General features: G+C 36.2%; 2 protein-coding genes across 2 annotated transcripts; both read right to left on the bottom strand.

The window, feature by feature from the left end:
* Positions 1-12,305: 12,305 nt before the first annotated feature.
* On the bottom strand, positions 12,306-13,049 carry LOC131160825 (uncharacterized). Its single transcript, XM_058116708.1, has 2 exons — positions 12,966-13,049; positions 12,306-12,752 (listed from the first exon to the last, which is right to left on the bottom strand). Exons 1-2 carry the CDS (start codon positions 13,047-13,049, stop codon positions 12,306-12,308), a joined length of 531 nt encoding a protein of 176 aa, XP_057972691.1.
* Positions 13,050-26,694: 13,645 nt separating this feature from the next.
* On the bottom strand, positions 26,695-50,069 carry LOC131159379 (vesicle-associated membrane protein 721-like). The gene is made up of 5 exons (XM_058114255.1): positions 49,661-50,069; positions 46,546-46,687; positions 46,323-46,443; positions 27,940-28,002; positions 26,695-27,026 (listed from the first exon to the last, which is right to left on the bottom strand). Exons 1-5 carry the CDS (start codon positions 49,848-49,850, stop codon positions 26,877-26,879), a joined length of 666 nt encoding a protein of 221 aa, XP_057970238.1. The 5' UTR covers positions 49,851-50,069; the 3' UTR covers positions 26,695-26,876.
* Between the last annotated feature and the right edge of the window lie 22,020 nt (positions 50,070-72,089).

The following is a 72,089-nucleotide window of genomic DNA, read 5'->3' as shown; positions in this document are numbered from 1 at the left end:
CAAAAAACAAACTCCTTTTCAAGTTGAAATCAATTTGTAAACAAGGAGTATAAATAAATGATTCTCCTCAAATATGATTTTTCAAATAAGAATGTAAGGAGAATGAGTGATATTCTTGAAAAATTTTGGATGAGTATAGAAGCACGAAAGATTTCAGAGAATTTTTGCAAATCGTTTTTTGCTAATCTCTACTTAATTAAGACAAATGAAAGTGTATTTATAGATATCCCTAAAAATAAATTAAAGTTTTGATTATTAAATTAAAGTTTAACCCAAATTACCCTAAATTAACCATGGTAAAAATAAGGCAACCCGAGAGTTTCGGTTGCCCGGTCCTTAGGGACGGTCGCCCGAACAGACACACAGAGAAAAGGGACTTTTTCAAGTTCGGGTGCTCGAGGAAAAGTTCAGGAGGTTGAGCCAAGGTGATTTTCCCAAACGCTCGAGGTTCGGTCGCCTGGTGGTCAATTCAATCTACTGAACTTCATAATTCGGTCTCCCTGGGCTATTTTGAACTTAGAGTTCGGGCGCCTGGGGAAGGTAAAAAGTGACCGTTCTTATGTTCGGTTGACCAAGGACTTTCAAATCAAATTAGGTTCGGTCGCCCGAGCCTCAGTCAACTTGTTGAATCTTTGCACATTCGTTCGCCTGAATCATTTTTAACACTCTAGGTTCGTTCGCCCGAAGCCAGCCTAGGCTTTTTAATTTAGCCTAAAAACCTGGCGTCGATCGACCTATGTAAGCCCTGTTTTTGTCCTTGAACTTATTCAACCATGTGTGAATAAATTATAGCATTTAGGGTTGAGAGGTGATGTGTAACGACCCAAAAATTACACCATTATATATATAAAAATTACTCTAATACCCTTGTAATACCTGCTATAACATCCCAGGCCCTAGATGGGCACTGAGGTATCCCTGTATACAAATTGACACCTATGCAATAGAAAACATAAAGTCATATACCCATATTTACAATACCAAAATTCAATATTTACAAATCATATATACATATGTACACATCAACCCAATATCATCTACTCAAAAATACAATCCCCTGAATACACTTACTGTCACGCCTCGAACCCGCAGATAGGTCCTAGGTGTGAATATAGTAACCTAACCTGTCTCCATATCAATTAAAACATACACGATACAATACAATAAGAGGGTCCGACCCTGTGATGTATACGGATGCCCTATACCCATACACATATACATGCATATTCATCAAATACGCAGTGGAAAATGTTTCATCTATCCATATATCATACTATACCAGAGTCTATACAACACTAGGATATACAAACCCATACAACACTACAAACCCATACAAAACTAAGATATACAATCTCATAATTACAATACATACTCTATGTGTCTACAAAAACCATGATGACAATCCGGTTACAAAAATCGTACCTACTCAGGCACTAAATGTAGCTAAACGAAACCCCCGCTTCCGGATACTAGGATGCTAGTTTCTGCAACTCGAAGGACCTGAAAACATTTGTATATACATTTGGGGTGAAACACCTCTCAGTAAGGAAGAAAGTAGGTTATATCAGTGTGTGGCATACCAGTGTTATTTTACGTAAAACATAACACCATACAATACGATACAGTTCGAAAACATTTCCATACAGTTCCAGTATTTTCACAAATCCATTCTAGTACATACGATACCCAAACATACGGTCAGTGTCTTCACACTAATACGCAACTACCCTACGAAGATCAGAGCCCCACAACGATTACGTTGCCAATACGGTGTAGCTCACACCCCTCGATGACCAACCGAAACACACTGGTGATATTTCACACCCTCAAATATAGAGCCGGACACTCTTGCCCATGGTAATGAGCCGGTACATGGTACAGCGTACGATAATTAGCCACCATATAGTTGTTTCACCGTATGGTAATTGGCCGCCACTAGTTGATTTCACAAAACCTGGAATCATTTTGGAACTCACGTTCCTATACTCATCAGCGTATGGTAATTAGCCACTACATAGCTGTTTTACAAAAAACCTGGAATAATTACATACAACCATACATTCCACACTTATTTAGTTTACGGCAATTCATATTGTTTTCCAATTCAAGCATACAATTTTATACAAATATGGATAATAGTCATCTCAATAATATAGTTTAAACAAAACAAACGGTTTTCCAAACAAAGTAGAGATGATACTCGAAATCCCCAAATTTCCCAAAAATTGTAACTCGAAAATCCCATATTTTACATTATAAATTTTTCCAAATATGTAGTCAAAACATACATATGATCGTAGCCTACAAGCTTACCGATCCCAATTTCAAGAAGTAACTGATATAAACTGAATCCCCTTACCTTAACCCAAATTCCAACTACGAACTCTACGGTCCCCAAAACTGCGAACCGAGACTCCAAAACCTATAAACCACAGTACAACACATGCTTACAACTCATACTACTACACATATTTCGAATCAAAAAAGAAAACCGAGCCTTAGCTCGATTTTGGCCCGAAACCCGAAACTACTCAAAACGAGATTCTGATCCGCTAAAAATGTAGAGAATCCTCCCTTGATCTACGCGGTAATGTCGGATTTAAAAATCAGGTGAAGAATGGCGAAGAAACCTAGAGAGAGAGAGAGAAAGTTCTTCAAGTTTTAGAGAGAGAGGGAGAGAATATTTTGAGATTACTTAGCTCCAAAGTAATGGAAACGGATATTTATAGCCCTTGACTCGACCGCCCTTGTCGACGAAATGGCGCCCTTGTCAACGAGCCACTGAAGATGCCTCATCGACTAGACAGTGTCCTCATCGACGAGCCTAAGATTCCCGGTTTCCTGAAATCTCTCGGCTTCTCCTCATCGACAAGCCTCTGAATTTCGTCATCGAGAACAGAAGGGACTTCGTCAACGAATTTTGGCCTCATCGACAAACTATGCACAATTTACCAATTTACCCTTCTTTTACATAATTAATCCATATATCATAGCTCGGGATCTTACAACCCCCCCTCCTTACAAAAATTTCGTCCTCAAAATTTGCAATCTCTCATTACAAACTCAAATATACTACTGAATACATATATACTCTAAGAAGAACCGGCGGCCATCTATACGCAGCCCCGTTACAATACATACATACATACCTACATACATTCCTTCACTTATAGCGGAGAAATACCGTGGTTACATACATACACAGCCTCGGGAGCTCACAATAAAAACAGAACTCTCCCAAAGACTAACCACACAATACTAATACGATAATAGAGTACTTCATACATACATACATACCCATACCGACTCTGCTATCTAACTACTACTCAAAACAACTATGGATACTTTCGGCGTATTTCCTTTTCTAACTCCCAAGAAGCTTCCTCAACTGTGTGATTCCGCCACAACACCTTTATTAACGGTATTTCCTTGGTACGCAACTTCTGAACCTTCCAGTCCAGAATCTGAACAGGTACTTCCTCATACACCAAAGTATCCCCAATCACTAAGGACTAGTAACTAATAACATGCAACGGATCCGACACGTACCTTCTCAACATGGATATGTGAAATACATCATGGATCCTCGAGAGTGCAGGAGGTAGAGCAATCCGATAGGCCACCGGACCCACTTGTTCTAGAATCTCGAATGGCCCGATAAACCTCAAGTTCAACTTGCCCTTCTTCCCGAATCTCATCACTCCTTTCATCGGAGCGATTCTCAGAAATACCCTACCCCCCATCTCGAACTCTAACTCGCGGTGGTGAACATCTGCGTAGCTCTTCTGCCAACTCTGAGTTGATTTAATCCTCTCTCGGATCAAACCCACCTTCTCAGACTGTTGTACAAGTTCATGTCTTAACACCTGATGTTCACCAACCTCATCCCAATACAAAGGAGATCGACACCTCCGACCATACAAAGCCTCGAACGGTGCCATCCCGATACTAGCTTGGAAGTTTTTGTTATAGGCAAACTCTACTAGTGGCAGAAACTGAATCCAACTACCACCGAAGTCCAATATGCAAGCCCGTAACATATCCTCTAAGATCTGTATTGTCCTCTCTGACTGTCCATTAGTCTGGGGGTGGAATGTTGTATTGAAAGTAAGTTTGTCCCCATTGCTTCCTGCAAGCTCTTCTAGAATCGAGAAGTAAACCTCGGGTCTCAATCTGAAACAATGGACACCGGTACCCCGTGCATTCTTACTATCTCATGTACATACAAATCCGCTAACCTACTCAAAGGGTAGCTAACCTTCATCGGTACAAAGTGAGCAGACTTTGTCAACCTGTCCACGATTACCTAGATAGCATTCTGCCCATGAAGCGCTGGCGGTAATCCGATAACAAAGTCAATGGAAATGTGCTCCCATTTCCACACCGGAATAGGTAAAGGCTGCAACGGCCCCGTCGGCCTCTGATGCTCAGCTTTCACCTGCTAACATGTCAGAAAATGCTCCATAAATCGGGTAATCTCCCTCTTTATACCACTTCACCACAAGGACTCGCACAAATCCCGATACATCTTAGTACTACCCGGATGTATCGTATACAAAAAAAACGATGTGCTTCCTCCAGAATCGTCCTTCTGATCTCGTCACCATTTGGAACACACAGCCTGGTCCCAAACCTCAACACACCTATGTCAAATATGTTAAAATCTACAGCCAACCCCCACTGCACTTTCTCCACGATCCCAACTAACTCCGCATCATTAGCCTGCACGACCTTAATACAATCAAACAAAGTCGGCTGGATCACCAAGCTAGCAATGAAAGCTTGATGATCACCAGATACCAACTCTACACCAAGGCTTTCCAGATCCTATCTGATATGATGTTGAGCTACAACTGCAGATACCGTTGCATCCTCTGACTTCCGACTCAATGGATCTGCTACCACATTAGCCTTCCCCAGGTGATAACTAATCGTGCAATCGTAGTCCTTGATCAACTCTAACCACCGCCTCTGCCTCATATCTAGCTCTTTCTACGTGAAAAAGTACCTAAGGCTTTTTTGGTAAGTGAAAATCTCACATTGAACACCGTACAGGTAGTGTCGCCAAATCTTCAGGGCATAAACAACAACAGCTAACTCTAGGTCATGCGTAAGGTAATTCTTCTCATACTCCTTAAGTTGCCGAGAAGCATAAGCTACTACCTTACCTTGTTGCATAAGCAGACATCCCAAACCCTTCAGGGATGCGTCGCTATAGATCAAAAAACCGCCATCCCCCGAAGGAATGGTCAATAATGGAACAGTAACCAGTCGGTGCTTCAACTCAAGAAAGCACTGCTCGCAATCACTAGTCCATTCAAACTTCACCCTCTTCCCGGTCAATCGTGTCAGAGATCCAGACAATTTAGAGAAAGCCTCTACGAATCGACGATAGTAACCCGCTAGTCCCAAAAAACTCTGAACCTCCTGCAGACTCTTCGGTCTCATCCACTCGACCATAGATTCAATCTTGCTATGATCAACTAAGATACCTCCCTTAGACACCACATAGCCTAAGAATGTGACCTGATTCAACCAGAATTCACACTTCTTCCGCTTGGCATACAACTTACTCTCTCACAGAATCTATAGTACCAAACTCAAATGGTTTTCATGCTCTTTCGGAATCCCCAAGTATACCAGAATGTCATCGATAATCACCACTATGATCTGATCCAGGTACTCATGGAAAACCCTGTTCATCAGATCCATGAACACTATTGGAGCATTGATTAAACTAAACGGCATAACCAAGAACTTAAAGTGGTCGTATATGGTTCAGAAAACAGTCTTCGCTACATTCTCAGATCTAACCCTCACCTGATGATACCCTGATCGTAAGTCGATCTTCGAAAAGACCTGCGTTCCCTACAACTGGTCAAAGAGATCATCAATACAAGGCAACGGGTAACGGTTCTTCACAGTCACCTTGTTAATCTCATGGTAATCAATGCACATGCGCATCGACCCATCCTTCTTCTTCACAAACAAAATTAGAGCTCCCTAGGGCAAAACACTCGATCGAATAAAACCCTAGTCCAGTAGTTCCTACAACTGCTCCTTCAATACTCGAAGTTCTTCCGGAGCCATTCGGTACGGAGCTTTAAAGATCGGTGCCTTGCCAGGAAGCAACTCTATCGCAAATTCCACCTTACGATCCAAAGGTAAACCGGGTAAATCTTCAGGAAACATATCCGGAAACTCGTTGACCACTCGAATATCCTCAATCCTAAATTCCTCCCGCAAGCGGTTCCTTCATGCAAGCTAGGTACCTCTAATATTCGTCCAAGAGTAGCACCCTCGTCTATAATGCTATTAGAACCTGTGGCGTCGAACGCCCACAAGATCCTACGAACTCGTACTCCTGCTCCCCAAGAGATCTGAACGCTACTACCTTCCTATGACAATCAATTACCACAAAACTGGAGAATAGCCAATCCATCCCTAGTATGATGTCAAAACCAGACATGTCGTATACTACAAGATTCACTGGTAGCAGTCCCTCTTGAATTACAACTGGGCAGTTTCCTTACATCATACTACAGATCATTACACTTCCAGTCGGCGTAGCCACAGACAACCTCTCATCCATTGCTCGGGTTTCAACCCCACACAACCTCAAAAAACTAGCAGATATAAACGAATGGGTTGTTCCAGAATCAAATAAAATAATAGCTCTATTTGAAAGCAAAACCATGGTACCTGTCACCACGTTCCCCGCATTTTCCGTGTGACGACCTGCTTAATTTCCTCATTTTTTTTTATATATATTCAATATCACATATCCCAGCTCAGCAGATCATAATCTACCTGGACCCGTGGGTACCAAGGATACATCAGAACACATAACGGAAGCCTAAGCAGCAAGAAACATACAATTATATATATATATATATATATATATATCACATTATTCCATACATCACAATACCAGAGTCACTATATCCACTGTTATATACATCCCAAAACAAACAAAATCTAAGGACATTTCCCACAAAAATTCAACTGTCCCTACTCAAACTTACCCTTCAAAAAGGGTAGACAACAGCTCTAGTTCAGCGGGGCTTTTCCCGCTCTCCTATCTGGGGCTCCTAAAAAGTTTATAAAATTTTTTAGGTGAGACACCTCTCAGTAAGGGAAATAAACTAATACCAGTGTCTGCCAACATGAGTATTCTGTGTTCTACATATACCATATATAACATATTCAGTAACTATTTTGTCAAATCTGGAAAACATATATATACCAAATCATGGCAGAACATACCGCATTTTCATAAGCATATTTCATCTCATATAATAATAATAACACAAAACATTCCTGGTAGGTTAGCTAGCAATTGTCATGTATTACCCTCATATGACTGGGTTGTGTGGCCCGAAGGCAAGACCTAACAATGGTTGGTCGACCATTGCCAAGTCAAAAGTACAGTCTGTAAGCTTGATGGGTCTGCCTGACCTGGTCCGTACATTGGGGGCAATCACACACTTCTTAAAAACCACATTGACCATCCAATCTCACACAACTCCGTACAGCAGCGTTAACACAAATATCATGATCATGAAGACCATGGACACATAGTGACGGTACCATGCAAGTGCTAACCTAGACCAAGCCAACCAGGTTCTGATATCATATAACATATATTGAAACTATGATACATGGATATTTCATATCATTAATTATCAAATCAAACATATCATTTTGCATATATACGTATATTATGAAAATCATCGACCCGTATGCCGGTATTACACATTTTATCATAGCTCGGCTCGTACGCCGGAAAATCATAGCACAGCCCGTATGCTGGAAAATCACATCATAGCACGGCCCGTACACTGGCAAAAATATCATAACATAGCCCGTACGCTGGCAAATCACATCATAGAACAGCCCGTACGCTAGCAAATCACATCATATCACAGCCCGTACGCTGGCAAATCACATCATAGCACGACTCGTATGCCGGCAAACATATAGAAAAGAAAAATCTCGTCCCGTACGCTGGTTTTCCCATTATAAAAAGAAATCAGTATCATAATCTCATTCTAGAAAACAGTATTTCATAACATTTTATACTTATGCCACACGGAACAGATTTTCCACATAATCAACATACCATCATTTTCAACAGTATTTTCCCAAATATAAATCATATATATGTAAACATATTTACTTTCCTGAAATCAAATGCTATATATATATATATATATATATATATATATATATATATATATATACATTTTCTCAAAAGAACTAGCTTAGTTTATCCCCTTACCTGGCTATTGAGAAAGCCCCCAAAATATTCTAGTCTAACACTCGTAGGATTTCCTAACCAATACCCTGAAAATGAAAACTCCCAGTATTAAACTTCAGTATTTCCACGTGTATATCATTTCCTATAACTATCTTAAGACCAAATTTGGCTTAAAAAGTCTTACCTCAACTCAGGGATGATTTCCAACTTGCTTTCACCAATGATCCGCTCCGGCAAATTTGGAGAGAACTTCCCTAGGAGCATCGTGGTGGCTTCAAACTTTCGATCCGGTATAACTTTAGCCCAAAATCGAAGAGAGAGAGAGAGAGAGAGAGAGAGAGAGAACCGAAGGGGGGAGAGAGAGAGGAGAGTTAACTTAACAATGAAGATAAAATCCAGATTTTGATATTTATAAAGCAGAGGATTCATCGACGTGCCCCTATATTCGTCGACAAATTCTTTAATAAATTCGTCGATGAAATTCAGTCCTCGTCAACAAAATTCAGTTGGCTCAAACCTCTCTCGGTATTGCTTCATCGACAAATCCCCTGTATTCATTGACGAATTCTCTTATACCCTTGTTGAAAAATCCCCTGTATTCGTCGATGAATTTTCTTATACCTTCATTGACGAATCCCCTGTATTCGTCGACGTATTCTGATGATTCCCCTTGGTTATTCCTTCCAAAGTGCAATGTGTTCGTCAACGTCGACTTCCTCCTTCTGTTATTGTCTCTATTTCCCTTCCTCTTATTATTTAAATCCCATTTTATTCGGGTCGTTACATTCTCCCCTGCTTATAATTTACTGTTCGTATAATTCATCATCCCTTATTTGGCAAAATGGTCTACTTATTTTATTACTTACCCTCACTTATGGCGGAGCAATACCATGGTTACATTTTGAATCCTATAAGATTACATATACAAAAGAAAACTTATCCCAAAACTTTTTGTTCCTCAGTACACTGTAACATGGCCAAAACCTTCTCGGTCCCTGCATCCAGTTCTCGGCGACTGCAGAATCAACTCCACCTGAGAATGTCAGAGGATTCATCTTCGTAACCTTCTTGATAGTGCACACATGGTCTGCAGGTGGACCACTCTGCTCCCTCAAGTTCCTAGCGATCTCAGCCATAACCTGCTGAGCCATGCTACGTAATACCGCGTCAGAGTCGGCCCCAGCTGCACCTGATGGTCCTGGTCCATCACTGCCACTCACATTGGCACTATTTCCTTCTCGATCCATCCTAAAAAGTAGCAGTTGCAACTCAGTAATCCTATCCCCATAATTTACTCACTTATTCTCACCACTTATCTCAACATTTCTAACTCATTTCTAATCTCCAGTCCTACATTCTAGGAACACAACCCGACAATAGCTTACTATGGTTTTCCTAGAATCGTCACCCCAGGAAAAACACAGAAACTACCACGGAAGTCCTGCCTCTAGACTGTATAACAACATCCCATATCCCAGCTTAACAAATCATAATCTACCTGGACCTGTGGGTACCAGGGATACATCAGAACACATAAAGGAAGCCTAAGCAGCAAGAAACATACAATTATATATATATATATATATATATATCGCATTATTCCATACATCACAATACCAGAGTCACTATATCCACTGTTATGTACATCCCAAAACAAACAAAATCTAGGGACACTTCCTACAAAAATTCAACTGTCCCTACTCAAACTTACCCTTCAAAAAGGGCAGACAACAGCTCTAGTTCAGCGGGGCTTTTTCCGCTCTCCTATCTGGGGCTCTTGAAAAGTTTATAAAATTTTTGGGATGAGACACCTCTTAGTAAGGGAAATAATCTAATACCAGTGTCTACTAACATGAGTATTATGTGTTCTACATATACCATACATAACATATTTAGTAACTGTTTTGCCAAACTTGGAAAACATATATATATACCAAATCATGGCAGAACATATTGCATTTTCATAAGCATATTTCATCTCATATAATAATAATAACACAAAACATTCCTGGTAGGTTAGCTGGCTGTTGTCATGTATTACCCCCACATGACTGGGATGTGTGGCCCGAAGGTGGGACCTGACAATGGTTGGTCGACCATTGCCAAGTCAAAAGTACAGTCTATAAGTCTGATGGGTCTGCTTGACCTGGTTCGTACACCAGGGGCAATCACACACTTCTTGAAAACCACATTGACCATCCAATCTCACACCACTCCATACATCGGTGTTAACACAAATACCATTATCACGAAGACCATGGACACATAGCGACGGTATCATGCAAGTGCTAGCCTAGACCAAGCCAACCAGGTTTTGATATCATATAACATATATTGAAACTATGATACATGGATATTTCATATCATTAATTATCATACCAATCATATCATTTTGCATATATATATGTATATCATGAAAATCATCGGCCCGTACGCCGGTATTACACATTTTATCATAGCTCGGCCCGTACGCCGGCAAATCATAGCACAGCCCTTACGCTAGAAAAAATCACATCATAGCACGGCCCGTACACCGGCAAACATATCATAGCACAGCCCGTATGCTGAAAAATCACATCATAGCACAGCTCATACACTGGCAAATCACATCATAGAACAGCCCGTACGCTGGCAAATCACATCATATCACAGCCCGTACGCTGGCAAATCACATCATAGCACGACTCGTATGCCGGCAAACATATAGAAAAGAAAAATCTCGGCCCGTACGCCAGTTTTCCCATTATAAAAAAAAAAATCCATATCATAATCCCATTCCAAAAAACAGTATTTCATAACATTTTACACTCATGCCACACAAAACAAATTTTTCGCATAATCAACATATCATCATTTTCTACAGTATTTTCCCAAATATAAATCATATATATGTAAACATATTTACTTTCCTGAAATCAAATGCTATATATATATATATATACATTTTCTCAAAAGAACTAGCTCATTTTATCCCCTTACCTGGCTATTGAGAAAGCCCCCAAAATATTTTAGTCTAACACCCGTAGGATTTCTTGACCAATACCCTGAAAATGAAAACTCGCAGTATTAAACTTCAGTATTTCCACATATATATCATTTCCTATAACTATCGCAAGACCAAATTTGGCTTAAAAAGTCTTACCTCAACTCAGGAATGATTTCCAACTTACTTTCACCAACGATCCGCTCAGGCAGATTTGGAGAGAACTTCCCTAGGAGCGTCGTGGTGGCTTCAAACTGTCGATCCGGCGTAAATTTAGCCCGAAATCGAAGAGAGAGAGAGAGAGAGAGAGAACCAAAGGGGAGAGAGAGAGAGAGAGGGGAGTTAACTTAACAATGAAGATAAAATTCAGATTTTGATATTTATAGAGCAAAGGATTCGTCGACGAGCCCCTGTATTCGTCGACGAATCCTTTAATAAATTCATCGACAAAATTCAGTCCTCGTCGACGAAATTCAGTTGGCTCAAACCTCTCTCTGTATTTCTTCGTCGACGAATCCCCTGTATTCATCGATGAATTCTTTTATACCCTCGTCAACGAATCCCCTGTATTCGTCGACAAATTTTCTTATACCTTCGTCGACAAATCCCCTGTATTTGTCGACGTATTCTGATGATTCCCCTTGGTTATTCCTTCCAAAGTGTAATGTGTTTGTCGACGTCGACTTCCTCCTTCTGTTACCATCTCTATTTCCCCCCCTCTTATTATTTAAATCCCATTTTATTCGAAACGCTACATTCCGCATCTATTGGAGTAAGTGAATACACTCTCGCCGGAGCCATGGTTGCCTGGTAGTTTCCCCGAGGCATCTGATTACTCCCACGGTTCTGGCTCTGTGCAGGTATATCTCTCCTTGGTGCCTGACAGCTCCGTGACAGATGGCCCGATTTGCCACAGTTGTAGTAGTTACCCCAGAATGGCTGACATTCGCCATTGTGCCATTTACGGTACTTGGCGCACGGTGCAGAGGATGGATCCCCCTGAAGATTCTGCCGCTCGGTGTTCTACCAATAACCCAAACTATAGTTCTTCTTCTTCTTCCACTATCCCTGCTGAGGACCACTATAAGAACTAGAAGATACAAACCTCTTCCTCTGATCCTGCACCCTTTCATCTCCCTGAAGGTTGGTCTCAACTATTGTGGCTTTATCCACCAAAATGGAGAACTCACGAATCTGCAGCATCTCCACAAGACGGCGGATGTCTTTCCTCAGACCCCTCTCAAACCTTCGAGCCTTCTTGTACTCATTCGAAACTAAGTACGGTGCCAAACGAGATAACTCAATATATCTGGAGGCGTACCTTTGCACCGTCAGAGTCCCCTGTATCAGGCCCGAGAAATCATCGGCCTTCGTATCTCTAGTGGAAACCGAAAAGTATCTCTCGAAGAATACCTCCTTGAAGTGGCCCCATGTCATACCCGATGGACCAACTCTCTGCTTCTCAAGCAGACTCACCACAATCCACCAACGCCCGGCCTTTCTAGATAGCTGGAAAGTAGCGTAAAAGACTCTCTGCCTATTAGTGCAGTGGAGGACTTCTAGAATCCTCTCGGTCTTCTCGACCTAGTCCTCCTCTATAATTGAATCAGGTCCTCTTGCAAATTTCGGAGGGTGCATGTGTGTGAACCTCTCGATGGTACACCCCGCATCCGTAGGAGAGCTCTCGCGTCTTCTAACACTCGGCCCGATCTCTTGCATAACCTGCCTCATTAACGCACGAGGCACAGAAGGAGTCTCATTACTCACAGTTCCTTCAGAACCGCTATTGTTATCCTTGGGCTCCATTCTAAAAATAGAATAGGAATTGGTTAGAATTCTTATATCGTACACAGTTAACACAATCATTAGCACTAATCATGTCAACCACCACTCTAATGGGTCCAGATCTGTCCTATCACACTGACACAAATCCATCAATGGTTTGTCGTGATCTTTCTAAAATCATCATTCCAGGAAGGACACAGAACACCGCCAATGAGTCCCTGTCTAGCAACAACATAATCCTTGACCTACACTACCCATTTCCTACATCCTATACTCTGGTATGTACAAATCAATACACCTAACCAAGTCTACAAGACCTAACAACTTGATTAGCTCTGATACCAAACTGTCACACCCCGAACCCGCAGATGGGTCCCAGGTGTGAATATAGTAACCTAACATGTCTCTGTATCAATTAAAACATACATGGTACAATACAATAAGAGGGTCTGACCCCGTGGGGTATACGGATGTCCTATAGTCATACACATATACATGCATACTCATCAAATACGCAGTGAAAAATGTTTCATCTATCCATATACCATACCATACCAGAGTCTATACAACACTAGGATATACAAACCTATACAACACTACAAACCCATACAACACTAAAAAAAACAATGTAATACCCCAACCCCGAAGGGTCTGGGATATTTACTTTTTACCATTGTTTTATAGTAGAAGTAAATAAACTTAATTATTATTAAACTAGAGCGCTAATTATCCATATTACAATCATTTATTTCAAAGAAGAAAAATTACATAAGCATAAATATTTGGCATCATACTAATATTTCTAATCAAGTTTTATTTTTCTATTCTATTCCCACCCACATGCTTGCTATGCCTGATTTTCGATGTCTTTCAGAGTTATCTGAAATGTAAAAATATGATTGGGGTGAGACGACACTCAGTAAGTAAATAAGATTATCATTAGTGTGTGACCAAAATGAACTTTAAAATTTCGTAAAATAATATTTAATACTATAACTTCAAAACTGCTTCTAAAATAAATGTAAATTTAAAAATTTCCACATAAAACTTTTATCATCAACTACAATAGTTAAATTTTATAATCATATACTATAACTGTTAAATTAAACTTTTAACTTTAAAACCGTAAAAATATTTAATTATTTACATATATACTTTTCCTTATACGTTTCCTTTAGATCGTTGTTTAGGCACAAAATGGCCTTTTTCATATAAACATATATTTTTCCTTCAAATCATCAATAACTCTATACACGTAATTAAATATGTATAAACATATATTGTAAAAACCACCATTAGGCCTGTTTGCCGTAAGTCATGTTTACCCCCATGACTAGGTTGTGCGGTCCGAAGACTGAACTTAGTTGGCTGGTCAACCAAACTAAATCAACTTACATAAACATTAAGTGAGATTTTCCTTATTAAGTCCTAGTCCGGAACTAGGTGTGCACTCAGGAGAAATCCACTAATATAAATAACCACTCTATAAACAGTGTAGGTGCACTCTGATCCGTTTAAACTTTAAGTTGCGGTACCAAACATCTGTAACTTTGAACTTCCTTTGCCATATGGGGTACTAAGACCATCTTATTATAATTTATGCAATTTAAAATAATCTTGTGAAAATCTCATCTTTATTCATATTTTCATAAAAAAAATGCAACATAAAAATAAACTCATGCCACACAATTTTTGTGTTAAAAATATATATAATTTTTTTTGAATAGAAAGAAATGCTGAAAATTTACCCAAGGGGATTAGAACATTAATTAATCCAAAAATAAATACAAGTATATTAAAGATAGAACTGGTATAATTAAATATGCGTAAAAAAATAAACCCATGGAAATTGTATAGAACTAACTAACATAATTGAAATTTACTTACAAAATAAACTCGGGTATGAATTTTAAATAAAAAAAAAACTAACATAATCAAATTTACTTATATTTTCTTTTACCTTGTGCTACGAACACAATACTATTTCTAAGAAATGAGATCGGAAAGAGTGTGTGAGTGAGAACTTACTCAAAAATTCTCTCTCCACCACTAATTCTTTCACTCACTAACCCTTCTCTTCCTTTGAAATATTTTGTGAAAAATGAAGGTTGAGAACTTCCTATTTATAGGAAAATTTTGGGGAAGAAGTAGAATTTGTAAAAGTGTGGGGAGAGGGGTGAAATTATAATTTTTTTTTTAAATTCAAAAATGGGCAAGGGATGAGCTAGGTATGGGTAAAGTATGGGATAGGGATGGAGGTCATGTGGGAGTGTTTGCCACCACTCCCATTTAATTTTTAATTACTTAATTAATTATTTATTTATTTTATTTTTTATTTTTTTAAATCATTATTATTATTATTATTATTATTATTTTTAACCCATGTTTTATTTTTATTTTTTTTAAGAATTAAATTCAAATTTTGAAAACTCATATGAAACATGGTCTTGTGGACCCCACACAACTTCGAAACTCAAGTGGATCCTACATAACTCCTATAGTTTTCATACGGTTTTATGAGTCCTACACAGTTTCGAGACTCATGTGGACCCCCACACGGCTTCAGGACTCATGTGGACCCCACATGGTCTTGTGGGCCCCGCATAGAATACCTATATTATTATTATTTTATTATATATTTCTACAAATTATGTCAGTCAAAATATTATTTTATGTACTTATTTATATATACAAACAGTGTCTACCATATTTTATCCTATCAAATTCTATTTTGACCAGGCCAACCTCTAGGGAGCGATTGAACTGCAATGGTCTCTGAGCACTCGCTTAGACAAGGTCTTTCTTAGCCATCAAACATGGAATTAAGGATCCTAACAGAAAAACATGTTCGTTTTGATACTAACTAAATGACCAGTATTATTATTTTACATTTTTTTTTTTGGATTATTACATACAATCCTATAATTACAATACATACTCCGAGTGTCTACAAAAACCATCACGACAACCTGGTTACAAAACTCATACTAACTCAGGCACTAAATGTAACTAAATGACACCCCCGCTTCCGGATACTAGGATGCTATTTTCGGCTACCCGAAGGACCTGAAAATATTTGTATATACATTCGGGGTGAGACACCTCTCAGTAAGGAAGAAAGCAGGTTATATCACTGTGTGGCATACCAGTGTTATTTTATGTAAAACATAACACCATACAATACGATACAGTTCAAAAAAATTTCCATACAGTTCCAGTATTTTCACAAATCCATTCCAGCACATACGATACCCAAACATACGGTCAGTGTCGTCACACTAATACGCAACTACCCTACGAAGATCGAAGCCTCACAGCGATTACGTTGCCAATACGGTGTAGCTCACACCCCTCGATGACCAACCGAAACACACTGGTGATATTTCACACCCTCGGATATAGATCCGGACACTCTCACCCACGGCAATGAACCGGTACATGGCGCAGCGTACGGTAATTAGCCGCCACATAACTGTTTCAGCGTACGGTAATTAGTTGCCACTAGCTGATTTCAAAAAACCTGGAATCATTTTGGAACTCACGTTCCTATACTCATCAGCGTACGGTAATTAGCCGCCACATAACTGTTTTACAAAATACCTAGAATAATTACATGCAACCATACATTCCAAACTTATTTGGTTTACGAAAAATCATATCGTTTTCCAATTCAAGCATACAGTTTTATACAAATATGGATAACAGTCATCTCAATAATACAGTTTAAACAAAACAAACGGCTTTCCAAACAAAGTAGAGATGATATCTGAAATCTCCAAATTTCCTGAAAACTGTAACCCAAAAATTCCATATTTTACCCGATAGATTTTCTCAAATAAGCAGTCAAAATACATATGATCGTAGCCTACAAGCTTACCGATCCCGATTTCAAAAAGTAACTGATATAAACTGAATCCCCTTACCTTAACCTGAATTCCAACTACGAACTCTACGGTCCCCAAAACTAGGAACCGATACATGTTTACAACTCATATTACTACACATATTTCGAATCAGAAAAGAAAATCGATTCTTACCTCGATTTTGGCCCGAAACCCGAAACTACTCAAAACGAGATTCTGATCCGCTAAAAATGTAGAGAATCCTCCCCTGATCTACGTGGTAACGTCGGATTTACGAATCAGGTGATGAACGGTAAAGAAACCTAGAGAGGGAGAGTTCTTCAAGTTCTAAAGAGAGAGGGAGAAGATATTTTGAGATTACTTAGCTCCAAAGTAATGGAAACTGATATTTATAACCCTTGACTCCGCTACCCTCATTGACGAAATGGTGCCCTCATCGACGAGCCACTGAAGACGCCTCGTCGATGAGACGGTGTCCTCGTTGACGAACCTGATATTCCCAATTTCTCGAAATCTCTCGGTTTCTCCTCGTCGACGAGCCTCTGAATTTTGTCGTCAACAACATAAGAGCTTTCGTCGAAGAAGTCTGGCCTCGTCGACGAACTCTGCACAATTTACCAATTTACCCTTATTTTACATAATTAATTCATATATCATAGTTTGGGTTCTTACACTTACCCTATAAACAGGGTAGTACAAAAGATCTCTCTATCTGCGAGCCTGACTTGCTTACCTAACTGGATCACCTGAAAAATATTAAATCACTAGGATGAGACAACACTCAGTAAGAGGAAATATGCTATTACTAGTGTGTGGCAACTAAGTTTCATAAATACTATATTGACAGTATTTGAAACTATAAAAGCTGGTAAATCAATATACAGTATAATTTGTATCTATCATAGTTTAAGGTATAGTTGTCATATCTCAGTTTTCTACTTTTTCATACTTCTAGTATCATACTATATCTTTTGATATTCTATAAATCTGTATACATATACATAACTAAGATGTTTACCCTGAAAAATTGTACCTCGTGATTTAATCCTTCATGACAGGATTGTGCGGCCCGTAGGCGGGACTTAATCCTGGTTGGCCTACCAGGTAAGTCAACTATAACTCTACCAATCTTCAACCCGGCCAAACTGCAACCTCTCCCAAGCACGGAACTGGTAACTAACTCGTCAAACTGGCCAGCTCAACCCAGTCTTCTAGAGAGTTTGCAATCCCCCCAGGCACGGTTGATGAAAACCATCAACACACTATCTAAGATGTGTGGTTGCACTCTGATCTATACTAACAATGGTACTTTGCTCTGCTAACTGAACATAACTTGATTTATCAGGGTCTTATACTGTATATACTATATCTATAGATATCCTACTATTTTCATCATGACTCCAAAATAATCATAGCACTATAAATCTAATATGAAAATACCATAATATTTGACTAAAATAACTGTAATATCTGACTGAAATAACTATAATATCTGACTGTAATATCTGATTAAATAATCTATATTGTCTGAGTGTTATGGTTTTGGAAATCATGGCAATCTATAAATTTTGTAAAATATTTGTCTGTATAATATTTGTAAAATATATGTCTAGTAAATATCTGTCTATAAAATATATCTGTCTATATATACATTGTAATTCATAATTCTGTAAAATCTAGTAAAACATGTTTCTATGCAAAAACACTGTAAATCATGACATTCTGATTGCAATTTCATGAATTGCGCCAAATGGTGTGCGCATTTAAGTACATTTCGATTTGCATTTCTTATCTGTCATCCGTGCTTAGAAAAATGAACATGCTCATACACTTAACACACAGATGAGATACTGTGGTTTGTCATAATCAAAACAAGAATCAAACTTAAAAAGTCAACAACATGTTAGGCAACGACTATAGTAGTTGGTAGTTGGGGGTTTATGGTTGATGGTTAATAATTTGAATTTGAATTTTTAAAAATTCAAATTCAAAAGGCTTTTTCCCTCCATCCCATTGGAGGTCTATGAACAGTCATTTTGGGAGAGAGATGATGGCACATCCAAGTGGGGTAAGGAGGCAAAAAACTAATCGTTTAGTACTTTGGTTTAGGTAGAATAGAAGGGGTGTGTTGGAAGTTTGAATAGAGAAATCATACTTCTTTCATCCATTTTTATTTGGGTATTGGAGTGTGTACAAAAGTGAGAGTATCTTCCACTTGATCTACAAATATTTTTTCAGTAGTAAGGTCAGTGTCTAACACTCTATTCTATTCATTTTCAAATGACTAATGTGAGTTTGCATGAAAAAACATGTTGGCATGTTTTGAAATATACAAGTTTGATTCACCATGATTTTTCCATTTCTATACAAAGATCATACATATTAGGGATTTTAGAGTATGTTTATTCTTCGATTGCATGGAAAGAGCATGATTTAGAGTTTGAAAATGCATGTTTTCCAAAATTTTGCATGCAAATAGTCGGTCAACCTACAAGTGTAGTAGACTATCCCCTCGACATTTTAAAAAAGTAGTCATTGGGGTATCAGACGGTCAATCGCCAAATCTCGAGAATGCATATTTTTACATTTTTTCATTGTTTTCTTTAGGATTTCAAGCCTTTTTGAGTCTAGACACCCATTAGGATGTGATTAATCAAGTCAAGATTTTGATTTACTGAGGGTTTTCAAGATTTTCCATAAAAAGGTTAAGTTTCCATTTGAAACATGATTTCAAATGAATCTTCAAAAGGTTTTCAAGCTTTTACAAAGTGTCAAATTAAATTTTGGAATCATACATTACATGATGTGACTTTTGGATGTCCTCCATAACTTTTCCAATCAAGTTTCAAGGTGGGTTTGTGGTTCTCCCACCAAAAATCCACACTTTTTCATATTTAAACAAGTAATAAAATATTTTTCAAAAGCAATCACACATGAAGTGGATTGAGGGTGCAAAATTGAGTTTTTTTCTTGAAATTTGACTTGATTTTAATCTCTATTTTACAAAATTTTCATGGAAAATCAATTTTTAAATTTTTTTTTTGAAAAAAAAAAAAAAACAAGAAGAAGAAAATGGTTCTTCAACATAGACTTCAGGCAGTTTTGAGATTTTCAAGTGTTTTTTAAAATTTATAAAGATGTTTTCTAAAAAATATTTTTGAAAATGTTTTGGTGAATTACAAGTGGCTTGATTCCTCCAATAGAGGATATATGTAGCCAATCTAATTTTGTAGATTAATCTAATTTTGTAGATTTAGCCACAGCTTTTAAAACTAAGTTTTTCCTCATTTATTCTTCTCTCCTTTCTTTGTATTATGTGCATTGTTTGAAGTCTTTGAAAATGTACCCAAAGTAGTATAGTTTCCATGGAGCAAATGTTTCTGCATAAACTATATGAAAACCTTTTCAAAGGGGGATTAAGGAGCCAAAGGTTCAATTTTTGAAAAATAAATAAAAAAGGAAAATTACAGTAAGCGATCGACCGCCCTGTAGAGGCGATCGACTGAAAGATACTACAAGGTTGTCATTTCACTAATTTTCAACCTTTTTCTCAAAATTTGAACTTCAAAATGGGAGACACACACACACATAGGGCTAGTGTAGTAACCATTCTGAATAGGTGCTTTAGGGTGCTAGAATTTTAAACCTCATTTAAAGAAGGTTTAAAAGTCTACCTTCCCTGATCGCAAAAGTATCTTCAGAAAAGGTTTTACTTTATTTTATCTTTTCAAAAATTAAAATAAAGTGGTGACTCCATTTTATAATAAAAAAAAAATGGTAAGCAAGGGAACCAATGGTTTGGTTCATTTTACTTAAAAATTTTCATTAGTCACCAAAATTTTGGCAACCAAAACAAGTCATCCAAACCGGGTTAAAAAAGTATCATTCAATCAAGAGAAGCATCCTACACTTCACAAACTATCTCAGTTCACTTTCAAAGGATCACCATCCTTGTCTCACTCAAGCCTTATTGTCTAACACTTCTAGGACGACTATCCTCAACTCACTTGAGCTGATGAAATGTGAGAGAATGACACGAGATTTGTAATGGTTTGGTCACCGGACGTACATCCACTCCCAAACCAACTAGCTTAATATTTTTCACTAAGTTCAAATACTTTATACAATAATATCACTCAATTAGGATAACCATCCTAAACCCCAGAATCTATATCAATTCACTTTTGAAGGATCACCATCCTAACTTCTCTCATGCCTTCTTGTCTAACACTTCTAAGGAAACTTTCCTAAACTCACTCAAGCCACCTTGGCTCACTCTAAGGACAACTATCCCCTATTTACTCAAGCCTACTTGACTTACTTTCTTTGCATCAAACCAAGGATGAGTGCAATTCACTCTAGACCTTAGCTCCCCTCCAGAAATATATCCCAATTTACAAAGAAAGAAGAAAAAGATAAAATCTTAAAGTCTTGTTCTAGCTTACTAAATAATATTGTTGTTCCTAAGCAATAGAGCTAAAGAAATACTTGAATGTGTCTCATGATATTACATTGAAATCTCTTGAATCATAAATACACTAAAAAATGATGATCAATTAGATGGTCAATAAAGAAACTTCTTTTCAAATGTATGTATGTCCATTCAATCAATAGCTAGCAATCAGCATTTCAACAACTTCTGTCATGCAATCAATATCCAATGGACATTGTCTGAAAATATATATATCTCATCTAGGGATCCTAACAAGTAAAGTCTTAAACTTACAAGAAAGGATTAGTAGATTTCTAAGAAAATTCAAATTTAGTCTGAGAAAATTCAAAATTTAGATATAACATTGAGTTAACAGTTCAATCATTTGAATTTTCAATTATCATATATTAATTTGATAGAAAATTAAGGATCATTAAAAATAATATTCAATATATCTGTAAGAGCTTCTGAACTTGCTTCTATATATACATCTGTATATGCACCTATGCCTACATTTGTAATTCCATCTACATATGCATCTTAATAGTGCATGAATCATATTATTTGACCAATTCTTCAATTAAAGCTATAATCAAACCACTTTACACACATTCAAATTTATATAAAATATTATATCGGTTTTGACACATCAAAATCCAATCCTTTTATCAAGTTTTGTTCTCTTCTATTCTCTACTAAAAGCTTCTTCTCCAAGTTAGTCTGCTTCACTATTACCTCAATGACTTAGTTACTTTTCACTTTATAGGATTCCTTTTCTCTTAGCCCAATTAGACAAGGTATAAAAATAGAGAATGCCCTGAGAAGAACTTAAAGCATATAATAGACAAAGACAAATAGATCACAATATATTGAATTAGAAGACATGCACAAGCAATAGTAGCTTTCCTCCTAGCTAAGGTCCTTAGAGTCCTTTGAGGGGGAGATCCGTTAAAAAGCCTCCTCTATACCCTAAAACTGTCAAAGGTAGTCCCACCTTTGCTTAAGGTCCAACCAAGGTAGATGAATCATCTCATCCTCAATGTTGGTTGCTACCACAAGATAAGGGTGGGTTTATGAATCTTAAGCCCCTTTTTCCTTGACAAAAGGGGGCATTATCTTTTCCATTTTCCTATTCTACTTATGATTCTCTGTTGTTGCCTTCCCTTATCCTTAAGACGGGGGATCTTTTTCCTTCTCTCAGAGTTTTCCCCTTGAACATCCTTATTCACCTACTCTAGCAAGTTAAGGGCTTTCTAAATGTACCCTAGTCCAAACATATATGTGTATATGCCTTACTCTATTAGGTAGTTAAAAGGAAGAGACTTGTAAACCTACAAGGATTGGCTAAAAAAGAGCATAGACCATTCACCAACTAATAAGAGGAGGGTCAAAATATTGATTTTGTGATTATTGATTAACCCAACAAAAAGGTTCAAACTTGGGTTTCAAACATTTTAGAGCATTAAAAGCTTCCTTTTTTTTTTTTCTCACGAGGAGAGAAGATTATAATGAGGATAAGGATGACCATATCGATTGTAAATCAAGCAAGGTTTCTTCCACCTTAAAAATAAGCACTAGTTCCATCTTTTGATGGATTTAAGCGTTTTGGCAACAAATTAATTTTTTTTTTTCAAGAAATGAAATAGAACTAACCCCTCAACAAAGGATAGATTTTGAATAAAAATTCTAAAATACAAGAATTAAAATCTCTTGTTATGCCTCAACAAAAAGGCAATAGAACCCCAGAACGGTCCTTCAACTATTAGGGATAACTTAAGAGGGTGTGAGATTGTAGAAATTGAGAATAGCCCCCATAAAGGGAGTAAGAAGAATGTGGAGGACAGCAAGGAAAGCTTCCTTGTATAGAAAAGCCTGACTAGGTTTATAGTCACAAGCCTAATCAAATGGAGAACGGAAATAAAGTACAAATTTGTCATGATCTTGAACATACCCCTAAAGGACATGATGTTGTTTTTAACTTTAAAAACTAGAAATTTTGGTAGCTTTATGTTTGAGAAAAGGATCTATTTGAACCTTATTCCTCAAAGGTAGGGGCAAAGAAGGATGAGTGGAAGAAGAAGCCTCCACTTCAAAGGAAGGATTCCTTTCATGATGCCTGGGAACTTCGGCAATGGGCCACAAAAACAAGGGCTAGATCTCCTCATTATTGCCACTCCTACCACATAAGCAGCAGGCCAAAAGAACTCTAAATTCGAGGTTATCCTTATCTTGGAGAACAAGTCTCATTTGGAAGGCCATTGTAAACCACATCGATCGTAAACCAAGCAAGGTTTCTTCCACCTTACACAAAAAGCACTATTTCCATATTTTTATGGATTTGGAGGTTTTTGGCAAAAAATTTTATAAAAAAAAAAATCCTTAAAATGAAATAGAGCTAGTCCCTCAATAAAGGATAGATTTCATATAAAAATTCTAAAATATAAGAATTGAAAACACTCTTTATGCCTCTTAAGGTAATAAAACCCTAGAAAGATCCTTCAACTATTAGGGGCGACTTAAAGAGGGTGTGAGATTGCAAAAAAATGGGAATAGCCCTCATGAAGGGAGTAAGAAGGATGTGAAGGACAACGAGGAAAGCTTCCTTGCATAGACAAACCTGACTAGGCTTAAAGTCACAAGCCTAATCATAAGCAAAATGGAAATAAAGCATGAATTTGTCATGAGCTCGAACATACCCTTGAAGGACATGATGTCCTTGTTTTCATGAATTTGTCATGAGTTTTTTTTTTAAGTTTCTTGGCATCTAACAAAACATGTTGTCAATCTTTTTCTGTCATTATTTTGAATCTAAAAATAATAAATAATAATTATTTTATACATTTAAACAAGCTCTTAAAGAACTAAAAAATAAGTTAATTTTTTTTATAATGTTTTGAAATATTTAAAAATAAAAAAATAAAAAACGTTTTTCGTCCTTTCTGCTCAAAAAAAGAAAAACCTCTTTCTTTGTGGGCTTTTTTTTAGAAAGGTAAAAGAAAGGCGACGTGCCAACCCTTCCAACTCAGAAAAATCATAAGGAATGGTCGGAATATGATATTGACTAATTTATCATTGCTTTTTCTTCTCTTTAAGAAAAGTCAACCAAGCATGGAAAAAAGAATTCCTCAAGAAAAAAACTTTTTCTTTAGTTAACTTCATCTGCACATCAATCACGTCTCCTTTTTTTCTACTCCTTTCTATTTGTTTTTATTTTTCTTTTAACATTTCGGTATAGGCATCTTTTGCTAAGAATGTATGGCATGATTGAGTCCACGGAATAACTATTTTCATAAGAAAATAAAATATGATTTAAATTTCAAAAATCAATGCGTAGCGAGTTTTATTTGTGAGTTTGTTGCACATTGAAAAAATAAATGACCCATCATCCACTCTAATTTTAGGTGAACACCAACTTAATCCGAAAACTTAAACCTATTAGGTCTTAAACCCAATCATGCATATAAGCACCCATCATCTACTCTAATTTTCCAATATGGGACAAGCTCACAAGTGGAATTCTCAACAATCTCCCCCTCACTTATGATTTCCAACCGCTCCCCCTTAAACGGAAACCATCTCTCTTACGGGAGTAAGCCCAATTTTCTAACAATTGCTCAAGTGGGCCTTACCAGGTCCAATTCTACCTCTCATGTCTTGACCCTATTTGGATCCATCACAGGCCTAGATGATCCTTATTGGTCTCAATCACACACTTGGTCCTCCAACTGTCAGCACGTCAAGAGAATTAGTTTCACGTCTCGACTTTTATGATGTCGCTCGCCTAGAGTTACTACCACTTGTTATGACCGGAGGAGTCCATGTGTGGGTTTGATATACATGGGTGTATACCAACTTGACCCAAAAGCTTAAGTCTATTGGGTTTTTGGCCTAACCATGTATATAAGCACCCATCATCCATTCAAATTTTTCAATGTGGGACAAACTCACAAGTGGAATTCTCAACGCTATATATTCCAAAAAAGATCTATTAGAACATTATTCCTTAAAGGTAGGGCCAAAGAAGGATGAGTAGAAAAAGAAGCCTCCACTTCTAAGGAAGGATTCCCTTCTTGATGCTTGGAAACTTCAATGATGGACCATGGAATCAAGTCTCCTCATTATTCCCACTCTTGACCACATAAGCAACAAGCTAAACGAAGTCCCTAAATTCGAGGTCACCCTTATCTTGGAGAACAAGTCTCCTCCTTTGGAAGGCCATTGAAATGAAAGATTTGAAGGAACAAAACAAGAAATCGAGAAAGGAAAAGAAAAGAACTTAAGGATGTACCTAAGACTTGACGAACTCTCAAAGGAGGACACTAAAGGAAGGAGGAGGACACTAAAGGGAGTACAAGCAATAAGGATTCTTTAGAGAAAGGCTTCATCAACTTTATATGTAATGAAGGAAAGAAGAAAAGAGTATAATTAAAAACAAACTCTTCAAATTGTGAACCAGCGACCAATATTGGATTAAGATCAATGTGTCACAACCTTCATACGCATAACCATGCCCTAACTTAATATTTGTCCTACTTTTAACAGTTATGCCTAGATTTCTAAGTAGTGCATTGACTCTTACACGATTGGAGCTTCAAATAGAGTATCATAATGCATTGAACTTTTAGACTCCATCCATCCCATTGAGAAACATACAATAGAAGTTACTTCTACCCAGTTCATAAAGAAATTGAGCTATAGGACCGATGGAAAATTTAGAAACACTGGCTTTTCAATTGGTATGCCCACTGATGGAAAACATAAATTACGTAGCTCAATTATTTACTGCATTTAATGACTAGACAGACTTCATGTTTTAGTGTTGATGTGAATTATCAAAATGAACTAAATGCCTAGTAAAAGGTTAAAAACATAATGTAACTTCAATCTAATCCAAATTCCTAGCTAACAAGTTTTTTAAGCATCTTAGGAATCGAAGGGAGCTTACTAAGATCTGAAAGATCCTCACATGTGAGCCATTATGATGTCATTATACTTGATCCACCACGTGACAATACCCTGATGACTTACATCAGATGTAACCTTATCAACCTAAGGTGAAATACCTCCATTTTCCACCATCCAACCTCACAATGTCAACCATAAAAAACACTTCACAAGGTTAAACCCCTACTCTATGACCCAGATCTCCATAGGACTCATTGAAGTAAAATCAGGCCAAACTTCATTAGCAGCTCTAACTTATAGAGGTTTACGGTCAATTAAAGTTCCGCAAGTCGATGCAGCTAAGATACAATATATAATATAATACCAATAAAATTTATTTCTTAAATGGTATATCTAAATTATTTTATTTTGCTCTAATGGATTCCTAAATTAAACTGACATTTTTTGTAATAAAATAAAATAAAACTTTTCAGAGGCCAATCTCGAGTGCATTAACTAGGAGAGAACAGATGTTTTGGTGCACATAAATGTAGATGGCTAATGTTGGATTACATACAGAAATCGCAGGCACATTGCTGTTAGGTAAGACTAAAAAGAGACGTGTGCAAAGGCTAATTTATGTACGTATTGTTATCAAAAGACAGGTGATCATTTCCCACAGTTGAACCCATGGCAAACAGAGAGGACAATGATGAGACACAAGGCCAACAAAATGGCCAATACAATCAGCTTAATCTTCATGTTTTGCAGCCACATTTTCCTCCGAATTTTTGTCCCTGCACTTCTGAAGTCCTGTGCCTGTAATATAAAAATGTTTCCCAGCATAATTGGCAATACAATTCCACTTACATCTCATTTGGTTCAAATAATAGAATTTGATAAGAACGAAATAAAATGAAAAAAAAAATGCAAAAATTTAAGTCACATTTGTTTTTCAAAATGTCTAATCTTCACTATACAAGTTATGATAAAAGAATTTGAAATTTTGAATTAAAAAAATTATGCCATCACAAAACAAATGACAATTTAAATTTCATTATGTGAATATCTATTACTTTCATTGAATGGGATAATAAGGAAAAAACAAAGAATGACTATTGCCTCTATTCCCAAATTTCTCATTGTATTTCATCTTATTTTTTCAGAATAGTTATTCCACAAACTAAATGAAACTTGAGTTAGATCGACTCATTCTATTCTTTATACAAACATCAGTAACATGTACAGAAAGTCTATCCAGACCCCGCCTAGGATCCAGTGATCGTTTCCCTGCCCTCCAAAGTTAGATCTTGGTTTGATTTCCCTTCGAAGTGTGAGGGTGTATAACACGGGTTAGAGTTTGGGTAGTTTAGGTGGTCTGGCTCATTTAGAAGCCTTTGCATAGGCCTACCCAACAGGGTCTGCAAAAAACAAAAACCTATCTAATGTTGGAGATTAAAACTCTGTTTTAAGCAACCACTTTCTATCTTCAAATTGAAACATGAGAATAGGGCTTGAACCAGAAACAAGTGCTCTCCCACTAGTCTCCAGTATTTTGATTTTCATAAGCAGCCCCCAGCTCTTGGTAGAATCTCATCAACCCAGAGTATTATTTGATGAATTAATGGAAGTTTGAAGAAAGTTTAACAAAAGCTTCACCCACATAAAAAATTAAATCACTCTGGCCGAGAGAGAGAGAGAGAGAGAGAGAGAGAGAGAGAGAGAGAGATACCTGTTGATGAAGATTCTCAGTTTTATCCACCAGAAGCTCTATCTTTTCTCCCCTATCAAGAACCTATGCCATGATACAAGATCAAAATTATGAGAGGATTGTCTCATTATTGTCAAGGAAAAATATAAAATCTTTGTTTTTTCTTGTACACTATCCAGGTAAATTGAATCAGTTCATCAATCATAGCTCATCCATTTGTCTCTTGCATTTTTTTCAAAGATAATTTCATTGTTTAAGACATATAAACACAACAACTAAGCTTGTCTTAATAATATTATTAGTATATCAGCAGAAGTCCTACAGGGAGTAGCACTGCACGTTTGTTCCTTACAGTCGCTTCAAAGTCAGACTCCCATGTTTCACACATCCAAAAGATGGCCTGACTTGAAGACAAGGCCTGCAGTTTATACGACAACGCGATGGAGCCACCAGAATTTGTTAATGTTTCATACATCCCAAAGATGGCTGGACTTGAAGACAATGGACAGAGTTTATACATGATGGAGCCATCAGAATATATTTTTTACACACACACAATAGAAGAAAATTTGCTAAAAAGAAAAAGAAAATAGGCAAAAGAACAAGGATAAAGCATACTTCCTAGAAACAAATGAATAAATAAATCAGCATTTTAAAAGGCATTATTGAGGCGCGCCTCTTGAGGCAATTTGGGCCTAAAACTCCCTAACGCACAATTGGAAATGCATAATTCCAAAAAGGCGTACGCCTCAGATGTAAAGGTTCGCATTTTTACGCCTCAAATGTCAATGCGTACACCTTTTGGGCTTCTTGCTGTAAAACATAAATTAAAAAAGACAAAACCCCGAATGCATCTAAAACCCTTTCCTCCCTCTCTCCCACGAAGCTTCTTCTCTTCTGCTCTCTGAACGAAGCCTCCAGCAAGTCTTCTCCTCGACGATAGCCTCTGCTCACCCTTCGAAGCCTCCAGTCTTCTCCTCTGTCGACGATTCCTCTCGACGAAGCCCCCAGTCTTATCCGACGAGTCAACAAAGCTTCCATAGCTTTCCTCCAGCTCCTTCTCCCTCTCCGACGACTCAACGAAGCTTCGGTAGCTTTCCTCCAGCTCCTTCTCCCTCTCTGATCATTCCTCCAAGTTTCTCGTCTCTCTCCAACGAGTCGTGGACCCTTCCAATTTGATCTACCTCTGAACTTTGTTCATTTAGTTTTATATTCTTAGAAATTAGTGGATGATGCTTTAATTTGGCTTTTTCTATTCTTTTGGATGATGCTTTAATTTGGCCTTTTCTATTCTTTTGGTAATGTGGCTCATTCTTATTTTTAACATGTATTATTTGTGTTTGTTATCTAAAATTGGCTTATATGATATTTTAAAATTATTTTTTTATTTTTTTTCTCCATTATTCTAAAATTTTTCTCATTTTTTTACTATATATAAATTGATGTTATTTATTAATTATTTTTAAAAAAATAGTCCCAAAATGCTTACGCCTTGAGGCTTACGCTTCGCCTTACACCTTCGCCTTTTAAAACATTAAAATAAATAAATAAAAGAATAATAGAGCTAAAGAAACAAGGCACCAAGTTAAAACCTCTCCAACCATTGAAGTGCATGAATTCAGCACACATATTAGATGACCTCTGATAGAAGAAAGCTTCTTGCTCTAAGTTTCCCTTTTGAAATACCATCAAATGCACATAGCAATGATGGGTACCAACAGAAAACCATCCAGCTAGCATGACTTGCCAATACCCTTAAATATCGAAGGGAGAAATTTTGGTTTGTCCATAGAAATATGAACTATTTTTTTGCTAAATTTAAAAATATTTGTAAATGTCACATCACTCACTGCCCTACACATTTATTGCAATTTGCAAGTGAATAATTTCAACAAATATATTTAAACAATTCTTAATATAGTTTTAAATTATAAAAATAAATAACTAAATAAATTGATAATACATTGTCATAATATAACACAACAACCGCCAACCTAAAGTCCCACTATGTGGGGTCGGCTATATGACTCCTTTTCCACCAATTCACACTATAAAGGATTTTTTCTTCAACTTAGGGACTGTTAAACCCTTCCTTACTACCTCATTCCAAGTTAAATTAGATCTACTTCTGCCTCTCTAGTATTATTAACAATAATCAGCTCGATCCTCTCCTCACTGGTGCCCTACTTGGCCTGCATTTCAAATGCGCAAACCATCTAACCCGCCCCTCCTTCATCATCTATCAGTACTATACCTAATTTTGCAAATATGCACATCCCTTAATTTATCCTTTAGTGTTTTACTACTCATCCTATTTGGTATCATTGTTGTTTTCTATTTTTCCGTTTCTATTTCTCCACAATGAAAAACACATATTATAAAAACGCGTTTGTTTCTAATGTCAATTTTCTAATTCTGTCGTTGGTTTTCAGTTGTCTAGCAAAAAAATTGAAAATCAGATTTTATGATTTTCAATTGTTTTGGCAACCTATTGCCAAAAATTTTAATATCAAAAAATAGTCTTTTTGGATTAAAATATTTATTTTATACACTTTTAAACTAAAATGAAAATTAAATGATTATATAAATTTAAATATAATTAAAATAAAAGAATACATAAATTTTAAAAATAATAATAAAGTCAATTACAAAATACTTTTACTATTTTTAAATTGAATAAAATTTTATTGTAAAGTAAATTTTGAAAGTAAAATAATTATAATAAATTTTATTTTTATTATAGTAATTTTTTTTGTGTGTATTATTTGTAATTTTACTATTTTAATCATATTTTTATAGTATTTTGATTTAAAGATGAAAATGAGCATTTTTTTAATTAATTTTTTAATTTGTATTAGTTTTATAAATGTACCAAACAAGTTGCTGCTTTCTAGTTTTTAGTTTCTGTTTCTAATTTTTTATTTTTGTTTCTGATTTTCATTTCTCTAATTTCTGACAATAATACCAAACGGTCCCGTAACTTTTTGAATATGTTGTTTCTTAGTTGCTCAACATTCTAATCCACATAGCATGCTGGTCTTATATCCATCCTATAGAACTTTCCTTTTGATTTTAACAATATTCTATGATCATATCACACACCTGAAGAACTCCACCATTTTACCTGACTTGGCTTAATTCTATGTAATATCCTCTTCAATTTCTCCTTCCGCTTATATAATACATTTGTCATAATAACATTTGTAAATTAAAGTAAGAATTTAAAATTATTTATAAAAAATTATATCCTCTTTGAAAGTATAAAATACAAACACAGTTTCAGTAAATATAAGAATGTTGGGTTACTAAATAGGAACAATTAAGAGAGTTCTTATAATCAAATGTTTGATCAAATGTGAATTATTAAGGTTAATTGTCAAAACTATTTACCATCTTATTTTGATCATCCATGACGAGAGATGGGGAATGATGAAACTAAAAGATACTTTTGGTTTGAACAAAAATGACAAAGACCAAAGAAAAGCTCCAAAAGCACCTCCAGCGATGCAGGACAAAAGAGAGAAAATGGGGTTAGAGCAAATGGCGAGAATAGGAAGAAAAAATAGAGGAAACAGAGGATACAGAGATTAGAGGAGAACAAAAAGAAGGAAAAAGGGAAGAAGAAGGGGAAGATGGGAAGGAAAGGAGGGGGAAGTTTGATTTCAATACACAACTACGAAATAATTGTACAATACATGAACAAGATACTTGTAAACTTCACATTAAAAGTAAATCAAATAATAATCACAAAAGAACTCTAAAGGCTAAAGGCCTAAAACACTTAAATTAACCCTAAATTTACCAAAACTTATAAACCGACCAAAATTTTCAAACAATCTAAATCTATTACTATATAAGCGCCCAATTTCCAACATTAACAAGTATTCTAGTCTTTGTAGTCTATAGATGACAACTCATCTTGAGGCTCATTACAAGTCTCAACAACCGAGTATGGTAAACAAGTTAAACGCCATTTCTTGACTAGAAGAAGTGTCAACAACGTCCAAACTCACTACTAAAAAGTCCGACATCTCATCCTGATAAGAATATTGGCTCACATCCTGAAAAGAAGAGTGATGACCCATGTTTCCCAAAGGGTCAAAAAAATGTGCACTAACAATATGCAAATCATTATCATAATAATGATAGTTATGCAACATTTCACGAGGATCGGACAATGTGTGGTATTTATCCTCAATAAATTGAGCTCTCTCCCAACCATTGGGCAACATCACCAAAAGCACTTGATGACTTTAAATGTGAGGTGTTGCTCTTGTAATTGGATAGTTGGAGAAATTTCTAGTTCCAAATCCATACCATCAGCCTCAAACACAAGGATAGGAATCCTTGAGCTCCATTCCAAGTAACTTAACTCCTAATTTATTGTCTTCAACCTCTCTAAACACAACCACACTTTTTTGGCTCTCATATGAGCTCATTAAATTTAGAAAATATTCAAAAACACTAGAAGGCAATTGCTTAAGGTTACACAACTAGTCTACAATTTGTCTCCAATAAGAGAGTGGGACATATTTCATTTCTCATATAAAAGGTATTTAATTTCAAACCAAGTGGTAAGAATTTGTTCCTCAAAATAGTTCAGTCTTATTTAATTTTTTGCCTTTACCAAACCAAAAAGCTTTGATTTAGCAAAATGAAGGCACTTGTGGTCGGACAATCCATGCCAATTAAAACAGTTTTTTCTATGAGGTCTAGCCAATCTAAAAAATAGTGAGGCAACATTTGGTCCATGGAACCAAAAATATTCCCATGAAATGGCATTCCCAGGAATGAAATTCCAGGGAATGGAATGTCTGCCTCATGATTCATTTGAAATGTAAGATTCCCAAGCATGTACCCAAGATACCATTGTCAGTATTTCCCATAAAACATTATACCCTAACCTATGTATGAAATATATATGAACAATAATAATGTTTTTAACACAAAAATCCACTAATTATATGTACCAAATTAAATCTATGTCCCAAAAAAAATCAACCATCACAAATTTTTTATTAAAAAAAATCAATACATAATAATCCAATTAACCGAAATAATGCGCGCAATATGGTCTCAAGATTTAGATTACTATTTTATATTATCATAAATTTCTTTCATATTATAATAATACATTACCATTGTTGTAAAGTTAGAGATGGATGAGAAAAGAAGAAAAAAAAAAAAAAAAAAAGAGGGGAAAAGAATGAGGCAGCTGTTTTTCGGAGACTTACGTACAGCTCCAATTCTGCCCTCTTACATATTAATAATATATACATTAAGAAGTCTCATGTAAATTTGTAAGTCTTATGAACAAAAATACCCCCCACTCGACAACCTAATTATAGAAATAACCTATTCTCTTCCAACACTCCCCCTCAAGTTGGAGGTGTATAAATATCACCCAACCCCAACTTATTACAACCATTAGACAAGGCAGGCTTAAATAAAGGCTTTGTGAAAATATCGCCCAACTGATCCACAGATTTCACAAAAAGAATCCTCGTGACTTTCAATACAACATCCCTCACAAAATGACAATCAACTTTAATGTGCTTTGTCCTCTCATGGAATACTGGATTGCTAGCAATATAAATGGCAGCTTAATTGTCACAAAACATCTCCCTTGGCTTCATTACCAAAAAATGGCATCTATAAGACAAGAGATTTTAGCAAGATAAGCTCACAAACAGTATGAGCCATAGCTTGGTATTTTGCTTCAACACTAGATCTTGCTACAGTAGTTTGTTACTTGCTAAACCAAGTAACAAGATTACCTCCCACAAATGTACATATCCAGTGGTAGACCTTCGATCATCAACAAAGCCAGCCTAATCTGCATCAAAGTATCTCATGATCTCACTATTTTTATTACATTTATATATCAAACCTTTGTCGGGGGAGCCCTTGAGATACCACAAAATCCAACAAACAGCATCCCATGTAGTTGTTTGGGATTTTCTATAAATTGACTCACCAACTCTATTACAAAAGATAGGTCAGGTCTAGTGATAGTCAAGTAGATGAATTTGCCAACCGATTGCCTATATTGACACTTGTGATCAAATTCTGATCCAACATCTCTAAACAGCTTCGAGTCAGGATCCGTAGGAGTATTAGTTGGTTTAGTTCCTAATAATCCAAACTCACTTGGCAAGTCCATAATTTCACTGAGATACAATCAACCCTTTCCTACACCATACACTCTCAAGACCAAGAAAGTAACGAAGAGTATCTAAGTCCTTGATTTGAAATTTAGCTAGAAACGACTGCTTACCATCTACAACGTTGATCTGGTCATTGCTAGTGATGATGATATCATCCATGTAAGCTACTAGAAGTATCACACTTGTCTCCTTTTTGTGAACAAAGATCAAACGATCAAAATAGCACTAGATGAAGCCAAATGTAGAGACTACCATACTACATTTGTCAAACGAAGCTCGAGGAGACTGCTTAAGACCATAAATGGCCTTATGCACCCTACATACTTTACCATCCTCCCCCTAAGCAACATACCCAAGAGGTTGCTTCATGTATACCTTTTCCTGCAAATCTCCATATGAAAAGGTATTCTGCACATCCAATTGGTATAAAGGCAAATCAAAATTAAATTCCAATAAGATCAACACATGAACAAAATTACAGGAGAGGTGGTCTCAAAATAATCAAATACCATATGTTTGGGTGTACCCCTTAGCAGCCAATCAAGCCTTAAGCCATTCAATAGAGCCAACAAAAAGATATTTAATAGTGTCGACCCAACGGCACCTAACCAACTCCTTACTAGGAGGAAGATCCACCAAGTCCCATGTCCCTCGAGTGGTCAAAGCATCCATTTCTACATCCACTGCATGCTTCCACCCAAGGTTGGCAAGCACTTCAACATGCAAGGAACAGAAACATAGGAAATAGAAAGGGTAAAATAATACATACGACTAGGAAGGTGAAGAATTGAAACATAATGAGCAATAGGATGAGTAACTAAGGACCATGTGCATGTTCAAGTACCTTTTTGTTGAGCAATGGGCAAACTCAAGTCACACTAGGATGGATAGCCAGAACTAGAAGTCGAAACAGTGATGGGTAGAGAGGCGGGTGCATTGGGGTAAGTGATGTTTGTGCTTGCTTTTCGTCGTTCATGCACCCTTAATTGTTTATTTATCTATATTTGATGGATTTAGAAAAGAAGAAGATTTTTGGAGAGGGATAACGGAAGGAATCAGTGAATCAGCACCTAAGGGGAAATCAAAAAATTTAGATGGACTTAAAATAGATTCATCCAAGGACCCTGCACTGGAGAAATAAGGTGTCCCTTCATAAAAGGTTACATTTTCACTAATATATTTCTTGCGAGCATGGGGATCATAACATCTATAACCTTTCAGAGTTCTTGAGAACCTGACAAAAACACATTTAACAGCACGAGGAGAGAACTTGTCTAGTATGTGGAACTTGAACAAAACATGTGCTTGGTACCAAAGACACAAGGCACGATAAAGAATATGGATGTTTCTGGATACATGATGGAGAAGGGTATTTTGTCTCCCTAGAACACTTGAGGGCATCCTATTCAGCAAAAATACAAGTTGTAAGAAGAGCATCAATCCAAAATGTTTTAGGATCATGCATATGAAGAAGGAGACCATGCTATGTTTTCTTTTAGCTACTCCATTTTGCTGAGGGATATGTATACATTATGTTTGATGAATAATCCTTTTGGCCAAGCAAAAGGATTGGAGCTCATTTTGAACAAATTCAAGTGCATTATCAAATCAAAAAATTTGAATACCAATGCCTAGCTGAGTTTTTATTTCTTGGTACAATTGAATAAATACATTCAAAAATTTAAACATATCTTTTAACCAAAAAAAACTAGGTGATACACAAAAAATCATCCACAAAGGACACAAAATATTGATGCCTAGTCAAATGCTTTACTCTAAACGGACCCCAAATATCTGAATGAATAAGAGAAAACAATAATTTACTACAAGAATCAATTCTAGACGGAAAAGATGTCCTCATATGCTTTCCCAACAGACATGTGTAACAAAGTGAGGAAAGGGCTTGAACATAGGAAAAACTGGTAATTTTTGAAGGTATGTATGACCCAAATGAGCGTGCCACTAATCAAGAGAAACACCATGATTAGAAATTGAGAAAGCGGCATGACAAGAACTGGATCGACCATCACCACCACCAAAATAGTACACGCCATCCTTCTCAATTCCACAATTCCTCTTCTTTGCCTGGAGAACCTGAATAACACAATGAGAACTGAGAAGGGCAGATCACAAAACAATTATAAGATTGTGTTATGAATAACTGATAATAGGTTCAAGGGAAATTTAGGCACATATAAGACAGAGGAAAGAGGCATAGAAGGAAACGAGAGAATATTACCACAATAGAAAACCGGTGTCTTTGAACCATTATCAGCAATAACCTTATAGTGTAAAGTAGTGGGTTTCAAGGATAGAAATAAATTAAGACTTCCTGTCGTGTGGGAAGAGGCACCAAAATCAATAAACTAGGGTGAAGAGGTTGATAAGGCAAGAAGCATTGTTATACTTAAATGGGCCACAATAGCATTAGATGTAGAAGAATGAGTTTAGGATTGTTGAGCCATGTGAACAAGATTTTTATGCTTTTCTCAAGACACGGTAGATGATATACCCAACTGCCCAATGGAGTGGCGTAACACTTGAACTTTCAAATGGAGTCACCCTTAGCAACAGACTTGTTAGCCCAAGTTGGTCTTCTGTGGAGATCCCAACAACACAATCAACAATATGGTTTTGCTTGCCACAATGTGTGAAAATGCAAGAATTGCCACAATAGGTTCTTCAGGAAAATATACTACCTCTCCTTGCCAAACCCCGTCCTTTTCCTCCAACACTTCACTTACTATGCTTGGAAATAGTGCTAAACATGGCTAAACTATCATGGGAAGAAGCTTGAGGTGAAGATTAAGAACCATATTTGGTGAACCTTTAGATTCTAGCGTATGCTTCATTCATGGATGATATGGACTCACTAGCAAGATTTTGATTGTGGGTGGATTGCAAATTAGAACTCAACCATGACAAAAACATGGATACCAAAAATTATGCCCTTTGCTTAATCATCTCAATGTCACAACTAATTGGTTGATAGATGTTTAGTTCCTCCCTCATTCCCTTCAAAGTACTATCATACTCACTAATGGATAGACCTGGTAAAGCGGATCGGGTTGGATAATCCATGACGGATTAGGTGGGTTATCGGGTAAGGATATTACAATTCATATCTAACTCATTTAAGTTACGGATTTATGGCAGGTTCGGATCAAATAATCCATGGTGGATGGCAAATAATCCATCATTTCCATCCCTAATATAGTTTTTTTACCATCCAATGAATAATTTATTTTGTAACATAATAGTTGAAGTTATTTAAAAAATTATAATTTGGTAATTGTTAAATATTTAATAACTAATCACAAAATTATAATTTTTTTATTTTTCAGAACATGAATTTAGAGGCTTTTATTTCAATCCCAAGAAAAATGAATATTTGGGCTTGAGTTTGAATGTGGGCATGGGATAGACACAAAGACGCATACAATAGTGCAAGAGTTGGGAGTGTGGGACTAGGATTTGGCCAACAAAGCTTATACTAATTGAATTGATGCCTAATAAGCATGGACATAGGGAATTATCAATGAATTTAAACATTAATTGTTAGCAGATAGGCAGATATCCATCTGATAAAATCCTAGATCAGCCAACCAACTCATTTAGAGGCGAATAAAAAAAGTTCACACCATATTCGACTCAATTACTATGTACATTAGTTATGATTTGATTTAAACAAGTTGAATATGGTTCAAATTAACGAATTTTTATCCATTCTGCCAAGTCTACTAATGAACCTACCTTCTTGGCCATATTTTAAAAACTTCTCATATAAGTCAAAACTATGAGTTTGATTTCACATGCCAATAAACCATTCTCTTTAACACAACCTCAAATCTTAATATAACCATATACAAGAACCAACCATGATAAAGATTTGCATGAAAAAACACTAAAGATTTTATGGATTTGAGGAATGTTGTTTCTTCAATATTCTTGAATTTGAATCTTGAAGTTAGATTGAAGAATTCTAGCAATCTCTCATTGCTTAAATATTCTTCGATTGATTTTCATTAGCAACTTGAGCCAAAGGGTGTACTTACTGTTTTATTTTCAGTCAGTTGCCATACCTTTTAGTTTCAGCCACCAATGAGATCTTTTTCGCTCTTATTATTTCTTTTCTTATTACTATTATTATTAGTTTTTCCAATAGTTGGTTAGTAGTGGAGATTGTGTTTATGATTTGTAGGCTTAATATATGCACTTTTGTGTTTTTTTTATTTTTCATTTGCAAGTCTTAGAATATACAAAATTCTTCAAAAAGTACTATTGCATGTTTTTTTTTTTTTTTAATTTTAGTCTAGCTTGGATTCACACCCAAAATTGTATGCTTTATATTTTTATTTTTTTATTTTTTTGAATGCATTGTATTGTGTGTGTGATTTCTACTAGTTGTAGGGTGTGATTTAGAAAATTTTCTACGTGAAATAAGTTTACAAAAAAAGTAAAAAAATCTCAAACGTGTACTTCGCCTGTGTAACATACATTCTTTGTACACACAATCGGTCCCAAACCCGGATAAGGAGGTAGGGTTGTGTGAGGAAGCTGACAACCAACGTAAAACTTTGTCATATCTTATTATCATGAATTCTTACCAAATTCACTTAGGTCAAGGGTATAAACCGGGTCACTATGGAGAGGGTTAATGAGTTAGCACCAAAAACCAAGATTAGATTAGCAACTTGGAATATAGGGACTCCTATGAGCAAAAATATGGAAATAGTGAAAATAATGTTTAGAAGGAAAATTAACTTAATTTGCCTTCGAAAGACGAAATGGATAAGAGAGAAAGCTAGAGAAATTGAAAAATCAGAATTTAAACTTTAGTACACAAGTAAAGAGACATAAAAACGGCATTGAAGACAGAGACCTAAAAGATAATGTAGTAGATGTTAAAAGAATAGGGGATAGGATCATTAAAATCAAGATAACTTTAGGCTTGGAGATAGTGAATGTCATTAGTGCATACACTCCCCAAATAAGCTTAGCAGAAAATCTTAAGAAATAATTTTGGGAAGATATGGATAGTATTTTACAAGGGATACCAAAAAAGGCATTCATTGGAACTTATTTGAATGATCACATTGGAAAGGATAATATAGGATATGAAAGGATACATCGAATCTATGGATATGGAAATAAAAATGAGGCCGGTGATACAATCTCAGATTTTGCCATGTTTTATGATTTGGTTATATTGAATACATGTTTTATAAAAAGAGAAGAACACTTAATAACTTTCAAAAGTAGGCATAATAAAAGCCAAATATATTTCTTCTTAACTAGGAAGAGGGATTGTCTATCTTGTAAGGATTGTGAAGTTATCCCACGTAAAAGTTTGGCTACACAACATAGAGTCTTAGTATTAGATATACATATAAAAAAAAAATGGAGGTCATAGAGTCTTAGTATTAGATATACATATAAAAAAAAAATGGAGGAGAATGAGCAACATAAATCAACACAAAAGGACTAGATGATGGAACTTGAATATAGATAATATAGTTAAATTCTAAGATTAAATTATCAAAGAGTGTGATTGGACAATAGGGGTCAGGTAGATGCAAATACTGTTTGGAATAAAATGGTTAATTCTATTATAAGGATAGCAAAAGAGGCTCTAAGCGACTCCAAAGAAAAATACTTTAGTAAATAAAGTTGGTGGTGGTATCAAGAAGTTCAAAAAACCATCAAGATAAAAAGAAATCGGTATAAAATATGAAAAAAAATTGTAGAAATATAGAAAATCTTGAAAAAATATAAAGCGAGAAAAAATGTAAAAAGGATTATTAGTGAAGTTAAACATAGAGCTTATGATACTTTATGTACTAAACTAGATACAATAGGAGCAAAAGACATTTATAAACTTGCTAGAGCTAGAGAAAGAAAATGCAAAGATTTAAGTGATTAAAATGCATAAAGGATGCGAATGATAATGTCTTAATTAGAGAAAAAGACATAAAAGAGAGATGTCTACTTAGATAAGTTGTCTTTAATGAAAACCAAAATGAAAGATTGAACTTGAATGTGACAAATGAGGAGAAAACTAAAAATAGAAAATATATTTGCAAAATTAAAAGTCCTTGAAGTTAAGATGGCATTAAAAAAGATGAAAAGTGGGAAATCTATTTTAACAAATAAAATACCAATTGAAGTTTAGAAATGTTCAGGGGATAAAATAAAAATATTTGGTTAACTAATCTATTCAACATTATTATAAAACCCAAGAAAATTCCAAAAGAACGGAGGAAAAGTATGTTAGTGCCTTTATACAAAAACAAAGGCGATATTCAAACTGTAATAACAATCGTGGAATTAAGATTATGAGTCATACAATGAAATTGTGGAAAAGGGTGATTGAACATAGAATAAGATTAGAAACAAAGATTTCAAAAAATCAGTTTAGTTTTATGGCTAGGAAATCGACAACAAAAGTTATTTATCTTTTAAGAAGTTTAATAGAAAAGTTTAGGAAAAAGAAGAGGGGCTTGCATATGGTTTTTATTAACCTAAAGAAAGCATATGATAGAGTACCTAGGGGAGTTCTTAGGTGGGTCTTAGATAAGAAAGGGGTTTGCAATTAATATACTGAGGTCATTAAGGGTACGAATAATAGAATAGTGACTAGCGTTAGGATTGCAGGTGGGGAATTTAGAGATTTTCCAATCACAAAAGGTGTACATCAAGGTTCTACTTTGAGTCTTTATCTTTTTACTTTAGTAATTGATGAACTTACTAAGAATATCTAGAATGAGATCCCTTGGTGTATGTTGTTTTCAGGACATATCATGTTGATTGATGATAGTAGGAGCGGAGTAGAAATTTATGCTAGAACTTTGGAGAGTCACATTAGCGTCTAAAGAGTTTAGGACAAGAATGAATAAAACAGAATAAATGAAATGTAATTTCAGTAATGTGAGTAGCAGCAATGGAGTGAAGATTAAACTTGATAATCAAGAGATTAATAGCACTAATAGATTTAAATATATTGGATCTATTATGCAAGCCGAAAAGGGAATTGAAGAAGATGTAGTACATAGAATTAAAATAGATTGGGTAAAATAGAGGAGTGTATCAGGTGTGTCATGTGATCATTGAATACCGTTAAAATTAGAAGGAAATTTTTATAAAACGGCTATAAGGCCAGTTATGCTTTATGGTTCAGAATGTTGGGCAATTAAGAAACAAAATGTACAAAAAGTTAAAGTTGTTGAAATGCAAATGTTAAGGTGGATGAGTAATTCAACATTAAAAGATAAAGTAAGAAACAAGCATATACGCAATAATTTAGGCAAGTTACCGGTTGACAACAAGATTAGGGAGGGACAGCTTAGATCATTTGGGCATTTAAAATGCAGGCCTAGTAGAGCACCTGTAAGGAGTGAGTTATTTATTGTTTCAAGCATTAAAAGGAGTACGGGTAGGCCTAAAATAACTTGGAATGAAGTAGTGAGGAAGGATTTCATAGTCCTTAATCTAAAGAGGAAAACGCTCTTGATCAAGTCAATTGGCGGAAAAGAATTCAAGCCAACTCCACCTAGGGGGACTTAAGGCTTGTTGTTGTTGTAGAGAGGCTTTCATGAAGATCATCCCATACAGCCTTGGTTGTTGAAACATCACATTCGCAGCAATTCATGGCCCCATGCTATTCCACAACCACACAAGCAATATATCATTCCCTTGCGTCCAATCTTCATAATCCTTGGGGTCTAGAGATGGAGAAGAATGCAACAAATACTTGGACTTCCCTTTCGCGTCCATACACAAGCACACCGCTTAAGACCACAAAAAGTAGTTGAAGGATCTAACCAATTTGATGGTTGTGATGTAAGTTAACAGTATCAATCGAACCTCTCTCTATAGAGGCCATAAGTGCACACTAGTATCTGGAATGAATAACAGAGCAGGTATGGAGAATCAGGCAACACACAAAAGCACAATAGGCACCTAACTACACGGTAGCACAGCAGCTGCAGCAATTGTTGCAGGCAGCAACTAGAAGAAGGTACAAAGTCATTGGACACCAATCAAAACCACCAGCAACTGAAACAATATTGCGAGCAAGCAAGCAATCACGAACACGTAAAATTAAAACAGCTTCATTGTGCCAACACCAGCCAGAACAGCAGAATAGCACAGGCAGCATACTCAAAACAGAGCATAACTGCTTCACATCAGCAAACCACGACAAACAGACAGCATCCTATCAAGGATGCTGCACAGCCAAACCACGACGGAAAAAAAGTCATTACTGACTGTCAAACCAACTAGAAAATCAGATTTGAGAATTAATTAGGGGAAGATAAGAGAACAAACAAAAAAATGGAGTACCTAAAGAAACAGCTGTGATAAATCAGATCTAGAGGTGATTAATGCTCTGATACCTTGTTGTCAAGTTAGAAATGGGTGAGAGAAGGAAAGGAGGGCAGAAGAGAATGAAAGAAGAAGAAAGCAAGGGAAAAGATTCAGGCAGCAGTTTCTGGAGACTTACGTACAGCTCCAGGTCTGCCCTCCTATATATTAATAATAATAATGTCTTCCGGGAAAAAATACCCACACTCACACAATCTAATTACTAAAATATGTTCAACAAGTATTAAAACAACGTAATGCTTCCAAGGACATATGACATGATAGGGCTCGAGTCCAAATCATAGATTTGATTTTTCATTCATTAAAATTATGAATTAAGAAACAAGGGAATCATAAAGGTTAATTGACTCGAAGAAACCATTTCCAGCATCTAAGCTTGATTATTCATGCATGTGTTTAGGGAGGGAGGCGTAGAGAGAGAGAGAGAGAGAGAGGATAAAGTGAAAAAGAACTTTTGGAGTCCATATCATTGGAAAATGACAAATAAAGGCTCCAACAGCACCCATAATTATGGGATAGAAGGTTGAATAATTGACAAATGACAAGTTCATGTATGCACTAAAGAAGGTGATGCTGTTTAGGACAAATAACTAGGCAAGGAGAGTACACCACTCAGGAGTCAATTAAGGTGGTTTAGGCGTGACGTAGGAATAACAATCAACATAAAAGTCAACAGTGCAGAATCAAAGTTGTTGAAAGCAAAATGGCAAAAGGCAATGAAAATTGGCAAGGCAGCAAAGGGAAAAAAGTATCTGCAAAATTACTTAAAATATGGCCTTGGTCAAGTGAAATGTTGAAATTAGAGATACCTACAACTGTAAACATAATAATTTTAAGTTTAACATTTAGCATCTTAAAAAATATAAACTTTTAAACCCTAAAAATTGTCCACTAACATCACACCAACCGCATTAATGAATGAATATTTTATTTTCATCTTCGAGCCCAAATACCTTGGATAATGGCATTAGCATATTGTTTCTCAAAAAAAAATTATCCAACAAAAGTAACACAAACAATATTTAGTTAACATAATAATCAATAAGATTTTTATTTCAAAATTTTGAAAGGAAATTGACCAAAACTTTTTGATTTTCACCAACACATTCATGGCTAAAATAACCTGGAATGAGGTAGTGAGGAAGGATTTAATAGATCTTAAGCTAGAGGAGGAAAATGCTCTTGATCAACTGAATTGGCGGGAAAGGATACATGTTGCCAACCCCACCTAGTGGAACTTGAGACTTCTTGTTGTTGTACCAACCCAGTCATGCCATTTTCACACTCTTAATTCCTTTGTTTCACATAGTACTATTGAAACAAAAATTAAGTCTTAAATTCTTCCCAGAAAATTGCCACCTCTACCCCAATCCCTTTTAATAGGACATGTGTGCCCGGCTGCACGTGTATGCCGTGTATACATAAAAGTGTTCTATAACTGGTCTATTTATTGCAAATTTTGATGGAGTAGAATCCAAGCCTAAGTGCTTCAACCACATGCATCAAAAGCTTCTAATGCAAACCTGACTCATTTTCATATCAATGCAGTCAGCTATCCAAATACTTTCAATATTTGAAAGCACAAGCAGATTTTGTGATCCACAGCAGCACAAGCTCATGTCTTGATCCTTGCCTCAGAACAAGATCCAACAAATCCTGAGGTTCCTCACTCCAATTTCATAGCTTAGAAAAGATGAACACTGGCATGTACCTCCAGTCAAGCATCATATAAACAATGCTAAAACAATCTCCCCAACAAATTTGACATCTACTTTTTGCTCCTGAAGTAGAAATTTAAGGGCCTGTTTGGTATCATTTTTGTTTTCTATTTTCTATTTTCGTTTCTATAAAGTGAAGACGCAGGTTGTGAAAACGCTTTACATTGCTAGTTTTCTCTTTCTATTAGCGGTTTTCAACTGTTCTCAAAAAACTTGAAAACCCAAATTTTATGTTTTTCAATTGTTTTGGACCTTTTGGTGATATGATGTGAGAAGACTTCAATATCCAAAATTAGCTTTTATGAATTAAATATACATTTTATAAATAATTTATAATTAAAAGTCTAAATAAAATGACCATACAACAACAACAACAACAAATCAAACTTTAAGTCCCACTAGGTGGGGTCAGCTACATGAATCTTTTTCCTTCACTTTATGCAATCATAGACAATTTACTTCGACAAATCTAGGGCTATTAAATTCTTACTCAGTATCTCATTCCATGTTATTTTAGGCCTATCCCTACCTCTTCTACTATCCCTTACAGTAACTAACTAACTTTTCCTTACTGGTGCACTATGTAGTCTACGTTGCAAGTGCCCAAACCATCTTATTCATCCCTCCCTTATCTTATCTTCAACAAGAGTTATGCTTAACTTATCGCAAATATATTAATTTCTTAATTTATCATTTAACATTATACTATTCATCCATCTAAGCATTCTCATCTCAGCAACTTTTACCTTTTGGATATATTGTTTCTTAATCGCCCTACATTATAATCCATAAAATATAGCTGGTCTTACACCCGTGCTATAAAATTTCCCTTTTCATTTTAAGGGTATTCTACAATCACAAAACACATTTGAAGCACTTCTCCATTTCATCTAACATGCTTTAACTCTGTGCTACATCCTCTTCAATTTCTCCCTCAGCTTGCATATTTTAAAATGACCATGTGAACTTAAAATGTAATTAAAATAAAAAAAATCTATATATTTTCTAAATTAAAAAAAAAAAAAAAAAAAAAGCATTTCAAAAAGGTTTTTACTATTTTTCAATTGTCATGTCCAATAGGTTTTTGTCTAAAGACCATATAAATCAAAATCTTGGGTAACTAAGAAACAATATGTCCAAAGAAAAAGGAAAAGTTTCCAAAATCAAAATGCTACATGGATGGATGCCTAAATAGTATAACATTAAAAGATAAATTAAAGAATGACATATTCGCGGTAAGTTAGGTATGGTACCTAGAGAAAATAAGATAAGGGAGGGGCAGCTCATATGGTTTTGACGTCTACAACACAGGCCAAATAGTGCACTAGTGAGGTGGAGTGAGCTAGTTACCCTTAGTAGCAGTATAAGAGATCGGGATAGACCTAAAATAACTTGGAATGGGATAACAAGTAAGGATTTAATAGTCCACAAATTGTCGGAGGAACCCACAATCATGTAAATTGGTAAGAAAGGATTCATGTGGCCGACCACATCTAGTGGGACTTAAGGATTGGTTTGTTGCCGTCATCGTCGTTGTTGTTTTTGTTGTTGCCACTTCTGCTGTTAACCAAATAGGTTGCTTTTATAGCTTTTAATTTTTTGTTTCTAATTTTTAGTTTTCGTTTCTTGCTTTTCTTATTTTAATTTTTGACAGCGCTACTAGATGGCCCCTTAATATTCTACAAGTTCACCTAATTAAAAATTTTGGACCCTTCCGAACACCCATTACACTTATATTTTTCTTTTTTCACGCACACATTTAGGGTGCCTATTTGACTATTTCACTTTCAAATTAGAAATATATTGTGTCCCTATTGGAATATTTTCCAAATATGGCCAGACAACATTCACTTGTATCAATTTCTTGCATCTATAATTTTTCCCTGCAATTCATTAGGTTTTCCCACAAAAATGTTCATGTTCTCTCTCATTCGCAGCATGCACACACACTCATTCACGCATATATTGGGTGTGCATGCAAGAGAGAGAGATAGGAATAAGATGCATAGTCCTTCAAACCAAATGCCAAGCGCATTTTAAGGACGTCATGAAAGTGACATCAAATGCATTCAAGAAACCAAAAAAATAAAAAAAGAGGCAAGCAACTCAACGTCACTAGACAACAGATCCATACCTTTTCAATATTTTCCATCATGACACCTTTAACTTCAGAAACCTGAGCCTTCACCTTTGCAAGCTTGCTTATCTCTTCAGGATGATCAACACAGTACTGCATATGCTCCTTTATTTTTGACCTGCAATTATGAGAATAACTTGATCAGCTACTCATAAAAGACAAAATCCACTCGCCCTTGCCTTTTCATGGCCTAAATCAGACTGGAATAAGACTACAGCACCCAAAATCCCTGTTAAGGCCGTTAGCAGGAGCTGTGGCTGCTTTTCCACCCCCATATCTTGACAAAAAGTCATCCTTGATGCGCTCCAAAAAAGCCATGGGAACCTGTCTTCCCACTGATTCGACAGCAACTACACAAAATGCTGCAACACCAAAATTCTGTTAAATCTTTAAAAAACTTAAGAAAATAATAATTTCCATTTTGTAACACTACCAAAAAAATACTGAAAACTTCTCTAGATAACATTAAAAATAACTATCAGAATCTGTTTCTGATATTCGACACCTTAACTGTCTTCCTGGCTATCTCATTGAGGCTAAAGCTTATACAAATGAACAATTATTACCAACCATAGAAATCATTTACTTCAGGTTACAACATTTGAGTCTGACAATTCAGTCATCATCAGGTAATTTAAGAGTAAAAATGTTTTCTGAGTACACCACTTTGATAAAAATGACAATAGCCAAGAAAATCAGCTACAGCAGCCGAGCCTAACGTAACATACTTCCTTCAAATAATATTGAGCTCGATAAGATGGCGCTATGTAAACATGCAATTCAATTAAAAGAAAACATAAACTTCAATAACTTCAGGGCCATTCGTTATCACTGTCAAAAGTGGAAACACAAAAAACTGAAAACTGGCAACTTGTTTTGTTAATACTACCAAAACTAAAACAAATTAAACCTAATTGAATGCATGTTCATTTTTGTCCTTGATCAAATAACCACTAAAAATATGATTAGAATAATGAAAATGCAAGAAAACACAAATTAGAAATATTATTAAAACTTAAAAATTAATTAAAATATTTTACTTAATTATTATATTCTTAAACTCATTTTTAGAGCTCAAGAAAATCCTATTGTGTATGGAATTACGTTTAAAACTGGTGAAAATATTTTTTTTTTATGGATTTATTAAAAATTTTAGAAATTTTATGGATATTTCATTTACTATTATTTAAAATTCATATGGAATTCCTATTTTATTTTTCATTAAAAAGAACTATCTACATAATGATTTAATCCGCAAAATTGCAATTTGGATATTAAGTATCGTGGCAACAAGTTGCGACAGCAACTAAAAATAATAGCATTTATTTTTGAGTCGTTGCCACAACAATGGAAACTGAAAACTAGCAATGCCAAGCAAACAAGTTGTTATGCCTTATTTCTTCATCACTCAGCAACAAAAACAGAAAATAACAACACCGAATAGCCTCTTCATTTACTAATAATCTACTATTCTGAAAAAAAAAAAAAAAGGTTCCTTTAAATTGATATATTTTCAAGAATAGTTCCCTGGATTATTTTTACTTACTGTATTTAAACCTTTCTGCCCAATTTCAATAATACTACTGAGTATTGAGCAAACAAATCTAATACATCAATGTAACAGTAGCATATGAATATGGGCAGGTTGCAAAATGCACTAAATATGTTGTTGTTCAAATAATTATACAAATTATAAATTTTGATGCACTTCTATGCATAAAATACTAATAATCAAACATATGGTATTTTCATTATTGAGAATTAACATATGCTGAAGTTCAAACAGCATCCATGTCATGATTAAAACTGTGTCCTTTTGCATAAATAGAACAAGAATACAGACATAAACAAAATGAGCAAACAAACAACAACAGCATCGGCAGCACTTCAATTCTAAAAACTCTTCTTCACAACTAGCCCTTTCATTCCCCAATTTCAACTGTTAAAAAAATTCCATACAATTCTTTATGCTGAACAACCTGCACAAAATGTTCCAGTAAGACAACCATCGTTGTCACTGTTTCTCTTGCTGACATGGCCCCAACATTACAAGTACCAGCAACCCCCCCCCCAGCTACATTATAATACATGTTGCATGCAAGTGCGTGCCATGCCTATCAATCAATAGTATATTATAGATGGAGAACCATTTTATTTTTTGTTTTGACATGTTCCTTCTCTATTTACTATTTTTTCTTGTGCCTTTATCCTTCCTCATTTGAATGTACTTGAAACATTTTACAGGCAATGTCTTATCACCATGTTTCTCTTCCCCTCATTTGAATGTGCTTGAACCATTTTATTTTTTGTTGTCACATGTCCCAACCTATTTACTATTTTTGCTTGTGCCTTTATCCTTCCCCATTTGAATGTGCTTCAAATATTTAAAGGCAACGTCTTATCACCATGTTTCTCTTCACCTCTCATCCTCTCCAAGTCCAGCTGTCTTTTCCAAATCTCAATTTACTAATGCATCATCTTCCTGAAAAATTGACTTTGAATGTCCCTAGTTCAATACATGGGCATTGATGGCCACCCAGATTCACCACATACACTCGACAACAAGCCCATCCTGTCAACATCTAGCTTGTACAAGCCAACACTAGCATATAACATGCACATGTAACATATGTATTAGGCAACACAAATGACACATTTCATCGTGAAGAACACATCATTCACAACAATCAATACAAAAAGCATAAACTACAACAATGAATGGAAAAATAATAAAATGAAAAAAAAAAAGTAAATAATATCTAGTTTAAAAAGCAATATCCATGACATTTGATCTAGTTGTGGATGAATGAGCTGTTTGCAAGCCGATATTCAAAGCTTCCTAATCCAAACAATCCTGAGTGAGGGCATTCGGAAAAAAAGAGCTAAAATTTTTTTTACCATCTTCCCTCTCCAAACATACAATTGAAATCTCACGAAGGGTTTTACCCCCATGCACACACAAAGACATAAATTCAACATAAAACATTATGAAATTACAACTCAATCTTTTACCTTCATTTTTTCAACTCAATGACAACTCTTCACTCGGTCCATCAACTAATCTAAACCTTACAACACATGCAGTTGTTGTTCAAGAAAAAAAAAAAAAGCAAGGAATTCAGCCTAAAATTTAGAACAATTCCCTTCCTTAATTTTCTCAGAAACCACAAGCACCCACCTCAAATCATCACCCTACCTCATTCTTAAAATTCCCCATACAGAAGGGTTACGCTGAAAGAGAACAAACCAACAGTAGACACAACAAAATTCAAAACTAAAACATTTCTTCCACCATCTTTTCCTTTCACTCATTTTCACGGAAAAGTAACACTTACTATAGCCATTATCGACGAGATAGTTGAAGGTGTGACCATCACAGTTGTAGGTGAACTTGTTGTTGGAGGTTGGGAGCTTCTCGAGACACTGAAACGCCACAGACTTAAAATTTCCATTGAATTCGGTGAACTCAGCAAGAATCACAGTGCCACGGGCTACGAAGGCGTAGATCAGAGACTTCTGCTCCATTTCTTCAACCTAGGTTTGATCAGATCTCTTAAAGATCGGCTTCTTCTTCTCCCTTGCGTGTATAAATCCCCTTCTTCCTCTCTCCCACTCTCTCTCGACACTTTTTTGCTTTTGAGAGGGAGAGAGAGGAGCAAGAGAGACCGTGAGAGCAACCGACGGTGGAAAGGTGGAGTAAAGGTTGAGTTTTATATTTAAAACTATTGCGATTCACCCGCAGGTGATCCATCCGTTTAAATTGGGATTAGGTTTAATACAAATTGATTCATTTATGAACGAATTAATCTGTGCCTTATTTATTTATTAAATGTGTAAAGTAGATTCCGATTGAATCACTCAACTAGCTTTGCTATTCCTACACAAGCCTTGAAAACTAGCAAGACTTCATAGCGACCGATTAGGGTTCGCAAAATTGAAGAGGGAAAGGGGATTTCGCTGGGCGCGTGAGATAGGAGATTCACGACAATAACTTCACAAACAACAGGTGCAAGGCTTCATTTGTGCAAAGGATTTTGTGTCGCAAGCCTTGAAAACCAGCAAGGCTTCACGGTGGCAGATTAGGGTTTCCAAAATCAAAGAGGGAAAGGGGATTTGGCTGGACAAGTGGTAGGCTCGCCAAGACTTTGGTCCTTAACTAGTAAAGGTAAAATATATAAACTTAACTAACCCAAGTTCAGTAAAACGGTGAGTAAGTTGGGTGTCGATCCAAAGAAACTACAATGTAGTTATTTATAACTTCCAACCTAGTTTACTACACTTTGTGTAAAAGAGAAAAAAGTGAGATTTTGAAAGTGTTTTTCTAACAATGACGGAAGCTTGTAAAATTATATTAACACTACTCCTAGAAATCAGGTATCATATTATGAATCAAGCCTAGACTATCATGTGTGCTAGTTATGTTCGGTCAGCTATCCGTATTAGGCTAAACACTCAAGTGAACCATTCGAGTGGCATAAAGTAGTGAAGATGCACCAATCGTTCGGAGTACAATCAGGAACCAAGGTATACTCTATCCAGCGATCACGAGAACACCCAGTACATGGACTGTAGCCAAATCCATATAAGTGACTGAATCCCTAGTTAGGTTATCCTTTACCCTATGGTCTCATCACAATCAAAGATGTAAACTTGCATAGAAAGTAAAGTGCGGGTATTTAATGTGCATGTATTTAAATGAAAGCATAGCAAAGAAAGCATGTAAAAATGGATTCAATTGCAACTCAATAGTCTGTCATTAGAAATCAAGATTACAACCAAAATACCAACTATTTACATGGCAACACCCAGAACTCGAAGGTTGTCACAGGCCTTCGAAGAATCCAAGAATGAACCAGTACAAGAATCGAAAGAAAAGTAGTAAAATCTAATCTATATGGCACCCAAAGACTCTCTAGGTCTGTCGCTAACCAAAGAGTGGTCAAAGGGGAACCCTAGACACATAGACGAAGCTAGCTTTTATACCCAAAAAGGTTTACAAAGTTTAAAATTCAAAATAGGAAAATTCTATAGAAAATCTCGCAAAGCAGTTTGCGTCTAGTGACCAAGTCGCACCCCTGTTCTCCCCTGGTCGTGCCCTAGTCAAGGCTCGCAGGAAATCAAGGATTCAAACTTCAGGCATTCTCGACCTAGTTGCGCCAATGGGTCTTCTTCGTCGCGCCGATGGTCGAGACTTGCAGGATCTCAACTTCAGAGAAATCTCAGGTTCTCGACCTAGTCGCCCCTCAAGGTCTCCTGGTCGAGCAGTTGGTCTAGACTCTTAATATCTCTAGCTTAGTCAATCTCAAGTTGTCGACTTGGTCACCACTCAAAATCACTTGGTCGAGCACTTGGTCAAACCTTGTAGCATTTCTCTTTCAATCTGAACCTTCGAGTCTTCTTCTATGACCTAGTTGCCCCCTATAGTAGTTGGTCGCACCATAATGGTTGAACCTTGTCTTGTTTCCTTTAATAAATTGAGGTTTTAGGGGCTTGGTTGAGCATATGATTTGAGCTTTGTGCTTCCCAATTACTTCCTTGGCTTCTTACATTGCTTAACTCCTTGGTTTTAATATGTTTTTCCTAAAACATGAACAAACCTTGCATAACTCCGAACTATGATAAGAAATGGTGTTTACTAGATAAATGAGAGAAAAAAAAAAAAAAAAGGTAAATGGGGGCCTAAAATAGTACATTTTAGGAGCACATCACACCCCCCAACTTACACTTTGCTAGTCCTCAAGCAAAGCAAAATTAAGAAAACTATAAAATCCTATCTACCTCCTTTTTTTGTGAGAAACGCGGTTGCATTTACCATATACAACAAGACTTTAAACCCCCTAGGTGACCCTAGTGGACGAGGTATAGTCTCGTGAGGGTTTCCAGCGCGGTACCCACAAACACCAATCTCATTAGACATTCAATAAAAGCAACATGTAACATAATCATGTCATTTCACATACAGGAATATAACCTAATTACAAGTAGGCTTATCTATACGTAACTTTACTATACAAACAACTCCATAGCAAATCACTCATACAAGTCTCGACAATGTATAATCATCAAGAAAAGCATAACTCATAGAGAATCAACCAGCAATTGCAATTCAAAGTTAATATCATCATATAAATTCAAGTATAGACATGTAAAGTTACAAGGCATGTGTAAAGTGAATGATTCATCACACTTAGGTCACCCTTAGACACCTACAGAATTGTCGTTTGACTCAGTCTCACCAATATGCTCTAAAAAATACTCAAGAAGATGGGTTCACTCTCGTATGTGAGGAAGACATGCATGATTAAACATCTCACATATTTTGAAGAACTAACGCTAAAAGTGGAGTGAACTATTCTCATGAGAATGGGATGCAGCCTATTAATGAGGTATTGAGTCCTTCGCCCTAGCGCCTTCTCACCTACTTGTCACATCCAACCAAGACCACCCTAAATTAACTTATTCATAAACTAGACATGAATACATCATCTGCACCAAACAACTGAAGAAGCTTCATACATGTAAGGATGATGTGTTGTGTCCCTAACTTGACCCTTTTGTATTTAGAACAGGTATTCTATGAATTTTTCATTTCTTTTTCTTCTACTTAATTTTGTTTTCTTTATACATTTTTCTTTCATGGTCAACTTTTTGTGTCTTCATGCTACCAATAAAGGAACTAAGCTCGAAAAGGAGTTTATGAATTTTGTCCATCTCTGAGGGTGGCTTAATTCTTACGTCTTGAGTAGGCTACAAGACCTGGTTTATATCTCCTTGCTAGACATCATCTTTAGGCTAGCAAATACAAATACAGAGACTAGCATGCAAAGAATATCCAGAGAAGGAAAGTTGAGTTTTGTGAACTGAGAGTTTATATAAATGACTCTCACAAAGAAAAATGAAAGGCTCAACATAACCTCACAAGGTGTCATAGTCGCCATGGTTGTTCTCTCAGTGCTCTCAAGGAACCCTAAGTGAAACAAATCATGTGAACGTGCGTCCTAACCTTGTGAAGTACCATGTGAATACAAGACTTATACCATAATATTAAAACGAAGGAATCATTAGTCAATCCTCTTACAGTGGCAAAACACGTACATTGGCTATATCATGTAAAATTACACACAAGCAACTACATTGTTAGTGCGCATAATAAAGTCATCTAAATGATACAACCTAAGCATGTAACATAAATGCTATATAGAAGTATGTAAAGGACATCAAATGTGCTAACATGGCATGTAATAGACAATGTGCACTAAAATTTTTAAAATTCTATCATTTTTGTGCTTAAAATGTGTCACGTAGTGTTTGCCTAACCCCCTACCCCCAACTTAAAACTTCAGTGTCCCTACTAAAGTATGGAAAAAAAGAACCTGGAAAGCATGGGAAGGAAACATTACATGGTGCTCAAATAATCAATTCGTGTACCTATGTAAGTAGCATCCACATAAAATCCAGAAATATAAAGAAAAGAGCAATGCTACACTATAGCACAAACAATAGATGAAACTGTTGACTTTTGAGTCCGATCTCTGGTTTTGATGCTAACAAAACACAAGGATCTTATGTGTGATCTAGTTTGTGTGCAAGATAAATTAGCAATATCATATGGTGCACATGGACTTGAAGAAGATAAAAACCCAAAATATTTATTTGTTGTAATTTATATTTATTCATTCAGGGTCTATAATATTAATTGTCTATGGTCTATAATAATGCTTCTGCATGCATGATAGGAAATAAGCTCAAACCTTAAACTGACCATAGGACACTATATTGCATGAAAAAGTCCCGCATAATCCTAGAATTGATTATCATATAAATAGGGGCAACTACCTAAGAGGAATAGAACTAAAATACCCAAAGTTGGCATGATCGGTCGACCAAACTCTAATACACAGAGGACCTCGATCGACTAAACTTCCCTAGGGTCAACAGTTTGACCCTTTGGTCTACCGACCTTAAAATAAGTTGCAACGCTTTAATCGATCGAGCTAACACGTGGGGAGATCCAAACTGTTTGGTCAACCGAACTTATAGAAGGAAATTGACCTAGTTGACCAAACACCCAAGTTCGGTTACCAAACTCAGTCTGGTCAACCGAACCTCGGAGTTTTAGAAATCGCCTCAAGAATGGTCTACCATCTTCTCAGTTCAAAATTGTTCTAGTCGACCAAACTGAGCACCTCAGTTAATTGAACCATGAAAATGGTCGACCGATCCTCTTGGTTTACTCAGATTTTACCAAGGTTAAAACGCTGTTAATTTTATTAACCCTCATTAAACATTTTCCAAAAATCCTCCTATGTCCCCAACGGTAATATTTTTGAGGACATCTATATGTAGCTCCTCATTTGCCTTGATTAGAGAGAGATTAGGGATTTTAATTAGCAAAATTTCCTCTAAATATTTGAGAGCCCTATTTCCTTATACCAACCCCATACACTCAAATACTTCCATTCCTTTGAGAAATCTAGCATTGTGAGTGTTTTATTCATTGTTCCATATTACTGGAAACCCTCACTTGCTTTTGTGTATGTGATTTTCTGTTGAGGGTTGAGCAAAGATTTTTTCCCCGATTTTATTTAATAAATCTTTGTGTGGGAAAAATCTTCATAGCTAGTGAGTTTTTGCATCATCGTTGCAAGACTCATCAAGCTTGTGTGTTTTTTATTTGCAAAAATATTTTTCACAAGCTTACATATTCTTAAATATCTCTTGAGCTATTATTTATGAGAAAATAATATTCGAGATATTTTGAATAATCTTGTTAAAACACTTTGAAACTTGAGGTGATTGATTTACATTGATTATTTGTTTCAAAGACTACTTAGATTATACACTCTTGTGCTTGATTGAATATTGACATAAGATTGAGTGTTTAACACACGTATAGCACAAAGCTTATAATTCCTATCTATTTGAGGTGCATTGATTAGTCCTTATGCGTAGCGGTACATATCTGCTTGTGTAAGAAGCATCTGTTTGTACCCAAGTTTTTATATATGTTGTATTCCAAGTGTGGGCCTAAAGAGGGAGACTAGCCTTGGTGAATAGTCTTGGATTGGCTTAGACCCGGTTAGGAAAAGTAGGTGCACCATCCTAGTAAGGTGCGGTTATAGGTTGAGGTCAACCCCGTTAATTGACATGGTTGTTATAGGTGCCGCTCCACCCGCGAAGTGAGCTTATAGTGGAATCATTGTGCTGGTAAGCCAAGGCGGGGGACGTAGGCAGTATTGGCTGAACCCCAATAACATTTCTTGTGCTTGATTTTAATTTGCATAATTTATTTTTTGCACTTGAATGTTTATGTTTTTAATATTGTGAATGATTGAGAAATATTGAGTCAGCTTTAATTGTTTAAATATTTGCTCAATTATTTACTAGTATGATTAGGATTGCATAAACAGACCTTAAGTTGTGTATATATTGCTGCTGGATAGTTTAACCTAGGAGATAAATTTTTCAAATTTCCAATTCACCCCCCTCTTGGGAATACATTAATTCCAACAATTGGTATCAGAGTCTCATTGCACTAGGGTTAACAGATTTTGTAAAAGATTGCAGTGGCTCAATTTGGTGTATCCCCATTCGGAGAGGGACGATCACCCCAGTCCTCCATTATTTTGTGGTGTTGATTACACCACCTAGAAAATTAGAATGAGCATGTTTATAAAATCGATGGAATGGAGGGCCTAGCAGGTGATTATCAAAGGAATTTGTATGCCAGCTAATGAAAATGATATAAATTTATTGCATGCGAATTCATATGCCATAGATTTATTATACTATGCTTTAAAGACTGATATTTTTCATAAGATCATGGCTTATGCTAGTGCTAAGGAAATCTGGGAACAGCTCGAAAAGAAATACGGAGAGACCAAGAAGAAGGAAGAGACCACCTCCTAAAGTATCAAGTTCTGATGTTCCAGATGTGGTAAATGATGGGGAAATTGCATTAATAGAAAAGGAAGTATATGACTCTCACTTTAGCTCAATTGATGATTCTTATGTCAAATGTTGTGTTGTATCGTGTTGTATCTTTTGCTGAATCGTCTATTGAATATTGTGATAGTTATGTTATTGATGCACTTGATGACTCTCATGTTGAATACTGAAATATATCATGCAATGAATCATCCGATTTCCCTAGTGATAATTGTGCTATTAGCTCATGCAATAATTCATGTGATGCATGTTGTGATGACTCTAGTGCCAAATCCTGTGATACATTGTATGATGAGTCATCTATTGGTTCTGATGATAATATTGTATGCATTGATTCATATGAATGATATAGTGATAAATTTTGTGATGAATCATTTATTGAATCTTACAATGAAAGCATGCCCTCACATACAACACTAGAAAATGAATCATTTAAATGCACAAAATTCTAGTTAGGATGTCTAAGAAGAAAACCTTTTTGAAAAATGAGAGTAATAGGTTGGTAAAGCAATTAGAAAAATTAAAAAAGTATCATGCCATCCTTGAAAAGAAAAAGGTTAAGAAGATATTAAAAATTATTTGCCTAAAGGAAGAATAGAAGATGATAAACCCTTAGGAATTAAAAGAAATAAATTCTTTTAAAATGGTTCATATTATAGGTCTCACTATCATTGTCTTGTCTCATCAAGAAAAAAGAGTTTAATAAGCATGATTCTTCACGTATATACAAAATGAGCTTACTTTGTAAAAGGAACCAGCACATCCAATCCAAATGTAAAGCTAGAAGTGCCAAAGGCTTAGATAAAGAAATGGAGTGGATTGTCATGTAAGCAAACCCCTTAGCGCCTAAGGAAAAATGAATCTAAATTAATATTACCAAATTAGTTAATTCTTCCTTAGACCCTAGGACTAGATTTAGGGGTTGGTAATGACATTAGACTTGGGAAGTGGCTTAGGTTTAAAATGTAGAAGCTCAGTATACACATCCACTTTCAAATGGACAAGGCATTCTTGGTTGGTAAATAATTCTAAATGCTTAACTCATGCTTAAAAGATAAAACATCTTAAGTTAAGCAACTGTTGTCCATTGCACAAAGATGAGGTTTAGGGATCCATCCTATTCTATATATCCTTAACCCTAATCTCATTAATCAAAATCCAGTCATCACTCTAGGTATAAGCACTGATAATAATAAATGTCCATTCCACTAAGTGCTTACTAAGAAGACATCCTTCATAACCAAATTAGGGGTATCCATTAAGGGAATCAAGTTCTCATCTAGATATCATAAAATTTTCCCTTTGAGCTTAAATTAAAAATCTTCTAATTTCGGCTTATCTCATCCACAAGAAATCTTTACCAAACCACGATCAAATCAGGTAAAGATCCATCCTCTCATTGGTTCATATCCTTTCTCCAAAAATTGTGATCATATTCGAAGGATACATTCCAATCACCAAAGAGCGTTGATTACTAGTTACTCATATTCTCCACAATGCTCTTTGTCAAAATAAGTTAGGACATATTTCTAAGAATGCTTATCTTGTACAATTTCCTACTCATTCTGAATACTCGTCTGACCTTAATAGAAATTTAATCCTTAAGAGTATTTATTCAAATGCTTCCTAAACCCTTAAATATCAATCAAATCTTTTAGAGCTTCAAATGATGTTGAATGGCTAATATGATTGCCTAGGTCTCAATCCAGATGAATGCATATGTGCATTTTTAAATTGAAAGCCATTCTAGCTTGTGCCTCTCACTCGTTAGGTTTCTCAAAAAAAAGAGGTAATGTGGGCTTAGATCATTTAAAGAAATTTTCATTGTGACTTTTTGGTTCTTTAAGCTTAAGTATGATAAGCCAAGATTAAATCACGAAAAATCTAAAACAATTGGCTAAGTAATTGGATAATGAAAAAAGGCATAAAATGGTTTAGCACATAACTCAGGGGGAGCATTTCTCTTTTATGACTATATAAATTTGAATGCTCTCATATTCTTTTATCGTTTATAGTTTTATGCCCATATGTGTATAGCATTGTATCACACTATCCATGATTTGATAAATGGCTAAAATTTTTTTATGGATAGTTTATATTTTTCTTAGCATGAACTACTATTGAGCTATACATATCTTGAGTTTATTACACTACTGGTTTGCATGCTTAGTCTAGAATGTCTCCTGAATGCCTGATGCAGTTGATGTGAATTGCATGCTTGTAGTGGATTTTAGGTTGTTGCATGATTTATATGAATATTCTACTGAGAACAACCCCATTTTTATGTACAGGTTTTATGGGAAAATGTTAAATTTACAGATGGCATGTTGCTGAAATTTCGGCAAGATTTTTCCCAAAGTAAAACCTTGTACAAAGATGATTATGTTAAAACAAATATTAAAATCCTTTTGAAAGGATGAGTGAATACTAATTAAATATTAAATTTCATCCTTGCATAATCATCGAGAGTATTTAGATGAGCTCAGCTCCATCCCTAGAGAAAAGAGCATAAATAACTCATATGCATCATGCTTTACTTTTTGAATATTGAGGCTCTTTTAAGAACCCTGAATATCATATCTCGCTTTTAAAACTCTATGTTTTGATATGGATTGTTCTTGGGTATGTGTTTTACTTCATGCCTTAATTTATATTTCTGATGCATATGTGACCTATAGGGATAACTATACTGGTCGAATGGTAAAATGAAATAAATCTTAATCATGTATATTCATTTTTAAAAGACTTAATGATTGCTCATACTACTTGGCATACTTAATGAAATTAATCCTTATTAAGTATAAGCAGTTTATTTCATCTAAGATTGGATTCAATTTGAAAGGGGGAGCATTTTAAACTAAACTCTTATCTTGTTATGCTCACCAGTATTTTAGGCTTAGATGTGTTTTGAAATCATTGTGGCATGTGCTAAAATGTATTGACTTCATTGAAAATCTTAAGTTGAAATGTGTTATTTTACCACAATCACATGTGTTGCCATATGATCTTACATTTGATTGATTAAATTTGTTTTTTGGATCTATATGGTTGTCATATTCTGGTTATATTATGAAATTATGCTTGAATGTTTAACTAGAACAATGTTGCTTGCTTGCATGATCTTCAAATTTTTTTTTGCAAGCAACCCCCAGTACTTTTTGCAAACATCATAAGGGGGATATATAGTTTATACATATACATATATATACATATACATCTATTTACATATATTCTTATTCTTCGGCAAGAAGTTCTTTCAAATAAAAAATCCTTTATATCTTGCCTTACTATATATATATTGCATAACCAGTTCAATAACTACGCATAAAAATGCATACGAACTAGTTAGACTGTTTTATGCTCAAACCTTCTACTTGTTATCATATGTTTAATGTTTTAAAATCAAATCTTTTACGGGTCTTGTGATATGATTTAAATTGCTATGATTTGGGGATAATTTTGGTCTAATCATGTTTGTTATGTCATTTTAATGACCAGTTATACTGCTTGTGTGCTTAATTGCCATATTTTTCAAAAAAAGTTATATTTGTTTTCATGCTCTTTTTGCTATTGCCAAAAGGGGGATAATTGTTTGAGCAAAATGATTGCATATCTTTTATATCTTTAATACTTATAAACTAAATATTATGCATATTCTTAGGGGGAGCATATTTAGGCTAAACCCCATTTTGCTCATACGAGTTTGTCATCACCAAAAAAGGTGAGATTTGTTGACTTTTTGAGTCCGATCCTTGGTTTTGATGTTAACGAAACACAAGGATCTTATGTGTGATCTAGTTTGTGTGCAGGATAAATTAACAATATCATATGGTGCACATGGACTTGAAGAAAATAAAGACCCAAAATATTTATTTGTTGTAATTTATATTTATTCATTCAGGGTCTATAATATTAATTGTCTATGGTCTGTAATAATGCATTTGCATGCATGATAGGAAATAAGCTCAAAACCTTAGACTGACCATAGGACACTATATTGCATGAAAAAGTCCCGCATAATCCTAGAATTGATTATCATATAAATAGGGGCAACTACATAAGAGGAATAGGACTGAAATGCCCAAAGTTGGCATGATTGGTCGACCAAACTCAAATACACAGAGGACCTCGGTTGACCAAACTTCCCTAGGGTTAACAATTTGACCCTTCAGTCTACTGACCTTAAAATAAGCTGCAACGCTCTGGTCGATCGAGCTAACACGTGGGGAGATCCAAGCTGTTTGGTTGACCGAACTTATAGAAGGAAATTGACCTGCTTGACTGAACACTTAAGTTTGGTCCACCGAACTCAGTCTGATTGACTGAACCTCGGAGTTTTGGAAATCACCTTAAGATTGGTCGACCATCTTCTCAGTTCAAAATTGTCCTGGTTGACCGAACTAAGCACCTCGGTCGATTGAACCATGAAAATGGTCAACCGACTCTCTTGGGTTGCTCAAATTTTACCAAGGTTAAAACGCTGTTAATTTTATTAACTTCATTAAACATTTTCCAAAATTCCTCTTATGTCCCCAACGGTAATATTTTTGAGGATATCTATATATAGCTCCTCATTTGCCTTGATTAGAGAGAGATTATGGATTTTAATTAGAAAAATTTCCTCTAAATTTTTGAGAGCCCTATTTCCTTATACCACCTCATACACTCAAATACTTCCATTCCTTTGAGAAATCTAACATTGTGAGTGTTTTATTCATTGTTCTATATTGATGGAAACCCTCACTTGCTTTTGTGCATGTAATTTTCCTATTAAGGGTCGAGGAAAGATATTTCCCCTGATTTTATTTAATAAATCTTTGTGTGGGAAAAATCTTCATAGCTAGTGAGTCTTTGCATCATCGTTGCAATACTCATCAAGCTTATGTGTTTTTTATTTGCAAAAACACTAGCTTACATATTCATAAATAACTCTTGAGATATTATTTGTGAGAAAATCTTATGTGAGATATTTTGAATAATCTTGTTAAAACACTTTGAAACTTGAGGTGATTAATTTACATTGATTGTTGCTTTCAAAGACTGCTTAGATTATACACTCTTGTGCTTGATTGAATATTGACATAAGATTGAGTGTTTAGCACATGTATAGCACGGAGCTTATAATTCCTATCTGTTTAAGGTGCATTGATTAGTGCTTATGCGTAGTGGTACATATCTACTTGTGTAAGAAGCATCTATTTGTACGCAAATCTTTATATATGTTGTATTCCAGGCGTGGGCCTAAAGAGGAAGACTAGCCCTGGTGAATAGTCTCGGATTGGCTTAGATCCAGTTAGGAAAAGTAGGTGCACCATCTTGATAAGGTGCGGTTATAGGTTGAGGTCAGCTCCGTTAATTGACTTGGTTGTTATAGGTGCCACTCCACCTGTGAAGTGAGCTTATAGTGGAATCCTTGTGCTGGTAAGCCAAGGCGGGGACATAGGTAGTATTTGCCGAACCTCGATAACATTTCTTGTGCCGGATTTTAATTTGCGTAATTTTATTTTTGCACTTGAATGTTTATGTTTTTAATATTGTGAATGATTGAGAAATACTGAGTCAGCTTTAATTGTTTAAATATTTGCTCAGTTATTTACTAGTGTGATTGGGATTGCATAGACCGACCGTAGGTTGTGTATATATTATTGCTGGATAGTTTAACCTAGGAGATAAATTTTTTATGTTTCCAATTCCCCCCCCCCTTCTTGGGAATACACAAATTCCAACAGAAACCAAAAGCACCATGTATTCATTAATATCAGAGGAGGTACAACTGAAGATAAATACATTAAAAGCAGAAGTATAGTCAACTAAGACGCATGGTGATACAAAAGAAAAGAAAAAACAAGAAGAAAAGAAAAGAAAGATTGTGCATGGGAACATTACTTATGTAGAGCACACAAACAAGGATCCTAGTATCCTACCCTAATTAGAGTCAGAATTAGAGCAGGTCGAGCAAGGAGAGGCGGCTGCTACTCTAGCGGCATCTTGGTCCTGTGCCATTTCCTCTAGTATGCAGCATAGGGTAGGGGTAAGAGGGAAGGGTGGCCTACGTGGCCTGAGGATACGAAGTGGCACCAGCTAGGCAATTGTGGCTTCTAGAGGCCCTGTGGCAGCATCCAGGGGCTACTCTGCAGTAGGTGGCATAGCAGATCGCGCCGGGGGCAACTGAATTCCTTTGAGGGTCACACTAGGTGCCTTTATCTCCCTGGACCCTCTGTTGCTTGGTGGCGGGTCGTAGGGATTGGGCATGCTTTGAGGTAGCCCAAGGCTTCGATCGGGGAGGCATCTTCAAGGAAAACCGAATGGGGGTGGAGAAAATGAAGCGGCATGGATGAAAGGAAAGAAAATGGTTGAACCCTAAGTGTGTTAGGAAGGAGCGATGCATGAGGTGTGGCTCACCGGAGCTAGGCCAAGTTGTCGAAGGGTTTTCAGAGGCTTTGGAGAAGTGGAAGAGGCTCGATCAACTAGGTTAGAGAAGGGTGCGATGAAGGAGATGCAAAGGAACACGAGATAGTGTTGTTCGAGCTTCGCGGGAGAAGAAGCTTTGAACACAATTTTAACAGGTTCGACCAGGTCGCACCCCCCTTATGGAGAACAGGAACCCAACTCTCGACTAGGTCACACTTGAATGGAAAGATGGTTGTGCCCCTGGTCGAACCTCTCGGGACTTTGGAAGTTCAGAGGATTCAAAAGCTCGACTAGGTTGCATCAAGGCCATGCTAGTCGTGCCTGGTCATGCCTTAACTAACATAGAACCTATTAAAAGGACCCTAAACCCCATCTACTCTATAATAGACAACCTAAGAACTCAAAATAGAAATAAAAACACTCAGGTTGCCTTCTGGAAGCACTAAGTTTATCGTCTTCAGCTAGACACAATGAAAGCTCAAGGTGGATACACCAGGTCACAAAGAAAAGCTTTCTCGACGAGTCTGTTGCTAACCCCCTCTACACATGGCTTAAGGCATTGACCATTGACCTTGAAAAGGGTATTAATAATTGGATCCTTAATTTCAACCACACCATGGGGAAACACATAGTTCATAACATAGGGACCATGCCATCTAGATCACAGCTTACTAGGAAATAACTTCAACCTCAAATTAAAAAGCCATACTTTTTTGTGAGGCTTGAAAGATTTCACAACAATGTGCTTGTCATGAAAAGCTTTCATTCTATCTTTATAGATCTTGGCATTCTCATACGAAGCATTCTGGATTTCTTCCAACTCATTGAGTTGGAAGCGGTGATGGGAGCCAGCAGCAACCATGTCAAAATTGAATTTCTTATTCACCTAATAGGCATGATGCTCTAGCTCAACCAAAAGGTGACATTCCTTACCATAGACCACTCGATATGATGACATACTGAAAGGGGTTTGTAGGCCATCCTATATGCCTACAGAACATTATCTAACCAAGATGACCAATATCCGGCCTCATAGTTTTCTCAAGAATGTTTTTGATCTCACAGTTGGAAACCTCAACTTGCCCACTAGTTTGAGGATGGTATGGTGTGGCAACTTTGTGAGTGATGAAGTATTTTCGAAGGAGGACTGCAAAATGATGATTAAGGAAATGAGTTCCATTATCACTAATGATCGCTTAGGGACAACCAAAACAACTAAAAAAACCCTTAAGAATTTGAATGACCACTCAATGGTCATTGGTCTTAGTCACCACACCTCTACCCACTTTGAAACATAATCCACTTCCATAAGTGTGTACATGTATCCATGGGAAGGAGGGAATGGACCCATAAAGTCAATCCCCCACACATTGAATAGCTTAACCACTAGAATGGGGTTCAAAGCATCATGTCATGCCGAGAGATGTTCGCAATCTACTGACACCGCAAGCATGGCTTGCAAAAATTGTGAGTGTCCTGAAAAAGAGTGGGCCAAAAGAATCCACTTTGAAGCACCTTGACTACTATTTTCTTCCCACCAAAATGACCACCACACTCTAGGGTATGACAAAACTCAAGTATGCAAGAATACTCACTCTCGGGGACATATTGCTAAATGATTGAATCCGGGCCTATTTTGAAAAGATTCGGGTCTTCCCATATGTAATGGCACACTTGGGAGAAGAGCTTGTCTTTCTTCTGCCATGTCCAATCATGAGGAATGGCTCCCATAGCTAAATAAGAAATCATAGCAAACCATGGGAGCTGGGACGACACGGCAAAAAGCTACTCATCGGGAAAGGAATCATGAATTGGATAGAGGTTGGTAGATCCCACAACTAGAATGCGGGACAAATGATCAGCTACGTGGTTTTCCGTCCCTTTCCTATCCCTGATCTCATAATTAAACTCTTGTAAAAGTAAAATTCACCTAATCAACCTAGGTTATCTCTTTCTTAGTGAGAAGATATCGTAAAGCGGCGTGATCGGAGTACACCATGACCTTCAAACCTAGGAGATAAGAGCAAAATTTATCAGGTGCGAAAACCACTACTTGAAGCTCTTTTTTGGTGGTGGTATAATTCAATTGAGCTCCTTGAAGAGTCTTACTAGTGTTGTAAATCACATGAGGTAATTTATCCACCCATTGTCCTAACATTGCCCCTATGGCGTAATTTGACACATCGAACATGATATCAAAAGGTTGGGGCTAGTCAGGTGGCTGCATGATCGAGGCGGACGAGAGCAGTGTCCTAAGAGTTTCAAGTGCAGTTTGACAATTTTCATCAAACTCAAAGGGTAAGGGTGAGCAAACGGTTGGTTCAGTCAAATTCGGTTAATTAACCAAATTAATCAAAATTTTTGGTTAATGAATTTTGTTAACCGAATCGATCGAACAAAGGAAGCTCACTGAATCGAACCTGACCGAATTACCTTTTTGGATAATTTGGTTAACTGAATTTAATAGAAATAATTTGAAATTAATTATTAAAAATAGAATATAATTGTACTTTTTTTTTCAATTCCAGCTTAATTAAGCAGCTCATTTATTAATTTTATTAATGAAAACAATATTTTGTTATTGAACTGTAAAGGCTTATGTAAAAACTTTAATTCTATTATTATATTATGCAACCATTGCATATAAACTTCATCACAGGCTTCTATATTCAATCCTAAGGCAAGAAATAAATCTATTTCATTTACAAACTACTCTGCTCTTCTAGTCAATAAAGGCCTTGTAGCATCTAAGACCAAAGACTTAAAGGCTTCTAGTTTTGCTTCAGGTGCACTTCTAAGTTGCTCATTTCTAGATAATTGAAGGTTAGTGTAAACACAGTATGAAAAATAATTATAATGGAAAAATAACTTAGTATTCCGTATTCACAATATCCTTCACAATTCATATTAATAGTTTTAATGCCAAACTTTAGCATATAACATTATCTAGTAGAATTCAACAGGCACTTCATGATTTAAATTTTAATTATAATGGAAAAATGACCAAACAAAGGATATTTTGCTATCAAACCCAGAGGCTTTGAGACCCATAGGCTTCGCTACAACGCAGAGGAGTGAGAGGACAATGGACATGAACGAGTCGAATGATTAAAGACTTAAAACAAAATTCTAGCCCTGGCTCCGCTTTTGCCCTTTCCACCTTTATCATATCTAATTTATATTTAAATTTTAATTAATTATTAATTTGGTTAATTCAGTTAATCGAATTAAAATTCCTATTAATTGAACTGATAACCAATTAACCAAAAATTGGTAAAATCGTAACCGAACCAAACCAACTCTGTTTCTTGACCGAACCGAACCGACCAAAATTGGTCAGTTAATTTTGGTTTCCTCAAATTATGACCACCCCTATCAAAGGGTGCATCTTTTATTAACAAGTTGCTCAAGGGCCAATAAATTTTGCTAAAAGTCCTTGATGAATTGCTGGTAAAAATTGGCGTGTCCTAGGAAAGACCTCACTTCTTTAACAAAAGTAAAGGGAGGAAGTTTGGAAACCAGCACCACCTTAGCCCTATCTACATCAATACCCCTAACGGAGACAATGTGGCCCAACACTATTCCCTCTTGAACCATAAAATGGCTCTTCTCCCACCTTGGAACCAAATTTGTGTCCACACATCTTTCAAGAACTTTGGACAGGTTTTCCAAGCATGCATCAAAGGAGGATCTGAACACAAAAAATCATCCATAAATACCTCCAGGAATTTTTCAACCATGTCGAAAAATATAGCCATCATGCACCTTTGAAAGGTCGCCAGTGCATTGCATAGCCCAAAAGGCATCCTCTTATAGGCAAAGGTTCCAAATAGGTAGGTGAAGGTAGTCTTCTCCTGATTATCTAGGTGGACTGTAACCTGATTATACTGAGAATACCCATCCAAAAAGCAATAAAATTATGTCCTGCTAGACTCTCTAATATTTGATCAATGAATGGTAATGGGAAGTGGTCTTTTTGGGTAAGGTTATTAAGTTTCCAATAGTCAATGCACACCCGCCACCCGCTAGTGACGTGAGTGGGGATACCTTCACCCTTATCATTTTCAACAATTGTGATCCCAAATTGCTTGGGGACCACTTGTGTGGGGCTCACAAACTCACTATCAGAAATAGGAAATATGATCCCACCATCTAAGAGTTTGACCACTTCCTTCAAAACCACCTCCTTCATATTGGGGTTAAATCTCTATTGCATCACACGTATAGGCTTAACATTCGACTTGAAATGAATCTGATGCATGCAAATGGATGGATCTATACCCCTAAGGTCTGCCACTGGCCACTCTATGGCTCTCATATGTTTTCTAAGGATATGAATGAGCCTAGACTCTTGCGAACTATCCAAGCTAGATGATATGATAATGGGCAGGGTCTCTTGAGGGCCTAAAAATACATACTTGAGAGAAGTTGGCAGGGGCTTCAACTCAAGTGATGGTGGGGCCTCAATGGAAGGACGTGTTGGAACGTTAGAGAGAGTAGGAAGATTTTCGAACTTAACTTTCCAGGGCCTTATTTCTAGGTTAGAGGCTGATTCACCAATAGCAGAGACACACGCACACGGGTCCTCTAAACCTAAAATGGAAGGTTGATCAAATGGAGGCCTAGCCTCGAGGGAATTCCTCGAAAGAGTCAAAGGGGCATTCTTCTCACCACCCTCATCAATCATGTCTACATCATCGAATGGAATGTCATGGGATGGGTGCTAGGGGGTGTGGAAGAGATTCAGCTGGAGCTACATGTTGCCAAAGGATATTTCCATGACACTGGTCCTATATTAGATGCATGCATTAGCCATAGCTAAGAATAGTCTACCTAGAAGGAGTGAAATCTATTTCTTGGTCAAGTTGGTTGGCTTTATGTCTAAGACAATAAATTCTATGGAGTAAAAGAATCTATTAACCTTTACTAGGACATCCTTAACAACACCTTGGGGTTTTTTTACCGATTGGTCGGCTAAACTCAAAGTAACCGGGATGGGCTTCAGTCCTCCTAAGTTAAATTGTTTGTAGACTAAGCACGGAAGTAGGTTCACACTCGCTCAAAATCTAAAAGGGCCCTATCAATAGTGCAATCGCCAATTACACATAAGATGGTGGCAGTGCCGGGGTCTTTAAGTTTGGAAGGAATAGAACCTAAAAGAATCAAGTTCACATTCTTAGTCAATATGACTCTTTTGTTCAAGTGCACCTTAGATTTGTGCTTTTGGGTGCACAAATCCTTTAGGAACTTTGCATATGTAGACACTTGCTTGATGACATCTAAGAGAGGAAGATTGATCTTTACTTACCTAAAGGTGTCCATCATAGACTCTTCAATTTCTTCCTTCTTAGGTTTAGAGTGTACCTAAAGGGCTGTAGGGTATGGTGCTGGAGGAGCATAATGGGGCACTACTCCTTCAATAGAGTGAGTGGGAATTTTGGGATTGCTCACTGGATTAGAGGAGGAGGGGGTGAAAGATTCAACATTGGGCTCTACCCTTATCTTCTCCTTACCTTTACCTTTGCTCAACTCCTTCCCAACCCTATTGTTTGCCTTTCTACCACTCCGAAGAATGGTTACAAGTTAGGCTGGATCATAATACGACAAAGGACTAGTAGCTGGCTTATATTCTACCTCGTATTGATCCTTAGGATTCATTGGAGGCTGATTTGGCAACTTACCCTCATTTTTCCTACTCAAAGAGGTAGCTAGTTGGCCCATGGTAGCTTCTAACTTATCAATAAATTGAGAGTGAGAATTGTTGACTTTTTGAGTCCGATCCCTATTTCATTGCTGACAAAGCACTTGGATCTAATATGTGTACCTAGTGCTTGGACAAGTTTATGATTCAGCACACACATGAGGTACAAAAGGAATGGAAGCCTAAAGGACAAAAAGTACACATCATCAAGCATATTTCATGCAGAAGAGCAAAGAAGAAAGAAGAAATTTGTTCATTTGATTTGTAAATGCATTTTATTTTGTTTTGGTCTATAATAATGCATAGCATGCATGGTGTGAATGGAAAGCTCATAATGACCGTAGACTGACCTTAGGGTACCCAAAATTGTCAAGAAAAACCATTTTTTAACAACTAAAAACATACAAAAAGGTTTAAATCATTTAGGGTAAAAAATAGAGCCAAAATTTATTTTACAAAGACTTGGTCGACCGACGTTAGATTTTTGGGCTTAATTAAAATGCCTAGGCCATAGACTGACCTTAGGTCTCCAAACACTTCATGAAAAATCTCTTAGCTAAAATGTCATACTTATATATACAGGGATAAAACTTATTAGATCAAAATTGGGCTTACTTTGATTTTTCAAAGGGGCTCAGGTGACCGACCCCTGGCGTTATAAATGTTTCAGTCGACTGAACCAGTCAGAAGTCAAAAGTTTGACTTTGCTCAGGAGACCGAACTTTTGTTGAACTAAGCTTCCTCGGTCGACTGAGCATTAAAAGTAACTTTCTCAACCTGCCTCGGCCGATTGAACTTTTAATTTAAAATACCTTGGTCAACTGAACTTACCCTCTTGACAAACTGGCCAATACTCACGAGCGCCCGAACTTATGAGAGTTTGGAAAATTGCCTTGGCTCTGCCGACCAGTACTCTGCACAGCCAACCAAACCCAAATTAAAGTTAAAAAATCTCTATGTTTGTTCAAGTGACCGAACCTCTCGGGTTTGCAATTTTTACCACATTAATCAGGGTTAAATTTTTATTTAAATATTTCTAAAAATCCTTAATATGTCCCCAATGGTCAAAAATCCTCCTAAGTCTATTTATGTTCGCTCATTACTCAATTTTAACAAAGAGAGAGATTAGAGGGAAAATCCTCTCAAATTATTTTTGTTCTTTATTCATTTTTACTCTCTTTTAATCATTCTTTTGATAATTTTTTTTATTCAAAGAGAGCATTGATTTTTATTTTGGGCATTTATTATTCAAGGCACTTACTCTCTTTTTGATTTTGATTTTGAAAAATATTTTTGAGAGTTAATTTATAGTTTCTCCTACATATCTCAGTTGATAAACATTTTTGGGAGTAAAACATTTTTGCTTGTGATTCTTGCACATTCATTGCAAGATTCATAAGCTCACTTGAGCTTTATTGCAAAATCTTTTTTGGGCTTGAATCCTAGATCTCCTACACTTCATTTCTAATATATATATTTTGGAGATATCATTTGAGGATTCTTGAGATCTTTGAAAAGCGCATACTTAATATCTCATTTTCATCAAAGATCATATATATTTTATCTTGGCTTATTTGAAAACAAAATCCTAGTTTCTCCTATTATTCTTTGAAATATATTTTTGGGAGAAAAGTTTTTGTTTTGATTATATCTTTGAAGTGCTTATCATAAATACGTTTATTCAATGATTAAAAAATTATTTTGAGAAAATCACATACTCACACTGAGCTTATATTCATATCATACGTGAAGGCATTTGTGTTTTATTGTTGTACACATCTGCTTATTATAGAAGCATCTCTTTGTACAAAATTATTTGAATATCTATTGTATTTCTGACATGTGATCGCTAGAAGAGTATTGCATTGGCCTATAACATACACCGGGTAGTTCAGACTCGATTAGGAGGACCTGTTGCACTGTAAGGTGTGGTTGTAAAGGTTGGGGTCAGCCCTGTGAATTTGACCTGGGGTATTCCCTTGCCTAGTAAAGAAAAGGTAGTATAATCGGTGTCACTCCACCTGATAAGTGAGCATTAGTGGAATCCTCTTACTTGAGAGCTTGAGGCGGGGACATAGGTAAGTTTGGCCGAACCCCCATAACATATTGTGCACCGCTTTTAATTTCTTGCATTTTATATTCCTGTACATGTATGTTATATTTGATATATTGTGAATGTTGTGCATGATTTAATTTCTGCATATTATATTTATCTGTGCAATTGGTATATGCTTAGAAAGATCCTACGTTGTGTATTATTGCTGCTGGTTTAGTTGAACCTAGGAAGAAATTTTTAATACCCAATTCACCCCCTCTTGGGAATACACCAATCCCAACAATAGTGGAGTAATTGCCGATCCACTTGGTTATTAGCCTCAATGCCCCTAAGGGCTTTCAGTACTGTCTCCTAAAAAGATTTATCCTATTGGAGCTGAGGAGGAGATGGTTGCTGATAAGATGAAGATCTAGGGGCAAAGATGGGAAGATTTTGAGAGTTTTGGAATAAGCAAGGAGGTGGGGCAGTGGGTAATTGATAAGGTCTTTGAGTTTGAAAACCTGGAACTTGTGGCCTCTAGGAGAAGTTAGGATGCTTACTCCACCCAGGATTGTACTTGTTTGAATAAGGGTCATTGGATGGCATGTCATACCAATTATGGGTGACCTTAATTTCCTCCTACACAAACTTAGGCGGGGGAGGCACATGAGGGCAATTATAATAAGCGTGTGAAGGATTTGAGTAGATGACACACACCTCTTCACACGCTATAAGCTGAGGTTATTGTCCTAGGGACAATAATTGATCTAACTTTTTCACGATAGTGTGTAGTGTGGGCACAAGGTCATGACCAATGGCCAACTCATAGATTCCCTTAGGATGGGAAGAGGAAGGTTGGGATGGTTTATAAGCAGCAACAACATGCTTCTGAGAATTCTTGGCAAGGTTCTCAAATAGAGCCCATGCCTCATTCTTTTGTTTTGTGAGGAAAGTACCTCTACAAAATGCATCTACCATGGACCTATCTCGCTCCACTAACCCTTCATAAAAGGTATGAACTAATTGCCACTTAGGGACTTGGTGCTATGGGCATTTGCGCAAGAGGTCCCTAAAGCGCTCCCATGTCTCAAAAAATTGTTACGTATCCAATTGTGGAAAACTAGTGATTGCCCTCTATTGGCTTTTTGACTCCAATCCCTGATTTGATAATGACAAATCAAAAATATCTTATGTGTGCATTTAGTACTTGAACATGTTTATATTTTAGCATGCACATAGGATAAAGGTAAAATGGAAGCCATGAGCCATTTAACGCTCATATCTCCTGGCGTATTCGATGGATATTGAAGAGCAAAAGAAGTGAAGACATTTACTTTTTGAGTTGTAAATGCACTAAGTTTTTTTTATTGTAAATGCATGTCTTGCATGATTTGATTTAATACTCAATAGTGACCATAGAATGACCTTAGGGAATCATACTTTTTCATGGAAAACCTTTCACTTTAAATGCCTAACTCATACAAAGGTTTGAAAAGTTTTTGAAGTTCAAAACAAGGCCAAAATTTCAATTTTGTTAAGGGCTAGTCAACCGGACTTCCAAGCCCAGTCAACCGAGCATGTTTTTCTTAAGGCCATGTAGGCCGGACTTCCAAGCCTAGTCAACCAGGCATGTTTTACAAAGGCATACTATCATATGAATCATTACAAG

The sequence above is a fragment of the Malania oleifera genome, chromosome 7, assembly GCF_029873635.1.
Source record: "Malania oleifera isolate guangnan ecotype guangnan chromosome 7, ASM2987363v1, whole genome shotgun sequence".
NCBI classification, from domain to species: Eukaryota; Viridiplantae; Streptophyta; class Magnoliopsida; order Santalales; family Ximeniaceae; genus Malania; species Malania oleifera.
The sequence above is the reverse complement of the archived record's forward strand: the minus strand, read 5'-3'. Positions and strand labels throughout refer to the sequence as shown.

Coding starts and splice junctions, on each gene's coding strand:
- LOC131160825 (XM_058116708.1), bottom strand. CDS start 13,049: ATGGAGCCCAAGGATAACAATAGCGGTTCTGAAGGAACTGTGAGTAAT. Junction 12,753..12,965: donor CTCGTGCGTTAATGAGGCAG/GTTATGCAAGAG, acceptor GCTACTTTCCAG/CTATCTAGAAAGGCCGGGCG.
- LOC131159379 (XM_058114255.1), bottom strand. CDS start 49,850: ATGGAGCAGAAGTCTCTGATCTACGCCTTCGTAGCCCGTGGCACTGTG. Junction 46,444..46,545: donor GGCCTTAACAGGGATTTTGG/GTGCTGTAGTCT, acceptor TCATAATTGCAG/GTCAAAAATAAAGGAGCATA. Junction 27,027..27,939: donor CTGAGAATCTTCATCAACAG/GTATCTCTCTCT, acceptor TTTATATTACAG/GCACAGGACTTCAGAAGTGC.